This window comes from Phyllobates terribilis, unplaced genomic scaffold (assembly GCF_046119375.1).
Source record: "Phyllobates terribilis strain yellow unplaced genomic scaffold, ASM4611937v1 Scaffold_12__6_contigs__length_324123572, whole genome shotgun sequence".
Classification (NCBI taxonomy): domain Eukaryota; kingdom Metazoa; phylum Chordata; class Amphibia; order Anura; family Dendrobatidae; genus Phyllobates; species Phyllobates terribilis.
In genome coordinates, this window is record NW_027362772.1 from 40,168,554 (window position 1) to 40,240,642 (window position 72,089).

Genomic DNA, 72,089 nt, shown 5'->3' on the forward strand with positions numbered 1-72,089 from the left:
AAAAATTATGAATTGGCAATAAAGGACAATGTATGAGGCAGTGACACACACTGAGTGCACTACAACCAGACGGGGTTGAAGCACACACTACAGGGTGAGCTGCACTCACACACCAGACCTTGCAGACAGCGGTGAACAGTACAGATGCAGAGCACTGTGCACTAGTGCTGCAAGACGGAAAAAAATTTCTCTATCTACTCCTATATAGTGTGTTTGGAACCAATTTAGCTGAATACAGATGGAACCACCACACTAATAGGAGATATCAGGAAAAATTATGAATTGGCAAAAAAGGACAATGTATGAGGCAGTGACACACACTGAGTGCACTACAACCAGACTTGGCTGAAGCACACACTACAGGGTGAGCTGCACTCACACACACAGACCTTGCAGATAGCGGTGAACAGCACAGGGAACTGTGCACTAGCACTGCAAGGCACAGTGATTTAGAAAGTAGCTTGGGTAAAGCAGTATAGAGCAAATAGGTAGCTAAAACTGTCCCTCAGAACAACAGCGTCCTATCCCTAACTGAATTCACAGCAGAGTGAGCTCAAAATGGCGGCGGTGGCTTTTATAGTGCATCATGACATCATTTCAGCAGCCAATCACAGCCATGCCATTAGTTAAGATGCCTACATGCCTAACAGGATGTGCCCACACTTCTTAGGATCCTCATTGGCTGAATAAAATGAAAATGTCTCATTGCATTATGGGAACTTCCGATTCCGGTATACGATATTGCAATAGTATCGGAATTAAGTATCGGAATTCCGATACCGCGAATATCGGCCGATACCCGATATTTCAGTATCGGAATGCTCAACACTAGTCAGGAAACAGGATAAATCAAAATGAAGAACAGATACGCAGTAAACAGGTAAGCCAGGGTGGAGAAACAAACATTGACTGACAGTGAGAACTTATTCTTATGGATTTCAATAAAGCGCACTCATATCCAGTGATGACAGCAGGAAATAACCAAACCCACAGAATTAACCTCATATCTACTGGATTAGAAAAAACTGCAAGTCCCAGAAATGAAACAGGGCTACTGAATAGTCACACTTAATTGGCTGGGAGCAAAGCAGGAGTTGGCGTGGATGTCACAGCACCTCTCCTCATACAAGGATCCTCTGGACCCTTAGGTCAGGGCTTGTCAGGAAAAAAATGATAAAACTTTCTAAGGAGATTGTCATCATTGATGTTAGTTGACACCATAGAGCTTTTCTCTGGACCACAGAGTTCCTTACTATCCAGGAATCAAGAATCTTCCAACTTCTCAAGCTCAAGGTTAACTTTAACCAACATGGGGGTAGGGTGCTTAACAGGGTACACAGGAAAACAGTATGCCTTTCACAATGATTTGTGGGACACATCAGAAATCCTGAAGGAAGGGGGGAGTTTTAGCCAGATGGCTACTGGATTGACAAGCTCCTATATCTCATAAGGACCATTGAATATGGGGTACTGCTTAGAGGAGGGGACAATGAGCTTGATTTTTCTCATAGATAACCACACCTTGTCCACAATGGCATAGCTTGCCCCCCCCATGTGCCTCTGATTAGCAGAAGAGGCCTTTCTACCATGTGTCCTTCCTAGGTTTTCTATCACTTCAGACCAAACAAGCTTCATCTTGTCTATGGATTTACCAGTCTCTGGAGTATCAACCTCAGAGATTGCAAAGGAACCAAAACATGGGTTATGGCCAAGATTACAGAAGAATTGAGATGTCTTAATGGATTCTTGATTTTGGTTACTAAGGGTAAGCTCAGCTAATGGTAAATGTTCAACCCTTTCAGACTGAATGTCAGTGAAATAAAGACCGAAGATACTGCTTGAGTGTTTGATTGGAACTTGCAGTCTGACCATTGGTCTCTGGGCGATAACCAGATGAGAAAGACAATTCAGTATTAACCTTACTATAGCAGAACACCCTCAACACTCTCCAGAATTTGGAAACACACTGAGTTTCGCTGTTGGAAACAATATTTTCCAGAATCCTAAGTAGACACACAATGTGTTTGATAAACAACTTACTTAAGATTTGGGAACCAGAAAGAGGAACAAAATGACACTCTTTGCTGAATCTTTCCACCACTAGCCAAATAACAGACTTCCCTTCTGAGAGTGGGAGATTAGTAATGAAGGCCATGGAGAGGTGGGTCCAAGGATTTTTTGGAGTGGGTAAGGGCTGAAAAAGTCCAGTGGGGTGAGTTTGGGGTATTTTCATTCCAGCACAAATTTTGTAGGCACTAACATGTATATGGATTTACCAGTTACCAGACACGACCAGCCCTACCCTCATCTACTGTATACTCACCCATCCCTTGTAGATTGTGAGCCCTCACGGGCAGGGTCCTCGCTTCTCCTGTACCAGTCGCCATCACGTTTTGTTCAAGATTATTGTAATTGCTTTTGCTAAGTATACCCCTTTTTGTCATGTACAGAGCCAGGGAATAAATGGCACTATAATAATAAATAATAATAATAATAACAACGTGTTCACTACAATCACGAAAGATGGTTGGCCACCAAAAATTCCTGGTTATTTGTCGGACAGTATTGCTAATACCAAGATGAACTGTAAGGACAGAGTCATGAGACGTATCTCAGGTAAAAATGTATAGTTTTATTCGTAATCCATTTTAAAACATCATAGCAAGACAACGATACATATTCACACGTTTTGACTTAGTGGTCTTAATCGTAAGATTCTGATGTGCTGCCCGATCATTAAAAACCCTTAGACACTCCCTTCTATGACATCAGATTAAATATATGCAACATGTGGATCACATAGAAAAATAATGAACACAAAAGAAAAGGTCAATATAACATGAAACATGAAATATCAATATACTTCTTCAATCAGGAAAGAAAAAAACAACTAAAAAATCTTTTACTCTTTTTGAATTTGTAAGAGTGAAAAAGCTTTAACATGGAGGTGAATGCAAAGAGGGCTCTCCTGAGAAACAAAGTGTTACGAAATATGAAGTACACTACCAGACACAACCTATGGGCAAATGTCCTGTATATGGAAGGAAACAGCCATGTTTATGGACAATCCCTTTAGAGGTCCAAATTAAAAGAAACCTGATATCTTACCGGCTACTTCTGAAGAGATGGTGTTGTAGAATGTTCTCCGTCTCCTCCATGGCTGAAGTTGTCACAGTGTTATTGAGAATACTTGCATTATAATATGGTTTGCTCCATTATCAGTCTCTGATGGGAGTGTATCATATGGCCGTACATAATTATCTGAGTCAGAGTGACTTATTGTGTGATTAGATGATCAGATACTGAAACGGTTGAAGCCTTAAATGTGCTTGAATAACTGCAACATTTTAAGGGAGTGGACACAGAGAAACAAGAAGAAACAAGAATGAGGAATGTCACCGCTCTATCGACAGTCATTCTGTCCATGACCTCAATCAGCCACCAACCAAATCTATATGATTGTGTGATTTCAAATTTTGACTGATCCGCTCATTTCTATTAATTATCATACAATATAATAACAATGTGGAATGGATACTGTATTAAAAAAATCATTTTCATACTGTATGGTTACAATGTCGACTTTAACATCATTTGATGATTCATTTTTTAATTTTCAATTTTTTTATTATAACATTTTTTTAATTGCAACTTATTGATTACCTTAATTTAATACTTTTTTTTTTACATTTTTTTAAATACATTTGAGGTTATAAACATGTAAGATTATATATGTCAGAACAATTTACCATGAGAGCAAAAAAGAACACACCATATATGCATAACGTCATATTCTCATGGTGCAGGATACGTCCCACCTCGGGACCAACATCTATATTGGAATTTGGGGTCCACCATCCTGTGAAAAACTTATAAATGTCTGAGATGAAATTACCTCTATAAGAGACACAACTGTGAAGAATAAGTTCAATATCCAGAGAGACATTACAATGCCGACATTAATACAATTTTTCTTGTTTTTGTGTTTACAACATTTTTATTATTGGAACAAAGTGAAATATGTTGTACATTTATTCATGCAACTTTTATACCAAATACTTCTCAGGTTACAGAGATATAAGATTGTTAGTGATTAATAAGATGTTGTAACATCAGTGTTACAGGGATACAACATAGCACTATTGCTGGCTCTTATTGCTTGCTCCTGTCTGCAGGTACAGTCCAAAATGTGGTTATTTGTTGGGGGTTTCAGCTGTTTAGGCACCTTAGGGCACCTACAAATGGGACATGGTGCCCACAGCCAAACTTGTGCTTCAAAATTCAAATATTGCACCTTCCATTTGTCCGAACAGAACTTTTTGACTACATATGGGAAATTGCCAAGCTTGTAACAAAGTGGGTATCAAACTATGGGGTCCATTTTTTGGTGTTACCCCTTGCAAAAGTGAGAAACTTGGGGCTAAAGCAAGCTTTTTGTGAAAAAAATTAACTTTTTTCAAATTCTGTGCTGTACCTGTGGGTTCAAAATGCTCACTATACCCCAGGACAAAATCCTTGAGGGGTGTAGTTTCAAAATAGGGTCACTTGTGAGTTTTTTTTTACTGTTTAGGCACATTAGGACCTCTCCAAACGCGACATTGGCTCTTGATTCCAGCCAATTTGGCGTTCAAACAGTCAACCGATGCTCCGTCTCTTACGAACCCTGCCATGCGCCCAAACAGTAGTTTTCCTCACCAAATGGGATATGTGCATGCTCAGGAGAAATTTCTCAACAAATTTTGGGGTCTATTTTCTCCCGTTACTCTTGTGAAAATAAAGAAAATTGGGTCTAAATTAAACTTTTTGTGAAAAAAAAAAAGTTCATTATTTTCTTCCACGTTGCTTCAGTTGCAGTGAAGCACCTGTGCTAATGTAAAGTAGACATGGGGAAAATGTTACTTATTAACTATTTTGTGTGACATAACTCTCTAATTAAAGGGCATAGAAATGAAAAGTTTGAAAACTGCAAAATTTTCTACATTTTCGCCAAATTTCCTTTTTTTCACAAATAAACGCAAGTGATATCGAAGAAATTTTACGACTATCGTGAAGTACAATATGTTACGAAGAAACAGTCTGTGAATCAGAGAGATCTGTTAAAGTGTGCCTGAGTTATTACCTCATAAAGTGACAGTGGTCAGAATTTAAAAATTTGGTTTGATCATTAAAGTCAAAATTTGATTTGTCACTAAGGGGTTAAACATGATAATCAGTGATAAAACGTAATTTACAAAACACACATCGATTCATCATTAGAAATAAAACTGTCTTGGAGCAACATTGGAGAACTCCTGCTGTCCCACTACTTCTCCAGGTGTAAGGGGGAAACTTTTCTCCTTATGGTGGGTACTAAGCAGGCGTCAAGAGATATATAGGCCATTCAATGCTCAACAGGAAATGTTAATGTAAAAATAGCCTCTTCAAGGTGGAAAAAAATTGAACTCTAGCGCCACCTAATGGGGGTAGCAATCCTAAAAGTCAGTATCAACCCTTCAACCACCTCACAACCTATGACGTATAGGTATGTGATAGGTCGTGTTCTTTAATTGATGCAGGCTCTGTCACTGAGCCCTCGTCTTTTCTGGCTGGCACATGACAGCTGATTTGATCAGCTGTCATATGCTTCTAAGAGCCAAGGGTTGAATCGCAATCCACCCGCGGCTGTTAACATGTTAAATGCCGCTGTCAATCTCCGACAGCTGCTTTTAACTCAGGTCCGACGGAAGTGCAACACAAGACACGCCGATGGGTGCCTCTCTCGGCTGATCACGAGGTGCTGGTGGGTTGCCATGATAGCCGGGGGTTAATGTTTATAGGACATGATGATTTCTGCTATATATAAGAAGGATGAAGCATCCAGGTCCCAAAAAATGGAGATGCTATGGGTCTCGAAAAATGGCACCATTTTTTTTCTTGCAAACTTTGGATGTTTTTTCATCACTTAAATAAAAGATAACCTATATATATTTGGCATCTGTGTACTCGTACTGACCTGGGAAATGACATTGCTGGGCCAGCTTTAGCATTAAGTGAACATGGTAAATAAAACACCCAAAAAACAATTGTGGAATTTAACTTTTTTGCAATTTCAACACACTTGGAATTTATTTCCAATTTTCTAGTACACTATGCGGTAAAATAAAAAGTGTCGTTCAAAAAAAAACCTTTTTCCGCAAAAAAATGAGCTCTCTGTTACGCTTGCGCCCTGACTGACTGGCGTGAGCGTGATTAGTGATCCCACTGGACCATCAACCGAGGAGTGCCTGGAGGGGCGTAACTAAGTATCAACCCGGTTTGACCAAGGTCGCACGGTGGCTCAGTCGACTCCATGAACCAGGAAGGAACCGAGCAGAGGGACCTGGTGCTACTCCAGGTCAGACCCAGGTCACAGCTGTTGACCTACACTGGGGAATGCAAGAACAGGCAGGTTAGCTGGTATGCAGACGGGTGGGTACTTAGCAGGCACGGCTGGTATGAAGGCAGGTGGGTACTGGCAAGCACGGCTGGTATGCAGACAGGCGGGTGCTGACATGCACGCCTGGAATGCAGACAGGCAGATACTGGCAGGTATGAATGCAAGCTTGGATAGGGACCAGTACAGACTGGGATACAGGAACAGAGGCGCAGGTGCGGTGGACTAGCAGAGAAAAACCGCAGGTGCAGTGAGCAAGCAGAGCGGAGCAAAACCGCAGGTGCGGTGAACAAGCAGAGCGGAGCAAAACCGCAGGTGCGGTGAACAAGCAGAGAGGAGCAAAACCTCAGGTGCGGTTAACAAGCAGAGAGGAGCAAAACTGCAGGTGCGGTAATCAAGCGGAGCAGAGCAGAACCGCCAGAGCGGTGAACAAGCAGAGCAGAACAGAACCGCAGGTGCGCTAAACAAGCGGGAAGAGCGGAACCGCCGGAGCGGTGAACAAGCAGAGCAGAAAAAAGCAGAAAGTGAAGGCAGATAGGACAGAGCTCTGGTCACATGGAGCAGACTGGAAAATACAGGAAGATGGTTAGAAAACAGGAGGTAGATAAGGAGGCAGGGAAAGGGGACAAGCAGAACCAGATACACACAAGGTACTTACAATGAAGTAGCGAGTGGACACAAAACTCACAAACAGAAGTACAGAGACAATGAGTTGGAGTTAGGTGCACGTTCAGACACTGCAGAAAAAGGGAAGGTACGGACATAGAGAGCAACAAGTAACAGGCTAGGACACTGTTTAGACAGGAACAAGATACAGGAACGAGACTGGGAACTCAGCCCCCAGTGTGGCGGAAACAGACTAGAAGTCAGAGATACAGGTAGCGGCCCAGGGTACTCAGCCCCCAGGGTGGTGGGAACAGACTAAAAGTCAGAGGTACAGGTAGCGGCCCTGGGTACTCAGCCCCCAGGGTGGCAGAACAGACTAGATACAGGACAGGACCTGGCAACTCAGTTGCAAAGACAAACTGAGTGAAAGTGTTGCTCAGGCACCTCCTACAGGGTGGAGGGGGTTTATGTATCCAGTGACTGACAGCAATAGGCTGGGTACGCATTAGGACTGTGCACACAGTAGCTATAAGAAACAAGCAGAAAGCTGTGCCGACGCCCTAAGCAATCAGACAAGAGACTTGGACACAGCAGATACTGGAGCAAAGAGTGCAGCATGGACTGACAGGTAAGATTGCGGTCTTGCATGGTGGGAGGTGGTGCACCATGCAAGCACGCCACCAGGGATGTTACAGTCCCCCCCCTTTACACCCCCTCTTCCTCCAGCCAGCAAGGATTATCTGCAGGGAATTTGGAGGTGGATCCTTCTCCTCAAGAAGATTTCCTCTTCTGTCCACTAGAGGGAACAAAGCTGGTCTCATCGTCTTGGTAACTAGGATGCTTTCTTCCATCTTGCCATCCTCAGCAACAGATGAAGTGGGCAAGGTACCAGGAACAGGACACAGGAAAGTCTCTCTCCACTTATTAATATCAGGTAGCACCCCAAAGGATTCACGGGACAACTGGAGATCCTCCACCGGGTTGGAGGGGTGCAGAGACTCGGGGGAAACTACAGCCTTGACGTGCAATTTGCCAAGCTTACTGGATGAAGTGGGCGAAGTACCAGGTACAGGGTGCAGAAAAGTCTCTTTCCATTTGTTATCATCGGGGAGTACCCCAAAGGATCCACGGGACAACTCGAGGTCCTCCGCCTGGTTGGAGGGGTGCAGAGACTTGGAGGTAGCCACTGCCTTAATGGACTTCTTGCCAGATTTGTTAGAGATGGAGGATCCTTGCTTAGGGACCAAATTCAGTCTGGTTTCTGAGATGACACGTCTGCGAGGCGGGGCGGTGCCTAAAGCCAGATCATTGGTACAATTGTCGAGACTGTGTGGGGACAATGCCTCTGCTTCCCTTCCTTCGGCGACTTCAGCGTACAGCGAATCAGCGACTAGCAGATCTGGTGAAAAAGAAGAAACTGCTGACTGTCCTGCAGATATGGGGACTGGACACCCCTTGCACCTCAGCAGTCCCGCAGGAAACACCATGCAGGATCTCCAGACCTGAGCGGGCACTAGATCTCTCGACTCTGGACGACCTGTGGGTAAACCAGACAGCACCTGGAATGTGTAATGCTCCATTCTGGAGCTTAATTTGTACAGACATATTTTGATTGTTTCTGAGTAGGGCTCGTCCTTCCGCTGATAATGCCCAAACCGGCTTCTAGAGTTGTTGGACGGGAATCAAACACCGACTCTTCAAGACTTTAAGCCCGAAACTTCCGGTTAAACCAAGGCCTTCACTTGCCACGGAGACAGTCATGGTCATCTGTGAAGAGGAAACACTAACGCCAAGGGCAGCCTCTCCTACAGGCCTAATGTCTTTGGATTCTACAACCTTCACTGGAAAAAGACCGTCAGGGGGTCCCAAACAACCGCAGCGTGACAGCAATCCAATTTTGTGACTGAGTTCTGGCCTCTGCTTTGCCTGATGAACATAGTCATCCTTCATAGATTCTGTGCGGAGAGCTGCCTCTACAGGCTGGGGAACAGGAGGTCATTGGGAGGACAGAACCTGGCGTGACGGTTTACCTCTATGCCTTGCACAACTGAACTGCCTCTTGCGGTTGGGAAGGAAAGTATTCTTTTGAGCATTGTCATCCTGTGTGGATTCTGTGTGGGCAGCAGTCTCTTCAGGCTGGAGAACTGGTAGGCTACCTACACACATTACCCATCGGGGCTGCTTCAGGATACTGGGAAGGGAAGCTTTAGCAGAAGCCTCAGGATTAGGGTCATTGAAGACCATTAGAAAGGCCGCCAGGAAGGCCTGCAGGTCAAAGACAATAGGATCCCATGCTTCCCATAGGGGGGTGATCCAATTCAAGGCATCACCCGCTAAATAGGACATCATGAATGCTACTTTCACCCGATCAGTGGGAAAATAGTGAGCATAGAATTTGAAATGCAGCATATATTGCTCCACAAATGCATGGCTTTGTTTTGGATCCCCATAGTACCGTGGTTGATCCGCAGGAACAAGTGCTGATAGCTCAATTTGGGCTGGTGTGTATATCATCTGGACCTCAGCTTGAGAAGAATTTTTTTCTTGGTGCATGTATTCGTCAGACAAGGATTCAAATGTCTGGGAGAGCGAAGGGCCGTGGGGCTCAATGGGAACCATGGATTAAGCAAAGTGTAACGCTCGCGCCCGGACTGACTGTCATGAGCGTGATTAGTGATTCCACTGGACCATTAACCGAGGAGTGCCTGGAGGGGCATAACTAAGTATCAACCGGGTCCGACCAAGGTCTCACGGCGGCTCAGTCGACTCCGTGAACCAGGGAGGAACCGAGCAAAGGGACCAGGTGCTACTCCAGGTCAGACCCCGATCACAGCTGTTGACCCACACCGGGGAATGCAGGAACAGGCAGGTTAGCTAGTATGCAGACAGTTGGGTACTGGCAGGTAAGGCTGGTATGACGGCAGGTGGGTACTTAGCATGCACAGCTGGTATGAAGGCAGGTGGGTACTGGCAGGCACGGCTGGTATGCAGACAGGCGGGTGCTGACAGGCACGTCTGGAATGCAAATATGCAGATACTGGCAGGTATCAACGCAGGCTGGATAAGGACCAATACAGACTGGGATACAGGAACTGAGCCACAGGTGCGGTGAACAAGCAGAGCGGAGCAAAACCGCAGGTGCAGTGAACAAGCAGAGCGGAGCAAAACCGCAAGTGCAGTGAACAAGCAAAGCAGAGCAAAACCGCAGGTGCGGTGGACAAGCAGAGCGGAGCAAAACCGCAGGTGCAGTGAACAAACAGAGCGGAACAAAACCGCAGGTGCGGTGAACAAGCAGCGCGGAGCAAAACCGCAGGTGCGGTGAACAAGCAGAGAGGAGGAAAACCGCAGGTGCGGTGAACAAGCAGAGCAGAGCAAAACCGCAGGTGTGGTGAACAAGCAGAGCGGAGCAAAATCGCAGGTGCAGTAAACAAGCGGAAGAGAGCAGAACTGCTGGAGCGGTGAACAAGCAGAGCAGTACAGAACCGCAGGTGCGGTAAACAAGCGGAGCAGAGTGAAACTGCCAGAGTGGTGAACAAGCAGAGCTGAACAGAACCGCAGGAGCGGTGAACAAGCGGGAAGAGCGGAACCGCCGGAGCGGTGAACAAGCAGAGCAGAACAGAGCAGAAGGTGAAGGCAGACAGGACAGCGCTCTAGTCACATGGAACAGACTGGAAAATACAGGAAGATGGAGGTAGATACAGAGGCAGGGAAAGGGGACAAGCAGAACCAGATACACACAAGGTACTTACAATGAAGTAGCGAGTGGACACAAAACTCACAAACAGAAGTACAGAGACAACTAGTTGGAGTTAGGTGCAGGTTCAGACACTGCAGAAAAGGGGAAGGTATGGACATAGAGAGAAAAAAGTAATGCGCTAGGACACTGTTCAGACAGGAACTGAACCGGGAACAAGATACAGGAACGAGCCTGGGAACTCAGGCCCCAGGGTGGCGGAAACAGACTAGAAGTCAGAGATACAGGTAGCGGCCCTGGTTACTCAGCCCCCAGGGTGGCGGAAACAGACTAAAAGTCAGAGGTATAGGTAGCGGCCCTGGGTACTCAGCCCCAAGGGTGGCAGAACAGACTAGATACAGGACAGGACCTGGCAACTCAGTTGCAAAGACAAACTGAGTGAAAGTGTTGCTCAGGCAACTCCTACTGGGTGAAGGGGGTTTAAGTATCCAGTGACTGACAGCAATAGGCTGGGTACGCATTAGGACTGTGCACACAGTAGCTATAAGAAACAAGCAGAAAGCTGCGCCGACGCTCTAAGCAATCATATGAGACATGGACACAGCAGGGACTGGAGCAAAGACTGCAGCATGGACGGACAGGTAAGATTTCGGTCTTGCATGGTGGGAGGTGGTGCAGCATGCAAGCACGATGCCAGGAATGTTACACTCTCGCCTGTCCATTTTGATGGAAAAATAAAAAAGTTATGGCTTTGGGAAGAAGAAGAGCAAGAAACGAAAACAGAAAAACGGAAAATCGCAAGGTCATGAAGGGGTTAAAGAACCTTACCATTACTAATCCAAACATTAGCATGATGAGGCGCCTGAGGTTAAAATTGGAATGAACAAAAGTATGAAATGTAAAGGGAACCCAACACCAGGTTTTCGTCATATAAATTAAAGCCATCATCTTTAACTGGTCTATTATCGCAGTCCATTGACCTGTTTATTAGTGTTGAGCCACCCCCGTAGTGTTCGAGTTCGGTTCGGTTCGTCGAACACCCGTGTGTTCGCCGAACTGTTAGTCGAACTGTTCGTCGAACACCTTCGAACACCGTTAAAACCAATGGCAGGCAAACAAAAACACATAGAAACACATAGAAAACACCTTCAAAGGTGTCCAAAAGCTGACAAACTGCTCAGAAGACACAACTAACACATGGAAAAGTGACAAGTACATATAGTCATGCGAAATGAAAAGAGGTGGAGGAGTAAAAGGAGGGGGAGACACAGATATAGGCATGTCATGCCCTTCTAAAATCCAAAAAGTGAGAAGCCAACACGTTCAGTCCGCTCCTGCCCGTGCCACCTCCGCGTCGCCGGGTTTGTGCCAGAGCCGCGGTGAATCCTGACGGCCAACCCCCCTCTCCCAATACTGGTGCCTGTCCGCTGGTGGGTCGAGCGAGCCCCCCTGTGGTGGAGGCAGCTCTAAGCTTTTTAATTTAACATGTCCCTCTAATTTGAATGAATACACTTTAAATCCATTTACAAGGATCTATTGGAGGGCAAGTCTCATGCCAGCAGCCGCGTAATTCCAGCTCCAGTAGCGTCCACTAAAGCTGCTGCAGTTAAAAAGCTTTTATAAGGATCGAGCTCGGCTGTCCACCGCAAGGCATCCTACTGCCAGTCCCAGCCCCTATGCCTTGGGGTGCCTCCTGATGCTCTTCACTGAGTATCCCGTGGTCCCGAAGCATTTCCTTTGAAAAAATTAAGTGTCCAAACTACAGGTGGTGTAGCTTGCTTAACAGCCGGGATAATCCGCTGACTAGCAGACACTGCTACTAGGCACAAAGTATTTCCTGGGCTAGATGCAGTTAAAAATTTGTAATTAGATACTCTCGTTGGATGCTGAGAAAGCATTCCATAGAGTCTCCTGGCACGCCATATATGATTCTCTTAAAAAGCTTGGGGTAGGGGTCTAGGGGACCCTTTTATAGCCAAAATCACGGCCCTGTATCACAATACGTCACCTAGGCTGAAGATAAATGGAACTGTAGCACCCTGAGGGCTCGGTTGCTACAGAGGTATTGCACCTCACCCAGAGGTGTGATATCTCACTCTCAGGTAAGGATGGAGTGTGGATCAGGACCCGACACCTGCATGCATTACACCACATTGCCGTGGGGCAGGGTGACCAATATGCCTCTGAGATGGGCACGACAGTCCCTGTCCCTGGCTGGAGTGGGGGGAGGGAACACTGAGGAAGGGGAACCCTGTAGTGCAGGAGCAGGGAGGAAGCAGTTCCTGGGTGCATTGAGAAGGGAGTATAAAAGGTGGGCACCATCTTAGTTCAGTGCAGAGAAGTCTGAGCAGAAGTGGCAGGGAGCAGGAGCTCTGCATGAGATCTGTTCCAGAGGCGGGCCTAGTAACAGAGGCCCAGGCCTGGAAGAGGGAGAAGGAAGAAAGAGGAGCGGAGAAGGCTACAGGAATGAGGAATGAAGGGATCCCAGGGGTGCGGACGGGTGAGTCACCACCGCACGCCCGAATCCACCTGCGTGGAGGGGTCAGGCCAAAGGGGGAGACCGGTCCCCGAAACTAGTGGAGGCAGGAAACGACCCTCAGCTAGAAACCGGAGGCTGTGACATTTTATGTGGCGCAGCCCCTCGCTACACCCGCTAGGAAGGCACCACATAGGGTCAGGGAAACTGGCGCCAAGTTTACCAAGAGGAGGCCCGAGGCAGCCGGACAGAAGGGTTGGTAAGAAAGGCCAGACAAAGGACACACAAAGGGGGTCCTGTGAAGCGCTCCAAAGTTATCTGGGAGTTGTCTGAGCCTCTCACCTGCTGAGCACATTACGACGTGGGCAGCCGTTACCTGCAGACGTGGTCTGGATAATAAGAACTGTGAGTAAAGGCCCTGGACTGCATCACTGACTCCGTTTCGTTACTGCTGCTGCCCTGCACCATCACCCCCATCCTCCGCATACACTGCCCTGAGGCTATACTCCTCCCGTGGGGAGTTATGCTACGCTCTGCTGCACCCACAACACCAGCCTCGGCGGTCTGCCCTGCAGCGGCGGTTCACTCTGACCGCAATCCACGGGTGGCGTAGTCGGACATTTAAACATCAAAACCACATAAATAGTTCCGCCACTGGTTTGACCACCCTGATCCACGGAACCGGGTCGCCGCCACGAAGACTACAACCACCAGCATCGACCAAAAAGGGTCCGGCTCTGGGTGTCCGAAGGCCCAGGGGGTGCATCAGAATATTTTCATCACCTTTCACAATTACCAATGGGACAAGGCAGGGATGTCCTCTGTCCCCTCTCTTATACATCCTAGTGACGGAGCACCTGCTCTCATCAATTCGCCATAACTCCAATATTAGGTGGATTAAGGTGGGAGGCACCGAGTACAAGTGCTCTCTATTTGCTGATGATGTCCTAGTATATATCACTCAATCACATATATCCATCCATGCTGTTATGGCTGAAATAGATCACTTTGTTACATGGTCAAATTTTCAAATCAATGCAGCACCCCTCACAGGGTATCAAATACTTAGGAATTCCTATTCATAGAGACCTCTCCCATCTATGTTATCTTAATTTTGGGCCCTTTATTGAACAACTCCATACAGACCACGGTTGGCAATTTAGAACTCTAAGATTCACTACGTGAACCACTGGTGTTTTGTGGAAAAGCTCATGTACACTGTGTTCCAAATTATTATGCAAAAAGTGTTTAGGAGTGATAAGGGAAGAATTTGTTTGTTGTCAGTTAAACTCATTGATGGTGATATGTGTCAGGGCTCTTTATATCACTGTAAGCAATTGCAGACACCTGTGCTAATTAGTTTGGCAGGTGTGTCCAATGAAAGGCAAGACTACTTAAGAAGGCTGTCTCACATTATTAAGCAGCCTACATTTTCTGCCAAAATGGGAAAGAAAAAGGATGTGTCGGCTGCTGAGAAGCAACAAATTGTGGAGTGTTTAGGTCAAGGCATGACTACAATCAACATTGTGCGATGATCAGGATGAAGTGTCTTGGCAATCAAGAAGTATGTAGCTGATTCACAGTACACACGTGTGCGTGCTGATAAGGGCAAATTGAGGACTCTTTCCTACAGGCAATTACGTCAGGTTAAAAGAGCAGCGGCAAAAAAGCCTTGTCCTAGCAGCAGACAAGTTTTTGAAGCTGCTGGTGCCTCCAACGTCCCCCGAACAACAAGATGCAGGGTCCTTCAGAGGTTTGCAGCTGTGCATACGCCATCCTGTCGACCTCCTCTATCCACTTCACACAAGCAGAAACGGCTCCAGTGGGCCAAACATTACATGAAGACTGATTTCAAAACTGTTTTGTTCACGGATGAGTGCCGTGCAGCGCTCGATGGTCCAGATGGATGGAGTGGAGGATGGCTGGTTGATGGACACCACACACAAACACGGCTACAGCGCCAACAAGGAGGAGGTGGAGTAATGTTTTGGGCTGGAATCATGGGGAGAGAGATTGTCGGCCCCTTTAGGATCCCTGAAGGCGCTAAAGATGAACTCCATAATGTATGTGGATTTTCTTAAACAGCACTTTCTGCCATGGTTCATGAAGAAGAACCGTGTATTTCACAGCAAGATAATTTTTTTGCATGATAATGCACCATCTCATGCTGCACATAAAACATCTGTATCTCTGGCTGATATGGGCATAAAAGGGGACAAACTTATGGTGTGACCCCCATGCTCCCCTGACCTCTACCCCATTCAGAACCTCTGGAGCATCATCAAAAGGATTGTCTATGATAGCGGGAGGCAGTTCACATCTAAGCAACAGCTCTGGGAGGGTATTCTGTCCTCATGCAAAACAATTGAAGCAGAGACCATCCAAAACCTGACAAATTCAATGGACGAGAGAGTTCAGAAGCTCCTTTCGAACAAGGGGTCCTATGTGAAAATGTAACATCACCTAGAATAAAGTTTTGAGTTGAAAACTGTTTGATTTCAGTTTCTAATAACCTGCTAATGCTTATAATTTCAAAAATGACCATTTTTTTGGTCTTTATTAAAATGAAAAGGTTGATGGAAAAGTTTGGGGGATCTAAGAGTGTGGCATCCCAGTAGTCATGATTACTTCAAATTCTGACAATATGAGGGTCATGTTGCAGGTAGTGCAGCAAGAAGGCACTTATGTGTCTTGCGCATCTCGGAGCCCCAAAATTATTTTCCGGGCTAGATGCAGCTAAAAATTATTATTAATTTTAAATCTGATGGAGCTTAGTATAGATGGCCTAATAGGATCAGTGCTGCACACTGCTACAAAGCCCAAATTATTTTCCAGTCAAGATACAGATAAACATGATTAGTAATTTTAAATCTGGTGGAGCTTATTATAGATGGCCTAATAGAATCAGTGCTGCACACTGCTGCAAAGCCCAAATTATTTTCCAGCCAAGATACAGATAAACATGATTAGTAATTTGAATGCTTAAAACGGTTGGTAGGGTGATTTTAACCAATCATCAAGCTTTTACTCTCCCCAGGATGACACAGGGGTAGAAAAGTCGTTTCGGATCCATGATTTGTTCATCTTTATGAACGTGAGTCTGTCTACATTATCAGTGGAGAGCCGCGTGCGCTTATCTGTCAGCACACCACCAGCAGCGCTGAACACACGTTCAGACAGAACGCTGGCTGCGGGGCATGACAAGATCTCCAAGGCGTAAGTGGCTAGCTCCGGCCATTTATCCAGATTGGAAGCCCAAAAAGAGCAAGGGTCCAGTGACACAGTGATGGCTTCAATGTTTACTTGGAGATACTCCTGTACCATCGTCTCTAGGCGTTGACTATGTGTCAGACTTCTTGTCTCCTGTGGCCTTGCAAAGGATGGGCTAAAAAAGTGGTGAAATGATTCCGCAAAATTGATGTTACCAGCAGATACTGTGGTTCTGTTACGGTTTGAGTGCTGAACAGTTGACGGTCCCACGGTTGGCAAGTTGGAACTGTGAGATTCACTACGTGCACCACTGGTGTTTTGTGGAGAAGCACATGTAAGATTCTGCAACAGTCTCTGCTGATACTCCTGCATGCGTGCATCCCTTTCTATGGCAGGAATAATTTCTGCAAATTTACTTTTGTACCGGGGATCTAACAGTGTGGCAACCCAGTAGTCAGGATTATTTCTAATTCTTACAATTCGAGGGTCATGTTGCAGGTAGTGCAGCAAGAATGCACTCATGTGTGTTACGCATCCAGGAGCACCAAGTCCCTGTTGTGTTGGTGGCGAGGTAACAATCATGCTTCCTTCCTCTGTCCTCTCCCCCCAACCTCGCACAACAGAAATGTGATCAAGGTCTCCCTCATCTGATGAGTCTTCCATCAGTTCGTCCTCCACTTCTTCCTGGGCTCCTGCACCTTCCTCACTAGTTTGGCTGCTACCATGCGCCCTGGTAAAACCATCTCCCCCACCCTCACATGCCTGCCACCTTGGTGCTGCCGACCGTCTGGACCTTGCAGATGTTAGCCCTTCCGCATACAACTCCTCCTCCTTTACTTCCTCCACCTCCTCTTGTGTCACCACCTGACTCCGAATTCTGTTTAACATGTGCTCCAGCATGTAAATCACCGGAATAGTCATGCTGATAATGGCATCGTCAGCACTAAACATCTTCGTCGCCATTTCAAAACTGTGCAGAAGGGTGCATAGGTCCCTGATCTGAGACCACTCCTCCAGCGTGATTTGCCCCACCTCTGGATCTCGTTGGCCCAGGCTATACGTCAGAACGTATTGCACCAGGGCTTGTCGGTGCTGCCACAGTCGCTGGAACATGTGCAGAGTTGAATTCCACCGGGTAGGCACATCGCATTTTAGCCGGTGAAGTGGCAGGCCCAACGCCTTCTGTAGAGATGTAAGTCGCTGAGTTGCGGGATGCGAACAGCGGAAGTGAGCACACATCGACCATGCCCTCTGCAGAAGGCCATCTAGTCTGGGATAGTGGGCTAAAAATTGCTGGACAACCAGGTTCAACACGTGAGCCATACAAGGCACGTGTGTGACATTGCCTCGGCGAAGGGCCGCACCCAGGTTTGCAGCATTGTCGCACACGGCCTTCCCTGGTTTCAGGTCCAGTGGAGACAACCATTCATGAAATTGGTTCTCCAGAGCTGACCACAACTCCTCAGCTGTGTGACTCACATTTCCCAGACATTATAATGTAAAAACCGCCTGATGACGTTGAGCCCTACTGCCAGCATAGTAAGGAGGTGTGCAGGATCCCTTCTGCGCAGTTAGAAAGCTTGTGACATGACCAGACAGGCTTTGGGTGCAGGTGGAAGACCGAGAGGAGGTTGAGGAGGCAGAAGCAGTGGAGGAACTTTGACATAAAGAGGATTGACGCACAACTCGTGGGGACGGCAAGACTTGGACAGCAGCCCCTTGTCCTGCTGTCACCATAGTTACCCAGTGCCCAGACAGCGACATGTAACGCCCCTGTCCATGCCTACTCGTCCAAGTGTCTGTCGTGAAATGCACCCTGTCACACACAGAGTTTCTCAAAGAAGCGGTGATGTTGTGTGCGACATGCTGGTGGAGCGCAGGCACACCTTTCTTTGAGAAGTAGTGCCGACTGGGCATCTGGTACTGGGGCACTGCGACGGACATAAGGTCTCGAAAATCCTCTGTGTCCACCAGGCGGAAAGGCAGCATTTCTGTAGCCAAGAGCTTGCAGATGGTGAAATTCAACCTCTTAGCTTTCTCATGGCTAGGAGGAAATGGTCTTTTACTTGTCCACATCTGAGGGACCAAGGGCTGGCTATTGTGCTTAGACGGGGTTGATAAGGGTGTCCCCGGCAAACTGCCGGTCTGTGAGGAAGATGCAGGCGGACATGTTAGGTTGCCTTGATCCAAAGGTGGTGCTATCGATGTCGGACAGCACTCAACATCAGCTGGTGTTACCACCTCCAAAGAAAATGATGACCTGCCAATCACGCTGGCTGTTGCGGGTAAAGAGGTGGCAGGTCTGCGCCCCAAAACAGGTGTGACTGCTGTCCCCCCAGTCACAGAGGATGAAGAGGCCGCGGATGCACAAGATATGGCAGACGGTGGTTGGCCCGGCCGGCTAGGATGCATTGTAGCACACTGAGCTTCCCACTGCAACTTATGCTTCATGTCCATGTGCCGGTTCATGCATGAAGTACTCAAACTATGTATTTTTTGGCCTCTACTTAGCTTTTGCTGACAAATGTTACAGATAACACGAGTTGGGTCATATTTATCGATCTGAAAAAATGCCCAGGCTATGCAAGGCTTAGCATCCATGCGACCTGAAGAGCCACCACGACTTGTGGTGAGAGGCAGAGTTGTGTTTGAGGATGCAGTTGTTGACGTGCTTCCAGTACTACGTCTCTGTCCAGGAACGCGCAACCTGACCTCGTCGTCACTAGCATCTTCCTCCACCTCCTCTGCTGACCTCATCTCTTGGCTGACTGTGGGTTGACAGTAAGTGGGATCTCCAACCTCATCATCATCACCCTGTGCGTTATCACACCCGTCTTCCTCAGAGCCAACCTGTTCCTGCCCTGACAAAAAACTAAAGTTGTCGCTCCAATCAGGTATTTGAGTCTCATCATCGTCTTCCTCATTGTCTCCACCAACAGGAGTTACAGTTTGGGAATGAGGGTCTACATTATGGTCAGAACCTTCTGCGTCTGGTCCTGGATCCGACTCATAAAGATTCTGGGCATCAGTGCAGATCATTTCCTCGTCTGGATTCACAGAAGCGCTGGAGTCGACCTCTGATTCCCAGGCTATAGTATGAGTAAACAGCTCTGCAGACTCAACCATCTGTTCTACCTCATACTCAGACGGGCAGCTGGAGATTTGGGAGCTGTGAGGAAGCAAGTGCGATTGGGGTGACACCTTTGAGGACTGGAGTATTTGTGATGTTGAAGTTGATGTGGAGGAGAGCCCACTTAAAGGAGCACTTGATATCCGTTGAAGCACCTGCTGTTTTTGTGCCTCATCTGGAATTTGTAGCGATTGGAGTGGCCGTAAGAAAGGGATCTTATCACATTGTCCGCTAAAAGAAGTAGACATTTTAGTTTGGCTGGAAGATGGTCTTTCTTCTGCAGATGTTACTGTTGCTTTAACACCTACCCCATGGACACAACCTTTTATCCCCTTCCCAACACGCCTATTCCCCTTTCCACCAGCAGGCCTTTTTCCACTCATTTTGGTGGTTAACTAATTCACAACTCTGGAGTTGTTTGCACAAAAAAACAATGGATGGGAACCGAGCAGAGCTGAGTGGCTAAACTGTGGTATTAGGCCAAAACCATTGGCTGGGTTAGATGCAGAAAAAAATTATATTCATTTTGCAACTTGATGGAGGTCCGTATAGATGGACTAATAGAACAAGTCCCACACACAGCTAGAAGCCCAAATATTTTTTCAGAGTTAGATGCAGAAAAAAATTGTATTCAGTTTGCAACCTGATGGAGGTCAGTATAGATGGACTAATAGAACAAGTCCTACACACAGCTAGAAGCCCAAATATTTTTTCAGAGGTAGATGCAGAAAAAAAATATATTCAATTTGCAACCTGATGGAGGTCAATATAGATGGACTAATAGAGAAAGTCCCACACACTGCTAGAAGGCCAAATATTTTTTCAGAGCTAGATGCAGACAAAAAATTATTTTTAATTTGCAAACTGATGGAGGTCAGTATAGATGGACTAATAGAGAATGTCCCACACACTGCTAGAAGGCCAAATATTTTTTCAGAGCTAGATGCAGAAAAAAATTATATTCAGTTTGCAACCTGATGGAGGTCAGTATAGATGGACTAATAGAGAAAGTCCCACACACTGCTAGAAGGCCAAATATTTTTTTCAGAGCTAGATGCAGACAAAAAATTATTTTGAATTTGCAACCTGATGGAGGTCAGTATAGATGGACGAATAGAGAAAGTCCCACACACTGCTAGAAGGCCAAATATTTTTTCAGAGCTAGATGCAGACAAAAAATTATTTTTAATTTGCAACCTGATGGAGGTCAGTATAGATGGACTAATAGAGAAAGTCCCACACACTGCTAGAAGGCCAAATATTTTTTCAGAGCTAGATGCAGATAAAAATTATTTTTAATTTGCAACCTGATGGAGGTCAGTATAGATGGACAAATAGAGAAAGTCCCACACACTGCTAGAAGGCCAAATATTTTTTCAGAGCTAGATGCAGAAAAAAATTATATTCAGTTTGCAACCTGATGGAGGTCAGTATAGATGGAATAATAGAACAAGTCCCACACACAGCTAGAAGCCCAAATATTTTTTCAGAGGTAGGTGTAGAAAAAAATTATATTCAGTTTGCAACCTGATGGAGGTCTGTATAGATGGATTAATAGAACAAGTCCCACACACAGCTAGAAGCCCAAATATTTTTTCAGAGGTAGATGCAGAAACAAATTACATTCAGTTTGCAACCTGATGGAGGTCTGTATAGATGGATTAATAGAACAAGTCCCACACACAGCTAGAAGCCCAATATTTTTTCAGAGGTAGATGCAGAAAAAAAATATATTCAGTTTGCAACCTGATGGAGGTCAGTATAGATGGACTAATAGAGAAAGTCCCACACACTGCTAGAAGGCCAAATATTTTTTCAGAGCTAGATGCAGACAAAAAATTATTTTTAATTTGCAACCTGATGGAGGTCAGTATAGATGGACTAATAGAGAATGTCCCACACACTGCTAGAAGGCCAAATATTTTTTCAGAGCTAGATGCAGATATAAATTATTTTTAATTTGCAACCTGATGGAGGTCAGTATAGATGGACTAATAAAGAAAGTCCCACACACTGCTAGAAGGTCAAATATTTTTTCAGAGCTAGTTGCAGAAAAAAATTATATTCAGTTTGCAACCTGATGGAGGTCAGTATAGATGGACTAATAGAACAAGTCCCACACACTGCTAGAAGCCCAAATATTTTTTCAGAGCTAGATGCAGAAAAAAATTATATTCAGTTTGCAACCTGATGGAGGTCAGTATAGATGGACTAATAGAGAAAGTCTCACACACTGCTAGAAGGCCAAATATTTTTTCAGAGCTAGATGCAGAAAAAAATTATATTCAGTTTGCAACCTGATGGAGGTCAGTATAGATGGACTAATAGAACAAGTCCCACACACTGCTAGAAGCCCAAATATTTTTTCAGAGCTAGATGCAGAAAAAAATTATATTCAATTTGCAACCTGATGGAGGTCAGTATAGATGGACTAATAGAATGATGCTATGCCCAAAAGATTTTACTTCACTAGGTGCAGTAAAAAAATTGGTAATCTATACACAGGTGGTATATCTTGCAACACAGATAGGCTACTCCACTGACTAACACACTCTGCAATAGGCCAAAAAGGATTAGCTTTGCTAGATTCAGCCAAATCCTGTGAAAAAAACTTGCACAGCACTGGCACAGACCTGCCTGGCAAAAACTGATAGGAACTGATGTAACCTAGTCCTGAAAAGGACTGCAATTACAATTAGTTTTTACTCCCACAATCTATCTATTTAGGAGCACATACCTGCCTGATAAAAGTCGTAGGAAATGCTGTAACCTAGTCCTTAAAAGGACTGCAATCACAACTATTCCCTACTCCCAAGCTATCTGTAGATTTGTGCGAAAATTGGCTTGAAATTAACAAGGTATAGCGCACACAGCAACAGCGGTGCCGTCTAACACGCAGCTGCAGCAGTGAGAAAATGGTGGCGACGGGGAAAATGGCTTGGTCTTATAGGGCAAGGACATGTGACATACACTGCCAATGACACATGCCCTTGCTTGTGTGAAAAAAAGCACTTCGCTCCGTGTGTGCGCTGCTGATAGGCTGACAGATTGCACCTCCCCACTGTAAATGCGGGAAAGAGAAAAAAAAATGGAGATCTTCATTATTCCTGCAGAGATCCATCCCCTGCCCCTCCCCCCACCCCGCTGTACACTCAAACTGCGTATTAACATTAATTTTCATCATTACTGAGAAAAAATCCAGTTATGATTTTGGTGCACGAACAGTTATCGAACATAACCTCGAACAGCCAAATTTTTCTCAAATCGTTCGTGTTCGCCGAACGGCTCGAACACCGCCCAAAACAGCTCGAATTTGAGATTGGCGAACAGCTCGAGTCGAACAACGCTCATCTCTACTGTTTATAAGACCCAACTCCACCCAAATGCCACAGAATATATATTTTACAAGTCTTCATCACCGATTGCTAATCTGCACTCTCTTGTTCGATGGGTGTCGGTGGTTGGAGGTCTGTGCCTTCTTTCTGGGCATAATCGCCAACCTCCCACCTTGACTGATATGGATGATGTATGCTATGTCATTAGCCCTTGCGAAACCTCCTTATGTGTAGATGAACTGTAGGCCTACTACGGGCAAAGAAAAGCTCTGTAATGCGCATACGTTGGCGCCAACTTCACTTCCTGTTAATAGTCGTCAGCCTATGAAAGGACATAGTGGGAAAGAGTAACGTGCAGATGTGAAGGCCTGAGCTTCAACTATACAGGTGCAAGATTCACAAGGATCTGTAGATGACGTAGGGTGCGTCATCCATCTATCACTGTACAAGGTATGATAATCCGCTAGATTACATAGCTGCAGGGCATTGTGGGTAGGTTGCGAAGCAAAAGAAACTGATATTACCCTGCTCTCTAATGCTTCTGCAGTGTGGGAAATGGGGCCAGGCAAGTTTTTTTTTAATTAAATTTCATGAAATTTGACTTGAACTTGATCCTTCGCAGATCGATCCTCTTATCCCTAATCACCATAATTCTGATCACCTGGAGAATCATTTTGCCCGGGCACTTCTTTTCCTCAATGAATGAAAAATATGTCAGGGTTCCAATTTTTTATTTTTTTTTCACCATTTCACATGACTTTGGGATTTTTTTTCTGCACATTATATGTTGAAATGAAGGGCGTCTTTCAAAACGAAATCTCATCGTGCAAAAAATCAATCCCTCGTTAAGTTGTGTTGATTGGAAATTAAAATCTTAGGGCTTTTAGAATGAGAGGAGGAAGGAAACAAGGTGAAAAAAATATTAAACATAGTCAAGTCTCCGATAGATTGAGAGGTCTCATATAGAGTAGATAACAGGATTATATATTACTTAGTAGAAGTGCGAATATTTCCTATATCTTCTTGTTCTCCACTCAGGTCATTAGGATGTTCACTCAAGGCTATTTCCAGTCTGTTGGGAATGGATCTGAAGAAACCTTGTTGGAAATCCAGTCCCATGAATATATAAATGATTGGATTCAAGCAACTATAAAGAAAAGCCAGGCTTGTGAAAATAGTGTGTAATATATAGAAAAGACTATCCTTTCTATAATGCCAGGGTGTTAGTGGCCAGATGTAATATGGAAACGAGAAAATAAAAAAACACAATATAACAGCGGTGATGATCCCAAAGGATCTCTGGGATTTCTTACTATTTCTAAGTTTGTAGAAGATTGTGACATAACTGGTGACGATGATAAGAAAAGGTATCACAAACATTATAATTAATTTGATCACCTGAATGGTCTGATATAACTTGTTTATAAAGATATGTGTAATCACCAAATATACACCATTCCTTTAGATTATGTAAATGGCATCTATATATGTAATACACTAAACTAGTTGCAATTAAGCTCAGCCCCCAAATGATCGCTGCAGTGATTGACACCAGTTTATAAGTTCTAAGAACTTTGGCCCAAAATGGGCACACGAGCGATACACAGTGGTCAATAATCATGAGAAGAACACTGGAACTCATGTTTAGCGTAAACAGAAACAAGTTCACTATGCAAAATGCAAAATCTGGGGGGCTTGACAAAAGTGAGAAAATTGTAGCCCAATCAGCAATTCTCAGAGGGAGAGAAGCACAGCAGAGGAAGTCCGCTATGGCCAGGTTCAGGAACCACACAGCATTGATTGTGTTCTTCACCCTGAATCCGGCAATCCAGATGACTAATCCATTACCGATAATCCCGAGAGCAAAAACAATACTGAATATGGTAAGTGACATCTTCTGTATAATGTTTGCATATACCTCATAATAATAAAAGTTGTTGTGTTTGTCTGGTGACCTGAGAAGACAGGATAGGGTAGATGTTAGGAAAATGAAGAAATTATATTTTCATAAATATCTTCCTTGCAGGGGCGGGCTGGGGTGGAGGGCAGGGGGGAAGTGCTGCCAGAACAGTGGCCTAGTAACTGTTAAGGTCTACATGACTCCCAAGTGCCTCAGCCACACTGAACCTTGAAGAAAACCACTTTCGATTGCATCACACGCTGTGATGTGGGACTGTGATATGACCATGGTTGATGTGTTGCAAGGTACAGTGATGCTGAAGCGTCTGACGGCCCTTAGAATGTCCCACGATGCTGTAACTTTACATTTCCAGCCCCATTAGGAATAGCAGGACATCCTCACGCACAGGAACTTTGAGGATACGCATCTTCCCACCTGAGAGATGTGACAAGCAGAATTAGTGCTGTTGCAGATTGTGGCATGCAGAAGTAGTGCTGTTGCTTTAAACGCATTCAGCAACTATTAGAAGTAACACAAGCACAGGAGACAGGAAGTGTTGTGCTCCAGAAGCATCCAGCAACTAGAGGGGTTAACACAGTCACAAGAGAAGGGGAGTGTTTTAGCAGAGCACCAGGGGGATTGTAGCGAAATTGTCTACTGTCTGGCTGGAGCAGAAGAGAAAGATGGTGTGTGTATTCTGTATCTCACAGAAGAGCCCCTGCAAATGAAAAGTATTCAAGTCAGGAGTGAAGCTAAGCACAGGTCAGGTAGAGTTCCTGTACTAGCAGTGCAGAGTATTGTCAGGCATAAAGATATGGACTGTAAGAAATGGTGTCACAGGGATAATCTCCCTCCGCAAACCCTCCCCCCCTCCTCCATCTCACTGTGCTGTAAAGAATGATGTGTTTATTTATGTGCCTTTGCATTAGAACTGTGCTGTCCTGTACTACTGGGAAGACTGTGAACTGCTGTGCTGCTAAGGAAACTGTATTGTTTGTCACTGGAGCCTGTTGCTCATAAAACTTAACTTGCACTGGCTGTGCAGCATCTTATTAAATGCTATTGTTCTACCATTTATGAGGACTCTTGTCAAGTGTGTCTGGTCAGCAAGTGAAACAACCTACGTGTCTGTGTCTGAGGGTCAACACCACTGTGTACCTGAAAGAAGATGCAGCACATGGTTTATGGTTGCCATGAGTAATGGTTAACCCAGCATTCCAAAGAATTCATGCAACCTGTCTCGCCCCTATCTGAACCTAGCGGCGTGCGTGTAACAGAGAGACGAGGACAGGATCAAGAGATGCAACGAGCTGCATCTGAAGGCTGAGGAGCATGTACTGTAGATGGAGGTTGTTTGCACGGGCTCGAGAGACTATACTACATAAGGAAACTGTATACAAGAGTTGGAGAGAGATGTATTACATTAGGGATCTGTATATAGGGGCTGAGAACAGGTTTAGTGCATATGGAGGGCTGTATATAGAAACTGAGGAGCAATGTACTGCATGTGGAGGCAGTATCCAGTGGATGAGGCGTGATTAAATACAAATGGAGGATGTACAGTGATGAGTAAAAAGGTAACAATGTTTTGAACTTTTGACTTTCAGGGTCTATATTTCACCATCCACTTCTGATTCGAACGTGAGACTACCATCACTTTATAGACAATCATCTTGGCTATCTCATACATAAACTTGACTTGCAACTATTTAGCTTATGATTAGTTATGCAGATTCTTGTCTTATCACTGCATTGCTACTGTTTTGCTCCTAAAAATCTAAATTAAAATTTTTATTATCTTGTTAGTATTTTGTAAATCCACCTTTGGCTTTCAACACTGCTGAATCATTCTGGGCATGCGCTCAGTCAGATTCAAACATGCCTCGATTGAAATCTGATCCCAGGTCTCTTCTACATGTTCCCAAAGTTGGTGAATACTGGATAACTCACTTGGGTATGTATACAACTTTTTCTTAAACTCTACCCACAAGTGTTAGATTGTGTTGAGGTCTGGGGACTGTGGGGGCCAATCCAGCAATTCTATTTCATTGTTATTGAACCATTTCTTCACCAATCTCAATATAAACTTCAGGTCATTGTCAAGTTGGAACAGTATGTCATTCTTTTCATACCCATAATACACGATTGTACAAAGTAACACGTCTTATAGGATACTCACATATACAGTAGTTCAGCATGGAGGCCACCATTGATCCTAGGAAAATATCCAACACCTTTGGCTGTAAAACAACCCCATATCATCAGGCTTCCTCCTCCAAACTTGACAGTTCCTTCAATTTCTCGATCTGCTAGCCCCCTTTTCCCTTGTTTCTTCCACACCCATTTGCACTCGTCAGAGCCTAGTCTATTGATTTTCCTCTCATCGCTCCAAATCACCCATTTCCAATCTTCTACTGTCCACTTCTCGTACTGTTTTGAGAACTTTAACGGAAGCTTCTTATGATGATATTGAAGTTGAAGCTCTTCACCCTTTTTCGGGCCACCATTCCAGACTTGTGTTACGTGCGTCACACAGTGCTTGAATGGATGTTTGTGATCTCACTATTACGAAACATGCGAGTAGCCTCCAGTGTAGTTTGTCCTGCGAGAACTGATAGACCTTGTGATGAGCCAACTTGTTAACTCCAATATTTTGCCTGGAGATCTACCTCTTGGCTTCTGAATGGATGGATGGACTTCTTTTCATATTCTTCCAAATGTCATGGCACAAACATGATTTAGCTTGACAAATTTCTTGGCAGAGAGACCACTTTCGATAAGTTGGATGATGCTGTTTCTCTTTTCATGGGAAATCTTCTTCATGGCTGCTCCTTGATTCATATCAGTGACCTTTCACTTGGGAATCAACCTAATAACACACTGAGCTATTATGGAATGTGAGAACAAGTAGTAATTTTTAGTATACAAGAAGAAAAAGATGTATCCACCACCAGGAGTAAAAAAGTGACAATGCAGTGACATAATTGGATTCTGCATAATTAATAATATGCTAAATAGTCACAAGTCAAATTTATGTATGAGATAGCCAAGATGATTGTCTATAAAATGATGGTAGTCTCACATTCAAAGCAGTAGAGGATGGTGAAATATGGAGCCTGAAAGCCAAAAGTTCAAAACATTGTTACCCTTAAAGGCTGAGGAGCCTAAACTGCATATAGAAGCTTTAAATAGTAGCTAAGGAGCAATGTTCTACATATTGAGGCTGGATACAGAGGCTGAGGAGTGGGTACTGCATATGAGGGTCTGTATATACAGTAGGGACTGAGAAGAGATAAGCTGCATATGGGAGGCTGTATATAGAGGCTAAGGAGAGATCTACTGAATGTGGAGCATGTCCACAGAACCTGTAGAGCAATGTACTGCATATGGAGGTGGTATACAGGGGATGAGGCATGTACTGCATATAAAGGACATACATAAGCTGAGGAGCCTCTACTGCATATTCAGGCTGCATACACAGTCTCAGATATGATGTACTGCATATAGTGGCTGTATACAGAGGTTAAGAAGCGATGTACTAAATAAGGAGGCTGGATACAGGGGCTGGGGCATATGAAGGCTGCTGTATATAGGAGCTGTGGAGCAACGTATTGCATAAGGAGGCTGTATACAGGGGCATGTACTGCATAAGGAGTCTGTACCATACCTCCCAACTTTTGAAGAGCAAAAAGAGGGACAATTTTTGCAGCAAGCTACGTGCCACAGTAAATTTTTGCCATGCCCCTGGCCGTCCCCCCAATCCACGCCCATTTACTATTTATTTCTACCCTGGTAGGAGGAGGAGATGTCAGAGGAGCGGTGTTAGTGAGAGAAATTCAGACGCCTGAGAGTAAAGGGCGCAAACCCAAATCCGTGACTATCTGGTAACGGCATCACTAGTGAGACCACCGAGAAATGTGCCCCAGTACTGTAAAATATATTTCCAAGTATGAAGACTTATCCAAGATGATTTTTGTGATGTCTGTTACATAATAGGTATAAAATTATTACCCATAATCAGAATCATCCCTGTCATCATGATTATCATAATGGTAGTAATCAATAGTGTTGAGTAGTGTTGAGCCACCCCCGTAGTGTTCGAGTTCGGTTCGGTTCGTCGAACACCCGTGTGTTCGCCGAACTGTTCGTCGAACTGTTCGCCGAACACCTTCGAACACCGTTAAAACCAATGGCAGGCAAACAAAAACACATAGAAACACATAGAAAACACCTTCAAAGGTGTCCAAAAGCTGACAAACTGCTCAGAAGACACAACTAACACATGGAAAAGTGACAAGTACATATAGTCATGCGAAAAGAAAAGAGGTGGAGGAGTAAAAGGAGGGGGAGACACAGATATAGGCATGTCATGCCCTTCAAAAATCCAAAAAGTGAGAAGCCGAGACGGCCAGTCCGCTCCTGCCCGTGCCACCTCCGTGTCGCCGGGTTTGTGCCAGAGCCGCGGTGAAACCTGACGGCCAGCCCCCCTCTCCCAATACTGGTGCCTGTCCGCTGGTGGGTCGAGAGAGCCCCCCTGTGGTGGAGGCAGCTCTAAGCTTTTTAATTTAAATTGTCCCTCTAATTTGAATGAATACACTTTAAATCCATTTAAAAGGATCTATTGGAGGGCAAGTCTCATGCCAGCAGCCGCGTAATTCCAGCTCCAGTAGCGTCCACTAAAGCTGCTGCAGTTAAAAAGCTTTTATAAGGATCGAGCTCGGCTGTCCACCGCAAGGCATCCTAGTGCCAGTCCCAGCCCCTATGCCTTGGGGTGCCTCCTGATGCTCTTCACTAAGTATCCCGTGGTCCCGAAGCATTTCCTTTGAAAAAATTAAGTGTCCAAACTACAGGTGGTGTAGCTTGCTTAACAGCCGGGATAATCCGCTGACTAGCAGACACTGCTACTAGGCACAAAGTATTTCCTGGGCTAGATGCAGTTAAAAATTTGTAAGTAGATACTCTCGTTGGATGCTGAGAAAGCATTCCATAGAGTCTCCTGGCACGCCATATATGATTCTCTTAAAAAGCTTGGGGTAGGGGTCTAGGGGACCCTTTTATAGCCAAAATCACGGCCCTGTATCACAATACGTCACCTAGGCTGAAGATAAATGGAACTGTAGCACCGAGGGCTCGGTTGCTACAGACGTATTGCACCTCACCCAGAGGTGTGATATCTCACTCTCAGATAAGGATGGAGTGTGGATCAGGACCCGACACCTGCATGCATTACACCACATTGCCGTGGGGCAGGGCGACCAATATGCCCCTGAGATGGGCACGACAGTCCCTGTCCCTGGCTGGAGTGGGGGGAGGGAACACTGAGGAAGGGGAACCCTGCAGTGCAGGAGCAGGGAGGAAGCAGTTCCTGGGTGCATTGAGAAGGGAGTATAAAAGGTGGGCACCATCTTAGTTCAGTGCAGAGAAGTCTGAGCAGAAGTGGCAGGGAGCAGGGGCTCTGCATGAGCTCTGCTCCGGAGGCGGGCCTAGTAACAGAGGCACAGGCCTACAAGAGGGAAAAGGAAGGAAGAGGAGCGGAGAAGGCTCCAGGAATGAGGAATGAAGGGATCCCAGGGGTGCGGACGGGCGAGTCGCCACCGCACGCCCGAATCCACCTGCGTGGAGGGGTCAGGCCAAAGGGGGAGACCGGTCCCCGAACTAGTGGAGGCAGGAAACGACCCTCAGCTAGAAACCGGAGGCTCTGACATTTTATGTGGCGCAGCCCCTTGCTCCACCCGCTAGGAAGGCACCACATAGGGTCAGGGAAACTGGCGCCAAGTTTACCAAGAGGAGGCCCGAGGCAGCCGGACAGAAGTGTTGGTAAGAAAGGCCAGACAAAGGACACACAAAGGGGGTCCTGTGAAGCGCTCCAAAGTTATCTGGGAGTTGTCTGAGCCCCTCACCTGGTGAGCACAGTACGACGTGGGCAGCCGTTACCTGCAGACGTGGTCTGGATAATAAGAACTGTGAGTAAAGGCCCTGAACTGCATCACTGACTCCGTGTCGTTACTGCTGCTGCCCTGCACCATCACCCCCATCCTCCGCATACACTGCCCTGAGGTTATACTCCTCCCGTGGGGAGTTATGCTACACTCTGCTGCACCCACAACACCAGCCTTAGCGGTCTGCCCTGTAGCGGCGGTTCACTCTGACCGCAATCCACGGGTGGCGTAGTCGGACATTTAAACATCAAAACCACATAAATAGTTCCGCCACTGGTTTGACCGCCCTGAGCCACGGAACCGGATCGCCGCCACGAAGACTACAACCACCAGCATCCACCAAAAAGTGTCCGGCTCCGGGTGTCCCAAGGCCCAGGGGGTGCGTCAGAACATTTTCATCACCTTTCACAATCACCAATGGGACAAGGCAGGGATGTCCTCTGTCCCTCTCTTATACATCCTAGTGACGGAGCACCTGCTCTCATCAATTCGCCATAACCCCAATATTAGGTGGATTGAGGTGGGAGGCACCGAGTACAAGTGCTCTCTATTTGCTGATGATGTCCTAGTATATATCACTCAATCACATATATCCATCCCTGCTGTTATGGCTGAAATAGATCACTTTGTTACATGGTAAAATTTTAAAATCAATGCAGCGAAGTCTGAGGCCCTCGATGTCTCCCTCCCTAAATCTATATAGGATTCCATCCAGTCCAACTTTCCCTTTGCCTGGCCCTCACAGGGTATCAAATACTTAGGAATTCCTATTCATAGAGACCTCTCCCATCTATGTTATCTTAATTTTGGGCCCTTTATTGAACAATTCCATACAGACCACGGTTGGCAAGTTAGAACTGTAAGATTCACAACGTGAACCACTGGTGTTTTGTGGAAAAGCACATGTACACCGCGTTCCAAATTATTATGCAAAAAGTGTTTAGGAGTGATAAGGGAAGAATTTGTTTGTTTGTCAGTTAAACTCATTGATGCTGATGTGTGTCATGGCTCTTTATATCACTGTAAGCAATTGCAGACACCTGTGCTAATTAGTTTGGCAGGTGTGTCCAATGAAAGGCAAGACTACTTAAGAAGGCTCTCTCACATTATTAAGCAGCCTACATTTTCTGCCAAAATGGGAAAGAAAAAGGATGTGTCGGCTGCTGAGAAGCAACAAATTGTGGAGTGTTTAGGTCAAGGCATGACTACAATCAACATTGTGCGATGATCAGGATGAAGTGTCTTGGCAATCAAGAAGTATGTAGCTGATTCACAGTACACACGTGTGCGTGCTGATAAGGGCAAATTGAGAACTCTTTCCTACAGGCAATTACGTCAGGTTGAAACAGCAGCGGCAAAAAAGCCTTGTCATAGCAGCAGACAAGTTTTTGAAGCTGCTTGTGCCTCCAACGTCCCCCGAACAACAAGATGCAGGGTCCTTCAGAGGTTTGCAGCTGTGCATATGCCATCCTGTCGACCTCCTCTATCCACTTCACACAAGCAGAAACGGCTCCAGTGGGCCAAACATTACATGAAGACTGATTTCAAAACTGTTTTGTTCACGGATGAGTGCCGTGCAGCGCTCGATGGTCCAGATGAATGGAGTGGAGGATGGCTGGTTGATGGACACCCCACGCAAACACGGCTACAGCGCCAACAAGGAGGAGGTGGAGTAATGTTTTGGGCTGGAATCATGGGGAGAGAGATTGTCGGCCCCTTTAGGATCCCTGAAGGCGCTAAAGATGAACTCCATAATGTATGTGGATTTTCTCAAACAGCACTTCCTGCCATTGTTCAAGAAGAAGAACCGTGTATTTCACAGCAAGATCATTTTTCTGCATGATAATGCTCCATATCATGCTGCACATAAAACATCTGCATCTCTGGCTGATATGGGCATAAAAGGGGACAAACTTATGGTGTGACCCCCATGGTCCCCTGACCTCTACCCCATTCAGAACCTTTGGAGCATCATTAAAAGGAGTGTCTATGATGGCGGGAGGCAGTTCACATCTAAGCAACAGCTCTGGGAGGGTATTCTGTCCTCATGCAAAACAATTGAAGCAGAAACCATCCAAAACCTGACAAATTCAATGGACGAGAGAGTTCAGAAGCTCCTTTCGAACAAGGGGTCCTATGTGAAAATGTAACATCACCTAGAATAAAGTTTTGAGTTGAAAACTGTTTGATTTCAGTTTCTAACAACCTGCTAATGCTTATAATTTCAAAAATGACCATTTTTTTGGTCTTTATTAAAATGAAAAGGTTGATCGAAAAGTTTGGGGGATCTAAGAGTGTGGCAACCCAGTAGTCATGATTACTTCGAATTCTGACAATATGAGGGTCATGCTGCAGGTAGTGCAGCAAGAAGGCACTTATGTGTCTTGCACATCTCGGAGCCCCAAAATTATTTTCCGGGCTAGATGCAGCTAAAAATTATTTTTAATTTTAAATCTGGTGAAGCTTATTATAGATGGCCTAATAGGATCAGTGCTGCACACTGCTACAAAGCCCAAATTATTTTCCAGTCAAGATACAGATAAACATGATTAGTAATTTGAAAGCTTAAAACGGTTGGTAGGGTGATTTTAACCAATCATCAAGCTTTTACTCTCCCCAGGATGACACAGGGGTAGAAAAGTCGTTTCGGATCCATGATTTGTTCATCTTTATGAACGTGAGTCTGTCTACATTATCAGTGGAGAGCCGCGTGCGCTTATCTGTCAGCACACCACCAGCAGCGCTGAACACACGTTCAGACAGAACGCTGGCTGCGGGGCATGACAAGATCTCCAAGGCGTAAGTGGCTAGCTCCGGCCATTTATCCAGATTGGAAGCCCAAAAAGAGCAAGGGTCCAGTGATACAGTCGTGGCTTCAATGTTTACTTGGAGATACTCCTGTACCATCGTCTCTAGGTGTTGACTATGTGTCAGACTTCTTGTCTCCTGTGGCCTTGCAAAGGATGGGCTAAAAAAGTGGTGAAATGATTCCGCAAAATTGATGTTACCAGCAGATACTGTGGTTCTGTTACGGTTTGAGTGCTGAACACTTGACGGTCCCACGGTTGGCAAGTTGGAACTGTGAGATTCACTACGTGCACCACTGGTATTTTGTGGAAAAGCACATGTAAGATTCTGCAACAGTCTCTTCTGATACTCCTGCATGCGTGCATCCCTTTCTATGGCAGGAATAATTTCTGCAAATTTACTTTTGTACCGGGGATCTAACAGTAGTCAGGATTATTTCTAATTCTCACAATTCGAGGGTCATGTTGCAGGTAGTGCAGCAAGAAGGCACTCATGTGTGTTGCGCATCCAGGAGCACCAAGTCCCTGTTGTGTTGGTGGCGAGGTAACAATCATGCTTCCTTCCTCTGTCCTCTCCCCCCAACCTCGCACAACAGAAATGTGATCAAGGTCTCCCTCATCTGATGAGTCTTCCATCAGTTCGTCCTCCACTTCTTCCTGGGCTCCTGCACCTTCCTCACTAGTTTGGCTGCTACCATGCGCCCTGGTAAAACCATCTCCCCCACCCTCACATGCCTGCCGCCTTGGTGCTGCCGACCGTCTGGACCTTGCAGATGTTAGCCCTTCCGCATACAAATCCTCCTCCTCTACTTCCTCCACCTCCTCTTGTGCCACCACCTGACTCCGAATTCTGTTTAACATGTGCTCCAGCATGTAAATCACCGGAATAGTCATGCTGATAATGGCATCGTCAGCACTAAACATCTTCGTCGCCATTTCAAAACTGTGCAGAAGGGTGCATAGGTTCCTGATCTGAGACCACTCCTCCAGCGTGATTTGCCCCACCTCTGAATCTCGTTGGCCCAGGCTATACGTCAGAACGTATTGCACCAGGGCTTGTCGGTGCTGCCACAGTCGCTGCAACATGTGCAGAGTTGAATTCCACCGGGTAGGCACATCGCATTTTAGCCGGTGAAGTGGCAGGCCCAACGACTTCTGTAGAGATGTAAGTCGCTGAGCTGCGGGATGCGAACGGCGGAAGTGAGCACACAGCGACCGTGCCCTCTGCAGAAGGCCATCTAGTCTGGGATAGTGGGCTAAAAATTGCTGGACAACCAGGTTCAACACGTGAGCCATACAAGGCACGTGTGTGACATTGCCCCGGCGAAGGGCCGCACCCAGGTTTGCAGCATTGTCGCACACGGCCTTCCCTGGTTTCAGGTCCAGTGGAGACAACCATTCATGAAATTGGTTCTCCAGAGCTGACCACAACTCCTCAGCTGTGTGACTCTCATTTCCCAGACATTTCAATGTAAAAACCGCCTGATGACGTTGAGCCCTACTGCCAGCATAGTAAGGAGGTGTGCAGGATCCCTTCTGCGCAGTTAGAAAGCTTGTGGTATGACCAGACAGGCTTTGGGTGCAGGTGGAAGACCGAGAGGAGGTTGAGGAGGCAGAAGCAGTGGAGGAACTTTGACATAAAGAGGATTGACGCACAACTCGTGGGGACGGCAAGACTTGGACAGCAGCCCCTTGTCCTGCTGTCACCATAGTTACCCAGTGCCCAGTCAGCGACATGTAACGCCCCTGTCCATGCCTACTCGTCCAAGTGTCTGTGGTGAAATGCACCCTGTCACACACAGAGTTTCTCAAAGAAGCGGTGATGTTGTGTGCGACATGCTGGTGGAGCGCAGGCACACCTTTCTTTGAGAAGTAGTGCCGACTGGGCATCTGGTACTGGGGCACTGCGACGGACATAAGGTCTCGAAAATCCTCTGTGTCCACCAGGCGGAAAGGCAGCATTTCTGTAGCCAAGAGCTTGCAGACGGTGAAATTCAACCTCTTAGCTTTCTCATGGCTAGGAGGAAATGGTCTTTTACTTGTCCACATCTGAGGGACCGAGGGCTGGCTATTGTGCTTAGACGGGGTTGATAAGGGTGTCCCCGGCAAACTGCCGGTCTGTGAGGAAGATGCAGGCGGACATGTTAGGTTGCCTTGATCCAAAGGTGGTGCTATCGATGTCGGACAGCGCTCAACACCAGCTGGTGTTACCACCTCCAAAGAAAATGATGACCTGCCAATCACGCTGGCTGTTGCGGGTAAAGAGGTGGCAGGTCTGCGCCCCAAAACAGGTGTGACTGCTGTCCCCCCAGTCACAGAGGATGAAGAGGCCGCGGATGCACAAGGTATGGCAGACGGTGATTGGCCCGGCCGGCTAGGCCGCATTGTAGCACACTGAGCTTCCCACTGCAACTTATGCTTCATGTCCATGTGCCGGTTCATGCATGAAGTACTCAAACTATGTATTTTTTGGCCTCTACTTAGCTTTTGCTGACAAATGTTACAGATAACACGAGTTGGGTCATCTTTATCGATCTGAAAAAATGCCCAGGCTATGCAAGGCTTAGCACCCATGCGACCTGAAGAGCCACCACGACTTGTGGTGAGAGGCAGAGTTGTGTTTGAGGATGCAGTTGTTGACGTGCTTCCAGTACTACGTCTCTGTCCAGGAAGGCGCAACCTGACCTCGTCGTCACTAGCATCTTCCTCCACCTCCTCTGCTGACCTCATCTCTTGGCTGACTGTGGGTTGACAGTAAGTGGGATCTCCGACCTCATCATCATCACCCTGTGCGTTATCACACCCGTCGTCCTCAGAGCCAACCTGTTCCTGCCCTGACAAAAAACTAAAGTTGTCGCTCCAATCAGGTATTTGAGTCTTATCATCGTCTTCCTCATTGTCTCCACCAACAGGAGTTACAGTTTGGGAATGAGGGTCTACATTATGGTCAGAACCTTCTGCGTCTGGTCCTGGATCCGACTCATAAAGATTCTGGGCATCAGTGCAGATCATTTCCTCGTCTGGATTCACAGAAGCGCTGGAGTCGACCTCTGATTCCCAGGCTATAGTATGAGTAAACAGCTCTGCAGACTCAACCATCTGTTCTACCTCATACTCAGACGGGCAGCTGGAGATTTGGGAGCTGTGAGGAAGCAAGTGCGATTTGGGTGACACCTTTGAGGACTGGAGTATTTGTGATGTTGAAGTTGATGTGGAGGAGAGCCCACTTAAAGGAGCACTTGATATCCGTTGAAGCACCTGCTGTTTTTGTGCCTCATCTGGAATTTGGAGCGATTGGCGTGGCCGTAAGAAAGGGATCTTATCACATTGTCCGCTAAAAGAAGTAGACATTTTAGCTTGGCTGGAAGATGGTCTTTCTTCTGCACCTACCCCACGGACACAACCTTTTTTCCCCTTCCCAACACGCCTATTCCCCTTTCCACCAGCAGCAGGCCTTTTTCCACTCATTTTGGTGGTTAACTAATTCACAACTCTGGAGTTGTTTGCACAAAAAAACAATGGATGGTAACCGAGCAGAGCTGAGTGGCCAAACTGTGGTATTAGGCCAAAACTATTGGCTGGGCTAGATGCAGAAAAAAATTATTTTTAATTTGCAACCTGATGGAGGTCAGTATAGATGGACTAATAGAACAAGTCCCACACGCTGCTAGAAGCCCAAATATTTTTTCAGAGATAAATGAAGAAAAAAATTATTTTTAATTTGCAACCTGATGGAGGTCAGTATAGATGGACTAATAGACCAAGTCCCACACACTGCTAGAAGCCCAAATATTTTTTCAGAGCTAGATGCAGAAAAAAATTATTTTTAATTTGCAACCTGATGGAGGTCAGTATAGATGGACTAATAGACCAAGTCCCACACACTGCTAGAAGCCCAAATATTTTTTCAGAGCTAGATGCAGAAAAAAATTATTTTTAATTTGCAACCTGATGGAGGTCAGTATAGATGGACTAATAGACCAAGTCCCACACACCGCTAGAAGCCCAAATATTTTTTCAGAGCTAGATGCAGAAAAAAATTATTTTTAATTTGCAACCTGATGGAGGTCAGTATAGATGGACTAATAGACCAAGTCCCACACACTGCTAGAAGCCCAAATATTTTTTCAGAGCTAGATGCAGAAAAAAATTATTTTTAATTTGCAACCTGATGGAGGTCAGTATAGATGGACTAATAGAACAAGTCCCACACGCTGCTAGAAGCCCAAATATTTTTTCAGAGATAAATGAAGAAAAAAATTATTTTTAATTTGCAACCTGATGGAGGTCAGTATAGATGGACTAATAGACCAAGTCCCACACACTGCTAGAAGCCCAAATATTTTTTCAGAGCTAGATGCAGAAAAAAAATATTTTTAATTTGCAACCTGATGGAGGTCAGTATAGATGGACTAATAGACCAAGTCCCACACACTGCTAGAAGCCCAAATATTTTTTCAGAGCTAGATGCAGAAAAAAATTATTTTTAATTTGTAACCTGATGGAGGTCAGTATAGATGGACTAATAGACCAAGTCCCACACACCGCTAGAAGCCCAAATATTTTTTCAGAGCTAGATGCAGAAAAATTTTTTATTCAATTTGCAACCTGATGGAGGTCAGTATAGATGGACTAATAGACCAAGTCCCACACACTGCTAGAAGCCCAAATATTTTTTCAGAGCTAGATGCAGAAATTTTTTTTATTCAATTTGCAACCTGATGGAGGTCAGTATAGATGGACTAATAGACCAAGTCCCACACACTGCTAGAAGCCCAAATATTTTTTCAGAGCTAGATGCAGAAAAAAATTATTTTTAATTTGCAACCTGATGGAGGTCAGTATAGATGGACTAATAGACCAAGTCCCACACACTGCTAGAAGCCCAAATATTTTTTCAGAGCTAGATGCAGAAAAAATTATTTTTAATTTGCAACCTGATGGAGGTCAGTATAGATGGACTAATAGACCAAGTCCCACACACCGCTAGAAGCCCAAATATTTTTTCAGAGCTAGATGCAGAAAAAAATTATTTTTAATTTGCAACCTGATGGAGGTCAGTATAGATGGACTAATAGACCAAGTCCCACACACTGCTAGAAGCCCAAATATTTTTTCAGAGCTAGATGCAGAAAAAAATTATTTTTAATTTGCAACCTGATGGAGGTCAGTATAGATGGACTAATAGACCAAGTCCCACACACCGCTAGAAGCCCAAATATTTTTTCAGAGCTAGATGCAGAAAAAAATTATATTCAGTTTGCAACCTGATGGAGGTCAGTATAGATGGACTAATAGAATGATGCTATGCCCAAAAGATTTTACTTCACTAGGTGCAGTAAAAAAATTGGTATTCTATACACAGGTGGTATATCTTGCAACACAGATAGGCTACTCCACTGACTAACACACTCTGCAATAGGCCAAAAAGGATTAGCTTTGCTAGATTCAGCCAAATGCTGTGAAAAAAACTTGCACAGCACTGGCACAGACCTGCCTGGCAAAAACTGATAGGAACTGATGTAACCTAGTCCTGAAAAGGACTCCAATTACAATTAGTCTTTACTCCCACAATCTATCTATTTAAGAGCACAGACCTGCCTGATAAAAGTCGTAGGAAATGCTGTAACCTAGTCCTTAAAAGGACTGCAATCACAACTATTCCCTACTCCCAAGCTATCTGTATATTTGTGCGAAAATTGGCTTGAAATTAACAAGGTATAGCGCACACAGCAACAGCGGTGCCGTCTAACACGCAGCTGCAGCAGTGAGAAAATGGTGGCGACGGGGAAAATGGCTTGGTCTTATAGGGCAAGGACATGTGACATACACTGCCAATCACACATGCCCTTGCTTGTGTGAAAAAAAGCACTTCGCTCCGTGTGTGCGCTGCTGATAGGCTGACAGATTGCACCTCCCCACTGCAAATGCAGGAAAGAGAAAAAAAAATGGAGATCTTCATTGTTCCTGCAGAGATCCATCCCCTGCCCCTCCCCCCGCCCCGCTGTACACTCAAACTGCGTATTAACATTAATTTTCATCATTACTGAGAAAAAATCCAGTTATGATTTTGGTGCACGAACAGTTATCGAACATAACCTCGAACAGCCGAATTTTTCTCAAATTGTTCGTGTTCGCCGACCGGCTCGAACACCGCCCAAAACAGCTCGAATTTGAGATTGGCGAACAGTTCGAGTAGAACAACGCTCATCTCTACTCATTATCCTCTGTTGTAAAGTGTTTTTTATAGTAAGATTCCGTATGAATCTATTCAGATCCAATAGAGTGGAGAAAAGGTTGAAATTACGGTCTGGTACAAAATTCAAGCCAAGTGAAAGAACTTCATCTTGTTTCTGAGTTAAAACTTGTTTTGACAAATTCAGAACATTGGATTTATGTGATGTTAGAAATATTTCTTTCGGCGAGTTGTCATGCCTGGGGGGTTTGCTGTGTTTGCGTCCTCCCCTCCTTTTCCGTTTTTTGTCTGTTTGTGGCTCTTGTAATATTTGGGCTTGCGATAATAAGTGAGATTCTCCCGAGTTTCTGTGTCTGTGACATTACTGTCTATTGACTCTTGGTCAGAGGAAATAAAACTGACGTGGAAATCAGATGGCGTATTAGACTGATTATTTTTCTTTTTTAGAATGGACTTAGGTGATTGGGAGGTGCGAGCCCACCTACCCCAATCATACACCTGTTGTTGTGAATAATCCATTTGATCCCTTTGGAATTTAGACTTTTTCCGTGTCATAATAGTGGTTTCTAATCTGGAAACTGCTTGTTGTATGCGATCATTATAAGTCTGATAATCAGGGTTAATTTTGTATTGCTCCAATTTATTGTGTGTGGCTTCAATCTCTTTTTGCAATTCAGAGAGTTTTGACTCCTCATGTTTGATAATGAGCCTCATCAGATTCAAGGAGCAGTCTGAAAGGAGCTGATTCCAGTTCACAACAAATTCCTCAGAGTAAATAGTTGTGGGTATTTTTTTGATTCTTAAACCTCTAGGGATCATATTTTTGTGCATGTAATTCGACAGAGTAGTCTGATCCCACCAGACTTTGGTTTCATTTAGCATGAGTTTTTCCAATTGCTTAAATAAAGCGCTCATGTCATTCACATCTGAGGGGTTAATAGAGTCCACAGAAAAAACACTCTCCGCCTTACGTAGGCATTCAGATTGAGAGTGTGCCATCTGATTTTTATGCACCAAAAAATCTAAGTATATAGCCTTAAGCAAATGATTCCACAATATTTATTATCTTCATTAGTCCTGTCCAGACGGACTCAATGCACGCCGTGAAATCATGTTTCATTATTGATTCTACTTCATGTTTCTGTCAGTTTATTTTATTTATTTCATGTAACATTCTATGTTAAAATGAATTTTATCTCTTTTTTTGTTCTTTCTCTCCATAATGGTTTTAATGTTTTTTCCATTTTATGTGATTGGCTCACACTAATTATGCACCCTATTCACACTCTCATGTGACCAAGCATATCGATCTGATTGGTTGTTATTGGATATAATACTATAGAGTGTCATATGCATGTTAGCTTTGACAAAGAACACAGCTCTGTGTTCAAAACGCGTTGCGTTTTTTCCATGTGAGATTCCCCGATGGAATTTGGAAATTTTTAAACTGCGTGGATTTGCTTCAATAAATATTTGCACTTTTGGAAGCTGGTTTCTTCACCTTTTTTTTTCATGCAAACACGTGAGGCCACACGTACCCGTGCTTCCTTCCAAAGCCTACAGCAATCAGGTGAGCTGAATCTACTTTCCTCTTTTTTCAATATTCTCAATAGACATTGGGGTATCCTGAAATCGGATCGAGATCTCAATTGTTGCCTTACACCACAGGCATCTGCAGGTTATCGCAAAACCACCTCTATCTCGAGTCTGTTGGTGAGCAGTCATTTCAAACGGAATAATAAACCCGTGACTGTTCGATATCCGGGCTTTTTTCCTTCTAAGACATGCAAGGCTTGCCAAATTCTAGTTCCCAAGAGGTCTCTTAAAGATGCCTTTGGAAAAACCTTTACCTTTCGTCAACATCTTAACTCTTCCTCTGCTGGAGTGGTTTATTGTTTAGAATGTACATGTGGACTACAATATGTGGGGAAAACCACGAGAGACTTGAAAACCTGGGTGAGAGAACATATTAGAAGCATCGTCAATTATGATAAGGATGAACACACAAATCAAGAACAACGGAAAGTTTTTGCACCCACCCCGATTGTCAGACATTTCAAGGATGTACATGCCCTAAGGTGGAAAGAACTGAAAGGGTGGGCTATTTTCCAACAGAAAATGGATATCAGAGTGGGCAATTTGGATTCAATCCTTCTAAAGAAGGAAAGTGAATGGATTTTCAGATTGAATACGGTCCGACCCCACGGACTTAATGAGAACTTTAATTTTGGTTGCTTTCTCTGATCTCGTTCATGAGATCAGGGTATTTTGTGGATATGACTGGTTTTGATTTTATCTGTCCACTATATAAATATATATTAATATACATCACATATCTCTTTATGATATATTCTTTTATGACATATCTTTAGATTATTCGCCATCTCTTTGATATGTGATTATTTTGGCAGTTTTACTTTGAGAGTATAATCAAACCATATATGTATGATATGTATTGCATGTACTTTGGAGAATATTCCCCTTGAATTAGGAATCTATTTGCTGATAATTCCATTTGAATCCTTGTAGAATTTATAGCCTACCTCATGATTTTGCTGCAACTTGTCCTTTCCTTCGATATATATTTAACAGCTATTACATATCCCTTTTTACATCTCTTCCTCATATATAATCTACCCTGAGATTATTTATTCTTTCCCTATACAAACAATCAAATGAACTATTTTTATATATCTACTAAATTGATTAAGAAATTTTCTAGGTCCTTGATGCTTAGAATCTATAATGAAATGTTCATTTGGTTCACAATTTTGTTTGTTGCACCTTGTATCAATTGATCTTAACAAATCCGTATTTGTGATTCAATTGGCTACTATACCTGTCAGTCATGGCAGGATGTATAAATAACTTGAGAAGGCGGCCGATCCCGCCCTTAGAAAAAGCCGGTACCCCCGGCGAAACACGCGTCAGGGACGTTTATGTCCTGCGTAGTGACTAGAGAAGAGCATTGTTCGACTAAAACTGTTTGCCAATCTCAAATTCGAGCTGTTTTGGGCTGTGTTCGAGCCGTTCGGCGAGCACGAACGATTTGAGAAAAATTCGGCTGTTCGAGGTTATGTTCGATAACTGTTCGTGCACCAAAATCATAACTGGATTTTTTCTCAGTAATGATGAAAATTAATGTAATACGCAGTTTGAGTGTACAGCGGGGCGGGGGGAGGGTCAGGGGATGGATCTCTGCAGGAATAAAGATCTCCATTTTTTTTTCTCTTTCCCGCATTTACAGTGGGGAGGTGCAATCTGTCAGCCTATCAGCAGAGCACACACGGAGTGAACTGCTTTTTTTCACACAAGCAAGGGCATGTGTCATTGGCAGTGTATGTCACATGTCCTTGCCCTATAAGACCAAGCCATTTTCCCCGTCGCCACCATTTTCTCACTGCTGCAGCTGCGTGTTAGACGGCACCGCTGTTGCTGTGTGCGCTATACCTTGTTAATTTCAAGCCAATTTTCGCACAAATCTACAGATAGCTTGGGAGTAGGGAATAGTTGTGATTGCAGTCCTTTTAAGGACTAGGTCACAGCATTTCCTACGACTTTTATCAGGCAGGTCTGTGCTCTTAAATAGATAGGTTGTGGGAGTAAAGACTAATTGTAATTGCAGTCCTTTTCAGGACTAGGTTACATCAGTTCCTATCAGTTTTTGCCAGGCAGGTCTGTGCCAGTGCTGTACAAGTTTTTTTCACAGCATTTGGCTGAATCTATCAAAGCTAATCCTTTTTGGCCTATTGCAGAGTGTGTTAGTCAGTGGAGTAGCCTATCTGTGTTGCAAGATATACCACCTGTGTATAGAATACCAATTTTTTTACTGCACCTAGTGAAGTAAAATCTTTTGGGCATAGCATCATTCTAGTAAGTCCATCTATACTGACCTCCATCAGGTTGCAAATTGAATATATTTTTTTTCTGTATCTAGCTCTGAAAAAATATTTGGGCTTCTAGCAGTGTGTGGGACTTGTTCTATTAGTCCAACTATACTGACCTTCATCAGGTTGCAAACTGAATATAATTTTTTTCTGCATCTAGCTCTGAAAAATTATTTGGCCTTCTAGCAGTGTGTCTGACTTGTTCTATTAGTCCATCTATACTGACCTCCATCACGTTGCAAATTCAAAATAATTTTTTGTCTGCATCTAGCTCTGAAAAAATATTTGGCCTTCTAGCAGTGTGTGGGACTTTCTCTATTAGTCCATCTATACTGACCTCCATCAGGTTGCAAATTAAAAATAATTTTTATCTGCATCTAGCTCTGAAAAAATATTTGGCCTTCTAGCAGTGTGTGGGACTTGTTCTATTAGTCCATCTATGCTGACCTCCATCAGGTTGCAAATTAAAAATAATTTTTTTCTGCATCTAGCTCTGAAAAAATATTTGGCCTTCTAGCAGTGTGTGGGACTTGTTCTATTAGTCCATCTATACTAACCTCCATCAGGTTGCAAACAGAATATAATTTTTTTCTGTATCTACCTCTGAAAAAATATTTGGCCTTCTAGCTGTGTGTGGGACTTGTTCTATTAGTCCATCTATACTGACCTCCATCTGGTTGCAAAATGAATATAATTTTTTTCTGCATCTACCTCTGAAAAAATATTTGGGATTCTAGCTGTGTGTGGGACTTGTTCTATTAATCCATCTATACTGACCTCCATCAGGTTGCAAACTGAATATATTTTTTTTCTGCATCTAACCCAGCCAATAGTTTTGGCCTAATACCACAGTTTGGCCACTCAGCTCTGCTCGGTTCATATCCATTGTTTTGTTGTGCAAACAACTCGAGAGTTGTGAATTATTTAACCACCAAAATGAGAGGAAAAAGGCCTGCTGCTGGTGGAAAGGGGAATAGGCGTGTTGGGAAGGGGAAAAAAGGTTGTGTCCGTGGGGTAGGTGTTAAAGCAACAGTAACATCTGCAGAAGAAAGACTATCTTCCAGCCAAACTAAAATGTCTACTTCTTTTAGCGGACAATGTGATAAGATCCCTTTCTTACGGCCACGCCAATCGCTACAAATTCCAGATGAGGCACATAAACAGCAGGTGCTTCAATGGATATCAAGTGCTCCTTTAAGTGGGCTCTCCTCCACATCAACTTCAACATCACAAATACTCCAGTCCTCAAAGGTGTCACCCCAATCGCACTTGCTTCCTCACAGCTCCCAAATCTCCAGCTGCCCATCTGAGTATGAGGTAGAACAGATGGTTGAGTCTGCAGAGCTGTTTACTCATACTATAGCCTGTGAATCAGAGGTCGACTCCAGCGCTTCTGTGAATCCAGACGAGGAAATGATCTGCACTGATGCCCAGAATCTTTGAGTCAGATCCAGGACCAGACGCAGAAGGTTCTGACCATAATGTAGACCCTCATTCCCAAACTGTAACTCCTGTTGCTGGAGACAATGAGAAAGACGATGATGAGACTCAAATACCTGATTGGAGCGACAACTTTAGTTTTTTGTCAGGGCAGGAACAGATTGGCTCTGAGGACGACGGGTGTGAAAACGCACAGCGTGATGATGATGAGGTTGGAGATCCCACTTACTGTCAACCCACAGTCAGCCAAGAGATGAGGTCAGCAGAGGAGGTGGAGGAGGATGCAAGTGACGACGAGGTCAGGTTGCGCCTTCCTGGACAGACGTAGTACTGGAAGCACGTCAACAACTGCATCCTCAAACACAACTCTGCCTCTCACCACAAGTCGTGGTGGCTCTTCAGGTCGCATGGGTGCTAAGCCTTGCATAGCCTGGGCATTTTTTCAGATCGATAAAGATGACCCAACTCGTGTTATCTGTAACATTTGTCAGCAAAAGCTAAGTAGAGGCCAAAAAATACATAGTTTGAGTACTTCATGCATAAACCGGCACATGGACATGAAGCATAAGTTGCTGTGGGAAGCTCACTGTGCTACAATGCAGCCTAGCCGGCCGGGCCAATCACCGTCTGCCATATTTTGTGCACCCGCGGCCTCTTCATCCTCTGTGACTGGGGGGACAGCAGTCATACCTGTTTTGGGGCGCAGACCTGCCACCTCTTTACCTGCAACAGCCAGCGTGATTGGCAGGTCATCATTTTCTTTGGAGGTGGTTACACCAGCTGGTGTTGAGCACTGTCCGACATCGATAGCACCACCTTTGGATCAAGGCAACCTAACATGTCCGCCTGCATCTTCCTCACAGACCGGCAGTTTGCTGGGGACACCCTTATCAACCCCGTCTAAGCACAATAGCCAGCCCTCGGTCCTTCAGATGTGGACAAGTAAAAGACCATTTCCTCCTAGCCATGAGAAAGCAAAGAGGTTGAATTTCACCATCTGCAAGCTCTTGGCTACAGAAATGCTGCCTTTCCGCCTGGTGGACACAGAGGATTTTCGAGACCTTATGTCCGTCGCAGTGCCCCAGCCCCAGTCGGCACTGCTTCTCAAAGATAGGTGTGCCTGCGCTCCACCAGCATGTCGCACACAACATCACCGCATCTTTGAGAAACTCTGTGTGTGACAGGGTGCATTTCACCACAGACACTTGGACGAGTAGGCATGGACAGGGGAGTTACATGTAGCTGACTGGGCACTGGGTAACTATGGTGACAGCAGGACAAGGGGCTGCTGTCCAAGTCTTGCCATCCCCACAAGTTGTGCGTCAATCCTCTTTATCTCAAAGTTCCTCCACTACTTCTGCCTCCTCAACCTCCTCTCGGTCCTCCACCTGCACCCAAAGCCTGTCTGGTCATGCCACAAGCTTTCTAACTGCGCAGAAGGGATCCTGTACACCTCATTACTATGCTGGCAGTAGGGCTCAACGTCATCAGGCGGTTTTTACTTTGAAATGTCTGGGAAATGTGAGTCACACAGCTGAGGAGTTGTGGTCAACTTTGGAGAATCAATTGCATGAATGGTTGTCTCCACTGGACCTGAAACCAGGGAAGGCCGTGTGCGACAATGCTGCAAACCTGGGTGCGGCCCTTCACCGGGGCAATGTCACACACTTGCCTTGTATGGCTCACGTGTTGAACCTGGTTGTCCAGCAAATTTTTAGCCCACTATCCCGGACTAGATGGCCTTCTGCAGAGGGCACGGTCGCTGTGTGCTCACTTCCGCCGTTCGCATCCCGCAGCTCAGCGACTTACATCTCTACAGAAGTCGTTGGGCCTGCCACTTCACTGGCTAAAATGCGATGTGCCTACCCGGTGGAATTCAACTCTGCACATGTTGCAGCGACTGTGGCAGCACCGACAAGCCCTGGTGCAATACGTTCTGACGTATAGCCTCGGCCAACGAGTTCCAGAGGTGGGGCAAATCACATTGGAGGAGTGGTCTCAGATCAGGGACCTATGCACTTTTCTGCACAGTTTTGAAATGGCGATGAAGATGTTTAGTGCTGACGATGCCATTATCAGCATGACTATTCCGGTGATTTACATGCTGTAGCACATGTTAAACAGAATTCGGAGTCAGGTGGTGGCACAAGAGGAGGTGGAGGAAGTAGAGGAGGAGGAGTTGTATGCGGAAGGGCTAACATCTGCAAGGTCCAGACGGTCGGCAGCACCAAGGCGGCAGGCATGTGAGGGTGGGGGAGATCGTTTTACCAGGGCGCATGGTAGCAGCCAAACTAGTGAGGAAGGTGCAGGAGCCCAGGAAGAAGTGGAGGACGAATTGATGGAAGACTCATCAGATGAGGGAGACCTTGATCAAATTTCTGTTGTGAGAGGTTGGGGGGAGAGGACAGAGGAAGGAAGCATGATTGTTACCTCGCCACCAACACAACAGGGACTTGGTGCTCCTGGATGTGCAACACACATGAGTGCCTTCTTGCTGCACTACCTGCAACATGACCCTCGAATTGTGAGAATTAGAAATAATCCTGACTACTGGGTTGCCACACTGTTAGATCCCCGATACAAAAAGTAAATTTGCAGAAATTATTCCTGCCATAGAAAGGGATGCATGCAGGCAGGAGTATCAGCAGAGACTGTTGCAGAATCTTACATGTTCTTTTCCACAAAACACCAGTGGTGCACGTAGTGAATCTCACAGTTCCAACTTGCCAACCGTGGGACCGTCAAGTGTTCAGCACTCAAACCGTAACAGAACCACAGTATCTGCTGGTAACATCAATTTTGTGGAATCATTTCACCACTTTTTTAGCCCATCCTTTGCAAGGCCACAGGAGACAAGAAGTCTGACACATAGTCAACGCCTAGAGACGATGGTACAGGAGTATCTCCAAGTAAACATTGAAGCCATCACTGTGTCATTGGACCCTTGCTCTTTTTGGGCTTCCAATCTGGATAAATGGCCGGAGCTAGCCACTTACGCCTTGGAGATCTTGTCATGCCCTGCAGCCAGCGTTCTGTCTGAACGTGTGTTCAGCGCTGCTGGTGGTGTGCTGACAGATAAGCGCACGCGGCTCTCCACTGATAATGTAGACAGACTCATGTTCATAAAGATGAACAAATCGTGGATAAGAAACGACTTTTCTACCCCTGTGTCATCCTGGGGAGAGTAAAAGCTTGATGATTGGTTAAAATCACCTCACCAACAGTTTTAAGCTTTCAAATTACTAATCATGTTTATCTGTATCTTGGCTAGAAAATAATTTGGTCTTTGTAGCAGTGTGCAGCACTGATTCTATTAGGCCATCTATAATAAGCTCTACCAGATTTAAAATTACTAATCATTAGAGATGAGCGGTGTTCGACTATAACTGTTCGCCAATCTCAAATTCAAGTTGTTTTGGGTGGTGTTCGAGTTGTTCGACAAACCCGAACGATTTGCAAAAAATTCGGCTGTTCGAGGTTATGTTCGATAACTGTTCGTGCACCAAAAGCGTGTCCTGCATGTCTGGCGCTATTTTGAGCACCAATCATGCAGGGATTGTCTGCCACTCACTGTAATGCCACAGCCATGGTGGTTGTGGCATTAGTGATTTCCCAATTCGATGGGAACAGTGCCAACAGTGAAACATGAAAAGCCGGCAATTCAGCAGCGGCATACACCGGTACCCGACAATTTAGAACCGAAGGAATAGAGCTTCACACATAGATTAGATAGATAGAAACATGTCAGTCACATATATATGAAGTACAGTGACAGTGTTGATTACTGTACTTGTCATTTAGTGTTAAAATAAAGGATTTATTTAAAAAAAAATTGGCGTGGGGGTCCCCATAATTTTAGGCTCTAGCGGAGGTTAAGCAGACGGCTGGGGCAGATGTTTGAAGCCTGGGAAGGGGGTAATACCCACTGAGCTTCCCAGGCTACTAATATCAGCCCCCAGCGGAATACCTAGCCTTTACTAGCTATTAAAATGGGGTCCCCCGCAAAAAAAATGACGTGGGGTCCCCCCTATTTTAATAGCTAGCAAAGGCTAGGCAGACAGCTGGGGGCTGATATTAATAGCCCAGGAAGGGTGCCATGAATATTGGCCCCCTCCCAGGCTAGAAACACCAGACGTCTGCCGCCCCAGAAATGGCGCATCCATAGGATGCGCTTATTCTGGAACTTAGCCTCGCTCTTCCCACTGCCCTGTAGCGGTGGCAGTGGGGTAATAGGGTTGGGGTTGATGTCAGCTTATAATGCCAGCTGACATCAAGCCCAGGTTAGTAATGGAGAGGCGTCTATAAGACACCCCCATTACTAACCCCATAGTCAAAGTTAAAAGAAAACACAAACACCCAGAATAAAGTCCTTTAATTGAAATAAAGACACATTCCTTTATTGTTCTAAATTAAACCATACTTACCACCACGCCCATTCCAGTTGAAGCCAACGATCTACTGCAATAAAAGTAAAATAATAAAGCAACATCATCCTTACCTTTCCATGGTTCCTACGACAGCTTCAGCTCTGCTACATCGAGATGACAGGCTGGACCGCAGCAGAACGCTGCCATCCAGCTTGCCATTCTGCGGACACTGAGAAGCGCAGGCTTGCTTGCGCTCCTCAGTGTCTCGCTGTGACGGCATCCAGATGAGCCGACAATGAACTCAGCTCACCTCATGTACGTCACTGACTGCGTGGGAGAATTCTCACGCTGAAGCGCTGAATGCAGGAGAATTTTCCCACGCTGTCAGTGACGTGCATGAGGTGCGCCGAGTTCATTGGACATGAACTCGTCCCATCTTTATGCCGTCACAGCGAGACACTGAGGAGCGCAAGCATGCCTGCGCTTCTCAGTGTCTGCGGGATGACAGGCTGGATGGCAGCTTTCTGCTGCAGTCCAGCCTGTCCTGTGAATGTAGCAGAGCTGAAGCTGTCGTGGGAACCATGGAAAGGTAAGGATGATGTTGCTTTATTATTTTTCTTTTATTACAGGAGATCGTTGGCTTCAGCTGGAATGGGCGTGATGGTAAGTATGGTTTAATTTAGAACAATAAAGAATTGTGTCTTTATTTCAATTAAAGGACTTTATTCTGGGTGTTTGTGTTTTCTTTTAACTTTGACTATGTGGTTAGTAATGGGGGTGTCTTATAGACGCCTCTCCATTACTAACCTGGGCTTGATGTCAGCTGGCATTATAAGCTGACATCAACTCCAGCCCTATTACCCCACTGCCACCGCTACAGGGCAGTGGGAAGATCGAGGCTAAGTGCCAGAATTGGCGCATCCTACGGATGCGCCATTTCTTGGACGGCTGACGGCTGGTGTTTCTAGCCTGGGAGGGGGCCAATATTCATGGTACCCTTCCTGGGCTATTAATATCAGCCCCCAGCTGTCTGCCTAGCCTTTGCTAGCTATTAAAATAGGGGGGACCCCACGTTATTTTTTTTGGGTGTTCCCCCCATTTTAATAGCTAGTAAAGGCTAGGTATTCAGCTGGGGGCTGATATTAGTAGCCTGGGACGCTCCATGGGTATTACCCCCTTCCCAGTCTACAAACATCTGCCCCAGCCGTCTGCTTAACCTCCGCTAGAGACAAAAATTACGGGGAACCCCACGCCAATTTTTTTTTTAATAAATCCTTTGTTTTAATACTAAATGACAAGTACAGTAACCAACACTGTCACTGTACTTCATATATATGTGACTGACATGTTTCTACCTATCTATCTAACCTATGTGTGATGCTCTATCTTTCTGTTCTAAATCGTCGGGTACCGAGGCTGAATTGACGGCCGGCTTTTTTAAAGAGACGGTGCATGAAAACACTATTATTTTTTTAAATAAATCCTTCACATTAAATGACAAGTACAGTAACCAACACTGTCACTGTACTTATTATATATGTGATTGGCATGTTTATATCTATCTATCTATGTGTGAAGCTCTATTCTTTCTGTTATAAATTGTCGGGTACCGCTGCTGAATTGCCTTCCGGCTTTTTTAAAGAGACGGTGCACGAAAACACTATTATTTTTTTTAATAAATCCTTTACATTAAATGACAAGTACAGTAAGAAACACTGTCACTGTGCTTATTATATGTGTGACTGACATGTTTCTATCTATCTAATCTATGTGTAATGCTCTATTCCTTCTTGTCTAAATTGTCGGGTACCGGTGTATGCCGCTGCTGAATTGTCGGCCGGCTTTTTTAAAGAGCGCGTCTTCTGAGCAGTTTGTCAGCTTTTGGACACCTTTTAAGGTGTTTTCTATGTGTTTCTATGTGTTTTTGTTTGCCTGCCATTGGTTTTAACGGTGTTCGACGGTGTTCTAAGGTGTTCGACGAACAGTTCCTCGAACATCCCGGTGTTCGACGAACCGAACCGAACCCGAACACTACGGGGGTGGCTCAACACTAGTCCCTGACTGGTGAGACACCAATATATCTGTTTTAAAGAGTCTAGTGTAGGCCAGAGAAATAGAACTGTGGTTTTGCAGTTCCACGGGTCAAATCTCTCTATTATCCTGCTTTTGGCATTTTTTGCCGTAAAAAAACTGTAATAGTGTCTCCCTGACTGGTCAAACACCAATATATCTTTTTAAAAGAGTCTGGTGTAAGCCAGAGAATTAGAACTGTGGTTTTGTAGTCCCACGGTTCAAATCTCTGCATTATCCTGCTTTTAGCATTTTTTGCCGTAAAAAAACCTATAATAGTGTCTCCCTGACTGGTCAGACACAAATATATCTGTTTAAAAGTGTCTGGTGTAGGTGAGAGAAATAGAACTGTGGTTTTTCAGTTCCACGTGTCAAATCTCTCAATTATCCTGCTTTTGACATTTTTTGCCATAAAAAAAATATGTAATAGTGTCTCCCTGACAGGTGAAACACCAATATATCTGTTTTAAAGAGTCTGGTGTAGGCCAGAGAAGTAGAACTGTGGTTTTGCAGTTCCTCGGGTCAAATCTCTGTAGTATCCTGCTTTTGGCATTTTTTGCCGTTAAAAAAAACTGTAATAGTACCTCCCTAATTGGTCAGACACCAATATATCTGTTTAAAAGAGTCTGGTGTAGGCCAGAGTAATAGAACTGTGGTTTTGCAATTCCATGGGTCAAATCTCTGTATTATCTGGCTTTTGGCATTTTTAGCTGTAAAAAAATCTGTAATAGTGTCTCCATGACAGGTCAGACACTGTTATATCTAATTAAAAGTGTCTGGTGTAGGCCAGAGAAATAGAACTGTGGTTTTGCAGTATCTCGGGTCAAATCTCTGTATTATCCTGCTTTTGGCGTTTTTTGCCGTAAAAAAACTGTAATAGTGTCTCCCTGACTGGTCAAACACCAATATATCTGTTTAAAAGAGTCTGGTGTAGGCCACAGAAATAGAATTGTGGTTTTGCAGTTCCATCCGTCAAATCTCTGTATTATCCTGCTTTTGGCATTTTTTCCATAAAAAAATCTGTAATAGTGTCTCCCTGACTGGTGAGTCACCAATGTATCTGTTTTAAAGAGTCTAGTGTAGGCCAGAGAAATAGAACTGTGGTTTTGCAGTTCCTCGTGTCAAATCTCTGTAATATCCTGATTTTGGCGTTTTTTGCCGTAAAAAAACTGTAATAGTGTCTCCCTGACTTGTCAGACAACAATATATCTGTTTAAAAGAGTCTGGTGTATGTGAGATAAATAGAACTGTGGTTTTGCAGTTCCACGTGTCAAATCTCTGTATTATCCTGCTTTTGGCATTTTTTGCCCGAAAAAAATTGTAATAGTCTCTCCCTGACTGGTCAGATACCAATATATCTAATTAAATGAGTGTGTTGTAGGCCAGTGTAATAGAACTGTGGTTTTGCGGTTCCATGGGTCAAATCTCTGTATTATCCTGCTTTTGGCATTTTTTGCCATAAAAAAATCTGGTATAGTGTGTCCCTGATAGAGATGAGCGGTGTTCGACTATAACTGTTCGCCAATCTCAAATTCGAGCTGTTTTGGGCGGTGTTCGAGTTGTTCGACGCACCCGAACGATTTGCAAAAAATTCGGCTGTTCGAGGTTATGTTCGATAACTGTTCGTGCACCAAAAGCGTGTCCTGCATGTCTGGCGCTATTTTAAGCACCAATCATGCAGGGATTGTCTGCCACTCACTGTAATGCCACAGCCATGGTGGTTGTGGCATTACAGTGATTGCCCAAATCGATGAGAACAGTGCCAACAGTGAAACATGAAAAGCCGGCAATTCAGCAGCGGCATACACCGGTACTCGACAATTTAGAACCGAAAGAATAGAGCTTCACACATAGATTAGATAGATAGAAACATGTCAACCACTGTACTTGTTATTTAGTGTAAAGGATTTATCAAAAAAAAATAATAGTGTTTTAAAGCACTGTCTCTTTAAAAAAGCCGTCCGGCAATTCAGCAGCGGTACCCGACAATTTAGAACAGAAAGAATAGAGAATCACACACAGATTAGATAGATAGAAACATGTCAGTCACATATATGAAGTACAGTGACAGTGTTGCTTTCTGTACTTGTCATTTAGTGTAAAGGATTTATTAAAAAAAATAATAGTGTTTTCATGCACTGTCTCTTTAAAAAAGCCAGCCGGCAATTCAGCATCTGTACCCGACAATTTAGAATAGAAGGAATAGAGAATCACACATAGATTAGATAGATAGAAACATGTCAGTCACATATATATGAAGTACAGTGACAGTGTTGATTACTGTACTTTTAATTTAGTGTTAAAATAAAGGATTTTAGGCTCTAGCGGAGGTTAAGCAGACAGCTGGGGCAGATGTTTGAAGCCTGGGAAGGGGGTAAAACCCATGGAGCTTCCCAGGCTACTAATATCAGCCCCTAGCGGAATACGTATCCTTTACTAGCTATTAAAATGGTGGACCCCCCCAAAAAAATGACGTGGGGTCCCCCTCTTTTAATAGCTAGCAAAGGCTAGGCAGACAGCTGGGGGCTGATATTAATAGCCCAGGAAGGGTGCCATGAATATTGGCCCCCTCCCAGGCTAGAAACACCAGCCGTCAGCCGCCCCAGAAATGGCGCATCCATAGGATGCGCTAATTCCGGCACTTAGCCTCGCACTTCCCACTGCCCTGTAGCGGTGGCAGTGGGGTAATAGGGCTAGGGTTGATGTCAGCTTATAATGCCAGCTGACATCAAGCCCAGGTTAGTAATGGAGAGGCGTCTATAAGACACCCCCATTACTAACCCCATAGTCAAAGTTAAAAGAAAACACAAACACCCAGAATAAAGTCCTTTAATTGAAATAAAGACACATTCCTTTATTGTTCTAAATTAAACCATACTTACCACCACGCCCATTCCAGCTGAAGCCAACGATCTCCTGCAATAAAAGTAAAATAATAAAGCAACATCATCCTTACCTTTCCATGGTTCCCACGACAGCTTCAGCTCTGCTACATCGAGATGACAGGTTGGACCGCAGCAGAACGCTGCCATCCAGCTTGCCATTCCGCGGACACTGAGAAGCGCAGGCTTGCTTGCGCTCCTCAGTGTCTCGCTGTGACGGCATCCAGATGAGCCGACAATGAACTAAGCTCACCTCATGCACGTCACTGACAGCGTGGGAGAATTCTCCTGCACTCAGCACTTCAGCGTGAGAATTTTCCCACGCTGTCAGTGACGTACATGAGGTCAGCTGAGTTCATTGGACATGAATGAGCTCACCTCATGCACGTCACTGACAGCGTGGGAGAATTCTCACGCTGGAGAGCTGAGTGCAGGAGAATTTTCCCACACTGTCAGTGACGTGTATGAAGTGCGCCGAGTACATTGGACTTGAACTCGTCTCATCTTTATGCCATCACAGCGAGACACTGAGGAGCGCAAGCATGCCTGCGCTTCTCAGTGACTGCGGGATGACAGGCTGGATGGCAGCTTTCTGCTGCCGTCCAGCCTGTCATGTGAATGTAGCAGAGCTGAAGCTGTCGTGGGAACCATGGAAAGGTGAGGATGAGGTTGCTTTATTATTTTACTTTTATTGCAGAAGACATTGGCTTCAGCTGGAATGGGCGTGACGGCAAGTATGGTTTAATTTAGAACAATAAAGAATTGTGTGTTTATTTCAATTAAAGGACATTTTTCTGGGTGTTGTGTTTTTTTTAAATACTTTACTAGAAATTCATGGCAGTCATGTCTAATATTGGCGTGACCCCATGAATTTCGGGCTTAGGGCCAGCTGATAATGCCAATCTGGCCCTAACCCCTTTATTACCCAGTGAGCCACCGCAACAGGGCCCTGGATAAGTTGGGTACAGCGTCAGAAGATGGCGCTTCTATGACCGCGCCATTTTCCGGGGTGGCTGCGGACTGCAATTTGCAGCGGGGGGGACCCAGAAAGCTTGGGCCTCCCTGCGCTGCACATTCCAGCCCCCAGCTGCCTAGTTGTACCTGGCTGGACACAAAAATAGGGCGAAGCCCAACGTATTTTTTTTTTTTAAATATTTCATGAAATTCATGAAATAATTAAGAAAAAAAGGGCTTTCCTATATTGTTGTGTCCGGCCAGGTACAAATAGGCAGCTGGTGGTTGGGGGCAGCCGTTCCTGCCTGCTGTACCTGGCTGGACACAAATATAGTGTGAAGCCCTACGTCATTATTTTTTTTTAAATTATTTCATGAAACTAGATGGTGGCCCGATTCTAGCGCATCGGGTATTCTAGAATATGTATGCGGCAGACCCGGCGCTATCAGCAGAGCGGTGTTTAAATTTGGCGCCAAAATTGCTGAATGGTCGCGGCCAGCAACCGCGACCAATCAGCAAAGCGGTGTTGAAATTTGGCGACTATACCGCTGATTGGTCACGGCCGGCGGTTGCGACTAATCAGCAGAGCGGGGTTTCAATTTTGCGCCAATAATGCTGATTGGTCGCGACCGCGACCAATCAGCAAAGCGGTGTTTAAATTTGGTGCCAATAATGGTGATTGGTCGCGGTCATGACCATTCAGCAGAGCATTGTTTAAATTTGGCGCCAAGATCGCTGATTGGTCGCGTGCGGAGAGCGCGACCAATCAGCGAATCGTATTGGTGAGGACCGGGGAGCGCCGCTGCCTGGTCGGATACTTCCGCTGCGAGAAGCCGGGAGATGAGCGACTGCTCGCAGCAGAAGTATCCCGACCCGCAGCGCCGCTCCCCGGTCCTCCCTTGACACCCTAGCCTCTGATGTCCCCACAGTATCCGCATGGTGTTACAAAGATCCGGACATTTGTGTTAAAATTCGCTGATTGGTCGCTGATGCTGCCCGCGACTGATCACCGATTTGGGTGCCAAATTTAAATATCGGCTGCAACCAATCACCGATTTTGGCGCCACATTTAAATAGCGTCCGCGACCAATCAGTACAGTGGTGTTTAAATGTGGAGCCAAGATGGGTGATTTATCGCGGCCGATTTTTAAATTTGTCACCCAAATCGGTGATTGGTCGCGGGCAGCGCCAGCGACCAATCAGCGATTTTTTACACAAAAGTCCAGACCTTTGTAACACCATGCGGATAATGTGGGGACATCAGCGGCTAGGGTGTGAAGGGAGGACCGGGGAGCGGCGCTGACATCCAATCGGTCGCGGCCGCTATTTAAATGTGCCGCACAAATCGGTGATTGGTCGCCGTATTGACCGCGACCAATCACTGATCTTGCCGCCAAAGTTAAACACTACTGTGCTGATTGGCCGCTGGCAGCGTCTGCGACCAATCACAGATTTATGCGCCAAATTTAAATATCGGCCGCGACCAATCACCGATCTTGGATCCACATTTAAAGAACGCTGTGCTGATTGGTCGAGGCCGATATTTAAATGTGGCGCCCAAATCGGTGATTGGTCGCGGTCTTGGCGCGCGACCAATCACTGATCTTGCCGCCAAAGTTAAACACTACTGTGCTGATTGGTCGCGGACGCTGCCCGCGACCAATCACCGATTTGTGCGGCAAATTTAAATATCAGCCTCATGCACGTCACTGAAGCGTGGGAAAATTCTCCTGCACTCAGCGCTTCAGCTTGAGAATTCTCCCACGCTGTCAGTGACGTACATGAGGTGAGCTGAGTTCATTGGACATGAGCTCACCTCATGCACGTCACTGACAGTGTGGGAAAATTCTCACGCTGAAGCGCTGAGTGCAGGAGAATTTTCCCACGCTGTCAGTGACATGCATGAGGTGCGCCGAGTTCATTGGACATGAACTCGGCTCATCTGGATGCCGTCACAGCCTGACGCTGAGGAGCGCAAGCAAGCCTGCGCTTCTCAGTGTCTGCGGGATGACAGGCTGGATGGCAGCGTTCTGCTGCGGTCCAGCCAGTCATCTCGATGTAGCAGAGCTGAAACTGTCGTGGGAACCATGGAAAGGTAAGGATGATGTTGCTTTATTATTTTTCTTTTATTACAGGAGATCGTTGGCTTCAGCTGGAATGGGCGTGATGGTAAGTATGGTTTAAATTAGAACCATAAAGAATTGTGTCTTTATTTCAATTAAAGGACTTTATTCTGGGTGTTTGTGTTTTCTTTTAACTTTGACTATGTGGTTAGTAATGGGGGTGTCTTATAGACGCCTCTCCATTACTAACCTGGGCTTGATGTCAGCTGGCATTATAAGCTGACATCAACCCCAGCCCTATTACCCCACTGCCACCGCTACAGGGCAGTGGGAAGAGCGAGTCTAAGTGCCAGAATTGGCGCATCCTATGGATGCGCCATTTCTGGGACAGCTGATGGCTGGTGTTTCTATCTTGGGAGGGGGCCAATATTCATGGTACGCTTCCTGGGCTATTAATATCAGCCCTCAGCTGTCTGTCTAGCCTTTGCTAGCTATTAAAATAGGGGGGACCCCACGTCATTTTCTTGGGGGGGTCCCCCCATTTTAATAGCTAGTAAAGGCTAGGTATTCAACTGGGGGCTGATATTAGTAGCCTGGGACGCTCCATGGGTATTACCCCCCTTCCCAGACTTCAAACATCTGCCCCAGCCGTCTGCTTAACCTCCGCTAGAGACTAAAATTACGGGGAACTCCACGCCAATTTTTTTTTTTAATAAATCCTTTATTTTAATACTATATGACAAGTACAGTAACCAACACTGTCACTGTACTTCATATATATGTGACTGACATGTTTCTATCTATCTAATCTATGTGTGATGCTCTATTCCTTCTTGTCTAAATTGTCGGGTTCCGGTGTATGCCGCTGCTGAATTGCGGGCCGGCTTTTTTAAAGAGAGCGTCTTCTGAGCAGTTTGTCAGCTTTTGGACACCTTTGAAGGTGTTTTCTCTTTGTTTCTATGTGTTTTTGTTTGCCTGCCATTGGTTTTAACGGTGTTCTACGGTGTTCTAAGGTGTTCGACGAACAGTTCAACGAACAGTTCCTCGAGCATCCCGGTGTTCGACGAACCGAACCGAACCCAAACACTACGGGGGTGGCTCAACACTAGTCCCTGACTGGTGAGACACCAATATATCTGTTTTAAAGAGTCTAGTGTAGGCCACAGAAATAGAATTGTGGTTTGCAGTTCCACGGGTCAAATCTCTGTATTATCCTGTTTTGGCATTTTTTGCCGTAAAAAAAACTGTAATAGTGTCTCCCTGACTGGTCAGACACCAATATATCTGTTTAAAAGAGTCTGGTGTAGGCCAGAGAAAAAGAACTGTGTTTTTGCAGTTCCACGGGTCAAATCTCTCTATTATCCTGCTTTTGGCAAACACCAATATATCTATTTAAAAGAGTCTGGTGTATGCTAGATAAATCGAATTGTGATTTTGCTGTTCCATGTGTCAAATCTCTGTATTATCCTGCTTTTGTCATTTTTTGCTGTAAAAAAAACTGTAATAGTGTGTACCTGACTGATCAGACACCAATATATCTGTTTAAAATAGTCTGGTGTAGGCCATAGAAATAGAATTGTGGTTTTGCAGTTCCATCGGTCAAATCTCTGTATTATCCTGCTTTTGGCATTTTTTGACGTAAAAAAATTGTAATAGTGTCTCCCTGAAGGGTCTGTCACCAATGTATCTGTTTAAAAAAATCTGGTGTATACCAGATAAATAAAACTGTGGTTTTGCAGATCCACGTTTCAAGTCTATGTATTATCCTGCTTTTGGCATTTTTTTACGTAAAAAAATTGTAATAGTGTCTTCCTGAATGGTCTGTCACCAATGTATCTTTTTAATAGGGTCTGGTGTATACCAGAAAAATAGAACTGTGGTTTTGCAGATCCACGTGTCAAGTCTATGTATTATCCTGCTTTTGGCATTTTTTGCCTTAAAAAAAAACTGTAATAGCATCTGCTGACTGGTCAAACACCAATATGTCTAATTAAAAGAGTCTGGTGTAGGACAGAGAAATAGAACTGTGGTTTTGCATTTCCATGGGTCAAATCTCTGTATTATCCTGGTTTTGGCATTTTTTGCCATAAAAAAAACTGTAATAGTGTGTAGCGTCTGCGTCCCTGCCTCCTGCTAGGCAGGGACGCTGTTCCCCTCACCTCTCCCCTCCGTGCCCGGCATCTTCCACCCGCTCTGCTGGCAGTGCGCACTCCTTCCCGGCGACGGTGCTTAGGGCGCGCACGTGCGCGCTCCACCTCTCTTAAAGGGGCCACGCGCGCCGTCCTAAGGAGTCCCCGGCCAATGGCCGGAGAACTTCACCATATATAAGGCACCTCCTCCAAAATGGAGGTACACGAGCAATGTTGTAGCACAGTTCATCACTCTGCTTCAGCCCTCAGGTCCCGTTTCCAGTTACTTGCCAGTTACCTGCCAGTTTCCTGTCTGATACCTGCCTGTCTCATGTCTACCTACTACTATTCCTGCGGTCCGACAGTCTGCCTACCAGCCCTGCCAGTCTGTCTATGGATCCGTCTGTCCGCTCACCAGGAAGCGCACATCTGCTACCTGCCTGCTAGCCTACCTGGAGGCTCCGCCGTCACGTGCTGTGACCACCTGCCTGTCCAGAGACTCTTGCCCGCTCACCTGGGAGCACTCATCTGCTACCTGTCTGCTAGCCTACCTAGAGGCTCTGCCGTCACGTGCTGTGACCACCTGCCTGTCCAGAGACTCTTGCCCGCTCACCTGGGAGCGCTCACCTGCTATCTGTCTGCTAGCCTACCTGGAGGCTCCGCCGTCACGTGCTGTGACCACCTGCCTGTCCAGAGACTCTTGCCCGCTCACCTGGGAGAGCTAATCTGCTACCTGCCTGTTAGCCTACCTGGAGGCTCTGTCGTCACGTGCTGTGACCACCTGCCTGTCTAGAGACTCTTGCTCGCTCACCTGGGAGCGTCCACCCGCTAACAGCCTGCTAGCCTACCTGGAAGCTCTGCTGTCGCTTGCCGTGATCACCCGCCTGTCAAGAGACTGTCCCGGTCACTTGCTGTGACTTCCTGCCCATTTACCCAGAGACTGTCCCGGTCACTTGTCGTGACCACCTGCCCGTCTTCCCTGGGCGCCACCTGCTTCCTTACAAGGACCGCCCCCTTGTATAGTTGCTCACAGGTTCCGCCTCCCAGACCCATTACAGTTTGCATGGCCATGGAACCCGGTGGCACCCAAGCTCCCTCGCTCTCGGACCTATGTCATGAATAGTGTTGAGCCACCCCCCGTAGTGTTCGGGTTCGGTTCGGTTCGTCGAACACCGGGATGTTCGAGGAACTGTTCGTCGAACTGTTCGTCGAACACCTTAGAACACCGTCGAACACCGTTAAAACCAATGGCAGGCAAACAAAAACACATAGGAACACATAGAAAACACCTTCAAAGGTGTCCAAAAGCTGACAAACTGCTCAGAAGACGCTTTCTTTAAAAAAGCCGGCCGGCAATTCAGCAGCGGCATACACCGGTACCCGACAATTTAGACATGAAGGAATAGAGCATCACACATAGATTAGATAGATAGAAACATGTCAGTCACATATATATGAAGTACAGTGACAGTGTTGCTTACTGTACTTGTCATTTAGTGTAAAGGATTTATTAAAAAATATAATAGTGTTTTCGTGCACCGTCTCTTTAAAAAAGCCGGCCGGCAATTCAGCAGCGGTACCCGACAATTTATAACAGAAAGAATAGAGCTTCACACATAGATTAGATAGATAGAAACATGTCAGTCACATATATATGAAGTACAGTGACAGTGTTGCTTACTGTACTTGTCATTTACTGCAAAGGATTTATTAAAAAAAATAATAGTGTTTTCATGCACCGTCTCTTTAAGAAAGCCGGCCGGCAATTCAGCAGCAGTACCCGACAATTTATAACAGACAGAATAGAGCTTCACACATAGATTAGATAGATAGAAACATGTCAGTCACATATTTATGAAGTACAGTGACAGTGTTGCTTACTATACTTGTCATTTACTGCAAAGGATTTATTAAAAAAAATAATAGTGTTTTCATGCACCGTCTCTTTAAGAAAGCCGGCCGGCAATTCAGCATCTGTACCCGACAATTTAGAATAGAAGGAATAGAGAATCACACATAGATTAGATAGATAGAAACATGTCAGTCACATATATATGAAGTACAGTGACCATGTTGCTTACTGTAATTGTCATTTAGTGTAAAGGATTTATCAAAAAAAATTATAGTGTTTTCATGCACCGTCTCTTTAAGAAAGCCGGCCGGCAATTCAGCATCTGTACCCGACAATTTAGAATAGAAGGAATAGAGAATCACACATAGATTAGATAGATAGAAACATGTCAGTCACATATATATGAAGTACAGTGACCATGTTGCTTACTGTAATTGTCATTTAGTGTAAAGGATTTATCAAAAAAAATTATAGTGTTTTCATGCACCGTCTCTTTAAGAAAGCCGGCCGGCAATTCAGCATCTGTACCCGACAATTTATAACAGACAGAATAGAGCTTCACACATAGATTAGATAGATAGAAACATGTCACTCACATATATAATAAGTACAGTGATAGTGTTGGTTACTGTACTTGTCATTTAGTATTAAAATAAAGGATTTATTATTAAAAAAAATTGGCGTGGGATTCCCCGTAATTTTAGTCTCTAGCGGAGGTTAAGCAGACGGCTGGGGCAGATGTTTGAAGCCTGGGAAGGGGGTAATACCCACGGAGCTTCCCAGGCTACTAATATCAGCCCCCAGCTGAATACCTAGCCTTTACTAGCTATTAAAATGGAGGACCCCCCCCAAAAAAAATGACGTGCGGTCCCCCCTAATTTAATAGCTAGCAAAGGCTAGGCAGACAGCTGGGGGCTGATATTAATAGCCCAGGAAGGGAGCCATGAATATTGGCCCCCTCCCAGGCTAGAAACACCAGCCATCAGCCGCCCCAGAAATGGCGCATCCATAGGATGCGCCAATTCTGGCACTTAGCCTCGCTCTTCCACGCTGCCCTGGTGCGGTGGCAGGGGGTAATAGGGTTGGGGTCGATGTCAGCTTATAATGCCAGCTGACATCAAGCCCAGGTTAGTAATGGAGAGGCGTCTATAAGACACCCCCATTACTAACCCCATAGTCAAAGTTAAAAAAAAAACACAAACACCCAGAATAAAGTCCTTTAATTGAAATAAAGACACAATTCTTTATTGTTCTAAATTAAACCATACTTACCATCACGCCCATTCCAGCTGAAGCCAACGATCTCCTGCAATAAAAGAAAAATAATAAAGCAACCTCATCCTTACCTTTCCATGGTTCCCAGGACAGCTCCAGCTCTGCTACATCGAGATGACAGGCTGGACCGCAGCAGAACGCTGCCATCCAGCCTGTCATCCCACGGACACTGAGAAGCGCAGGCATGCTTGCGCTCCTCAGTGTCTGACTGTGACGGCATCCAGATGAGCCGACAATGAACTCGGCTCACCTCATGTACGTCACTGACAGCGTGGGAAAATTCTCCTGCACTCAGCGCTTCAGCGTGAGAATTTTCCCACGCTGTCAGTGACGTGCATGAGGTACGCCGAGTTCATTGGACATGACCTCGGCTCATCTGGATGCCGTCACAGCCAGACACTGAGTAGCGCAAGCAAGCCTGCGCTTCTCAGTGTCTGCGGGATGACAGGCTGGATGGCAGCGTTCTGCTGCGGTCCAGCCTGTCATCTCGATGTAGCAGAGCTGAAGCTGTCGTGGGAGCCATGGAAAGGTAAGGATGAGGTTGCTTTATTATTTTTCTTTTATTGCAGGAGATCGTTGGCTTCAGCTGGAATGGGCGTGATGGTAAGTATGGTTTAATTTAGAACAATAAAGAATTGTGTGTTTATTTCAATTAAAGGACTTTTTCTGGGTGTTGTGTTTTTTTTAAATACTTTACTAGAAATTCATGGTGGTCATGTCTAATATTGGCGTGACCCCATGAATTTCGGGCTTAGGGCCAGCTGATAATGCCAAGCTGGCCTTAACCCCTTTATTACCCAGTGAGCCACCGCACCAGGGCCCTGGATGAGTTGGGTACAGCGCCAGAAGATGGCGCTTCTATTAACGCGCCATTTTCCGGGGCGGCTGCGGACTGCAATTTGCAGCGGGTGGGGCCCAGAAAGCTTGGGCCTCCCTGCGCTGCAGATTCCAGCCCCCAGCTGCCTAGTTGTGCCTGGCTGGACACAAAAATAGGGCGTAGCTCCACGCATTTTTTTTTTTAGATTCATGAAATTCATGGAATAATTAAGAAAAAAAGGGCTTCCCTATATTGTTGTGTCCGGCTAGGTACAAATAGGCAGCTGGTGGTTGGGAGCAGCCCGTTCCTGCCTGCTGTACCTGACTGGACACAAATATAGGGCGAAGCCCCACATCAATTTTTTTTTCATTATTTCATGAATTTCCTGAAATAATTTAAAAAAAATTGACGTGGGGCTTCACCCTATATTTGTGTCCAGTCAGGTACAGCAGGCAGGAACGGACTGCCCCCAACCACCAGCTGCCTATTTGTACCTGGCCAGACACAACAATATAGGGAAGCCCTTTTTTAAAAAAATTATTTCATGAAATAATTTTAAAAAAATTGACGTGGGGCTTCGCATTATATTTGTGTCCAGCCAGGTACAGCAGGCAGGGACGGGCTGCCCCCAACCACCAGCTGCCTATTTGTACCTGGTTGGACACAACAATATAGGGAAGCCCTTTTTTTCTTAATTATTCCATGAATTTCATGAAATAATTTAAAAAAAAAATGCGTGGGGCTTCGCCCTATTTTTGTGCCCAGCCAGGTACAACTAGGCAGCTGGGAGCTGGAATCCGCAGCGCAGGGAGGCCCAAGCTTTCTGGGCCCCACCCGCTGCAAATTGCAGTCCGCAGCCGCCCCAGAAAATGGCGCGTTCATAGAAGCGCCATCTTCTGGCGCTGTACCCAACTCATCCAGGGCCCTGGTGCGGTGGCTCACTGGGTAATAAAGGGGTTAAGGCCAGCTTGGCATTATCAGCTGGCCCTAAGCCCGAAATTGATGGGGTCACGCCAATATTAGACATGACCACCATGAATTTCTAGTAAAGTATTTAAAAAAACACAAACACCCAGAATAAAGTCCTTTAATTGAAATAAACACACAATTCTTTATTGTTCTAAATTAAACCATACTTACCATCACGCCCATTCCAGCTGAAGCCAATGTCTTCTGCAATAAAAGTAAAATAATAAACCAACATCATCCTTACCTTTCCATGGTTCCCAGGACAGCTTCAGCTCTGCTACATCGAGATGACAGGCTGGACCGCAGCAGAAAGCTGCCATCCAGCCTGTCATCCCGCGGACACTGAGAAGCGCAGGCTTGCTTGCGCTCTGCAGTGTCTGGCTGTGACGGCATAAAGATGAGACAAGTTCATGTCCAATGAACTCGGCTCACCTCATGCACGTCACTGACAGCGTGGGAGAATTCTCCTGCACTCAGCACTTCAGCGTGAGAATTCTCCCACGCTGTCAGTGACGTACATGAGGTCAGCTGAGTTCATTGGACATGAATGAGCTCACCTCATGCACGTCACTGACAGCGTGGGAAAATTCTCACGCTGAAGCGCTGAGTGCAGGAGAATGACATCTTCCGGGACCTTCTCTACTCCTGCGTAGTGGTGTACCTGGACGACATCTTGGTCTTCTCTCCGGATCTCCAGACTCACCGGAGGGATGTTCGTCAGGTCCTGCTCAGGCTCAGGCAGAACCACCTCTACTCTAAATATGAGAACTGCCTCTTTGAGCAGACCTCGCTTCCATTTTTGGGCTACATAATTTCTCAGACCGGCCTTCGAATGGATCCTGAGAAAACTGTCTGCCATCAAGAAGTGACCCCGACCAGAGGGGTTGAAGGCTATTCAGTAGAGATGAGCGTTGTTCTACTCAAACTGTTCGCCAATCTCAAATTCGAGCTGTTTTGGGCGGTGTTCGAGCCGGTCGGCGAACACGAACGATTTGAGAAAAATTCGGCTGTTCGAGGTTATGTTCGATAACTGTTCGTTCACCAAAATCATAACTGGATTTTTTCTCAGTAATGATGAAAATTAATGTTAATACGCAGTTTGAGTGTACAGTGGGGTGGGGGGAGGGGCAGGGGATGGATCTCTGCAGGAATAATGAAGATCTCCATTTTTTTTTCTCTTTCCCGCATTTACAGTGGGGAGGTGCAATCTGTCAGCCTATCAGCAGCGCACACACGGAGCGAAGTGCTTTTTTTCACCAAGCAAGGGCATGTGTCATTGGCAGTGTATGTCACATGTCCTTGCCCTATAAGACCCAGCCATTTTCCCTGTCGCCACCATTTTCTCACTGCTGCAGCTGCGTGTTAGACGGCACCGCTGTTGCTGTGTGTGCTATACCTTGTTAATTTCAAGCCAATTTTCGCACAAATCTACAGATAGCTTGGGAGTAGGTAATAGTTGTGATTGCAGTCCTTTTAAGGACTAGGTTACAGCATTTACTACGACTTTTATCAGGCAGGTCTGTGCTCTTAAATAGATAGATTGTGGGAGTAAAGACTAATTGTAATTGCAGTCCTTTTCAGGACTAGGTTACATCAGTTCCTATCAGATTTTGCCAGGCAGGTCTGTGCCAGTGCTGTGCAAGTTTTTTTCACAGCATTTGGCTGAATCTAGCAAAGCTAATCCTTTTTGGCCTATTTCAGAGTGTGTTAGTCAGTGGAGTAGCCTATCTCTGTTGCAAGATATACCACCTGTGTATAGAATACCAATTTTTTTACTGCACCTAGTGAAGTAAAATCTTTTGGGCATAGCATCATTCTATTAGTCCATCTATACTGACCTCCATCAGGTTGCAAATTGAATATAATTTTTTTCTGCATCTAGCTCTGAAAAAATATTTGGCCTTCTAGCAGTGTGTGGAACTTGTTCTATTAGTCCATATATACTGACCTCCATCACGTTGCAAATTCAAAATAATTTTTTGTCTGCATCTAGCTCTGCAAAAATATTTTGCCTTCTAGCAGTGTGTGGGACTTTCTCTATTAGTCCATCTAAACTGACCTCCATCAGGCTTCAAATTAAAAATAATTTTTATCTGCATCTACCTCTGAAAAAATATTTGGCCTTCTAGCTGTGTGTGGGACTTGTTCTATTAGTCCATCTATACTGACCTCCATCAGGTTGCAAATTAAAAATAATTTTTTGTCTGCATCTAGCTCTGAAAAAATATTTGGCCTTCTAGCAGTGTGTGGGACTTTCTCTATTAGTCCATCTATACTGACCTCCATCAGGCTGCAAATAGAAAATAATTTTTATCTGCATCTACCTCTGAAAAAATATTTGGGCTTCTAGCAGTGTGTGGGACTTGTTCTATTAGTCCATCTATACTGACCTCCATCAGGTTGCAAATTGAATGTAATTTTTTAATGCATCTACTTATGAAAAAATGTTTGGGCTTCTAGCAGTGTGTGGGACTTGGTCTATTAGTCCATCTATACTGATCTCCATCAGGCTGCAAATTAAAAATGATTTTTATCTGCATCTAGCTCTGAAAAAATATTTGGGCTTCTAGCTGTGTGTGGGACTTGTTCTATTAGTCCATCTATACTGACCTCCATCAGGTTGCAAATTGAATATAATTTTTTTCTGCATCTAGCTCTGAAAAAATATTTGGGCTTCTAGCAGTATGTGGGACTGGGTCTATTAGTTCATCTATACTGACCTCCATCAGGTTGCAAATTGAATATAATTTTTATCTGCATCTAGCTCTGAAAAAATATTTGGGCTTCTAGCAGTGTGTGGGACTCATTGTATTAGGCCATCTATACCAAGCTCCACCAGCTTTGAAATTAATAATAATTTTTAGCTGCATCTAGCCCTGAAAATAATTTTTCCCAATAGTGGTAGCAATAGAAATATGGGGCGCGCGCCTGGCTAACAAAAATATACGCTTCATAACACAAAACACCAGCCTAGCGCACTGCATTAATAAGATGGCATCATCGTCTCTCCCAGTGCTAGGCCTACTACGCAGGCTAGCATTCCTGTGCCTAAAACACAATGTATGGGTCCGCGCTAGCCACTATGCTGAGGGGTATAAAGCTGCTGCTAACGCTTTATAACAATTCAATTGGCAGATTTTCACAGAGCTTTTCCACAACGCCCACCCATCGGGCAACAGTTGCCCACCCTCCCTATGGGATCTAGTGGCGAATAGTTGATGCCATTAATCAGAGCGTCAGTTGCCCCGTCAACGTGGCAAGCATACGGTAAGGCATGGGAAGAGTGGACACGACTAGTAGCAGGCAGACGGGTTGACCAATGTGAACAAGCCAGATCACACGTCACCATACAATTTCTCCACCAGCTAATGATGAGGGGCATATCAGGAGCGTCAGCGCAGCGGTGTCTGACCGGAGTAGCATTTCACTTCCAACTACTGAATTGGGGAGATGTGACAAAGATTCATCATCAGACAATCCATAAAAGGGTGGAAAAGGGGTCAGCCAAGTCAGGAATGTAGACGTCCCGTCCCGTGTCACTAAAACTGATTTCTCACATCATATCCCTAACACCATTAACATGACACTCACAATTTGAAGCAACACTAATGTCTACTGCATTTGTGATCGCCTTCTTCGGGGCGCTATGTATAAGCAAATTAGTCCCTCAATCCAAAATTACCACCAGTGGAGGCTTATTACACCAGGACGTAGTCATAGCCAATAATGCAATACATCTACGCATACACCAATCGAAAACGGTTCCAGCGGGCAGGGGTACTTGGGTACTTCTACAACCCACAAACGGTACACTGAGTCGGGTAACAATAGTAAAAACATATCTAACCATCAGATCACAAAGTAATTTCTTCCTATCACACATTGATGGAACGCCATTATTAAGATACCTGTTCCAAGCTAAATTTAATAAATGCATAACATCAGCAGGGAACCACCCCAAAGATTACGGGACACACTCATTCCGCATAGGTGCGGCCACGGAAGCAGCAAGAGCAGGACTGTCAGAAACGGAAGTTCAGAGGATAGGGAGATGGCGATCCACGTGTTTGGCAAGATACATAAGACCGGACTTGTTATCCTAACGTGGTTTGTTTCTTTTACAGGTGACGCTAAGCCAACAGTGTGAGTGATAGGCCACTCGTATATATATTGGGCACAAAAAAGGGCGAAAGTCCGCCCAGGCGGGAGGAAATTAGAGTTTCATAACACATATTTCAACTGGAGAGGTATTAGAGGCCTTCTATGGCCACAGGTACTAATGGAGGTAATCAAGGTAGGGAGAGAGGCAAGAGGTCCGGTCATCTTAGTTATACAGGCTGGGGGAAACGACCTAGGTCATCACAAGAGCGCATAACTAATGGCAATAATGAAACTAGACACTGAGTGCTTCAGAGAACTTTTCACAAAATTAGCTATAGTATGGTCAGAGATTGTGCCGATAGCGGTATGGCAAGGTGCGCGAGACATCACGGCCATCGAATGGACAAGGCGCGTAATAAATATTCGGAATGCAAAATTTAGAAGAGACAGAGGCGGTGTAGTGATACGACACCGACAACTGGAAGGAGATAAAGCAGGCCTCATACGGCCCGACGGTGTTCACTTAATAGATATTGGACTGGACATATTCCTGTCAGGACTCCAGGACGGAGTGGAACAAGCGTTAAGAGTGATGGGTGGGGGTCAGAGTCTTGCATACGAGTACGCTGGATCCTCCGTGGCCTGGAAATAGAGAGGACATGTTGGAGAGTTACACTTGTTGGCCAACTTGCCGGAGTGGGGACCCATGGCATGCTGCAACAAGCTGAATTATTTTAGAAATAAAATGCCTTTCTAATGGAATGAGTATAAAGAGTTAATAAAGCTGTGACCGATCCTCACCCATCCAGTTGTAAGAGTTACATTATTGTATTGTCCATGAAAGGGGGGCGGTAGGGGGGCTGAGCGTCTGGGTTTGGTTGGGGGTCCCCACAGTCTGCCTAGGCTAGATTCATTTAAAAATTCTTATTAGATACACAGGCGGTGCAGCTTGCTACGCAGCTGGGCTACTACGCCCAAAGTATTGCCTAGGCTAGATGCAGTTAAAAATTCTACGCTGACTAGCAGACACTGAAGATTTGGAGCAGACCTCTGAGTAAACAGCTCTTCAGACTCAACCATCTGTGTTACCCCAAGCCATAGTGTATGTAGTTTCTTACAGTTAAAAGAGGGGGGTGCGACCCAACCCACCTGGAATTGATGATGCCAACGTCACGTACGACACAGCAAGGGGACTCCCAAAATTGTGGCACAGACACCACTTAACACTAGAACGCATACCTGTGGCCTTGCAGTCCCGCCCAGTTAATTGTTTTCTATTTTCTGCAAGATTACTTTAGTTAGAATTTTGAAACTCTAGGTATTCTTCATGTATATAGTTGTTTGTCATTTGAGTTTGAGTTATTCCATGTTATTTGCACACGGGCCTAAAGGGCCCCAGGTATGTGAAAGTGTAGATTTTTATGGTCATGCATTCTAGTGTTAAGTGGCATCAATTGCCCCACTGTTGCTTAAAATGGTTGGTGATGTGATTTTACCAAATCCCCAAGCTTTTAGTCTCCCAAGGATGACACAGGGGTAGAAATGTCCTTGCGAATCCATGATTTGATCATCTTTATGAACGTGAGTCTGTCTACATTCTCAGTGGACAGCCGCGTGCGCTTATCTGTCAGCACACCACCAGCAGCGCTGAACACATGTTCAGAGAGAACGCTGGCTGCTTGGCATGACAAGATCTCCAAGGTGTGAGTGGCGAACTCCGGCGATTATTCCAGATTGGAATACCAAAATGAGCAAGGGTCCAGTGACAGTCATGGCTTCGATGTTCACTTGGAGATTTTCCTGTACCATCCTCTCTAGGCATTGACTATGTGTCAGACTTCTTGTCTCCTGTGGCTTTGCAAAGGATGGTCTAAAGTGGTGAAACGATTCCACAAAATTGCTGTTACCAGCAGATACTGTGTTACTGTTACTGTTTGAGTGATGAAGACTCGACAGTCCCACCGTTGGCAAGTTAGAACTGTGAGATTCACTACGTGCACCACTGGTGTTTTGTGGAAAAGCACATGTAAGATTCTGCAACAGCGTGTGCAGATACTCCTGCATTCGTCAATACCTTTTTATGGCAGGAATTATTTCGGCAAATATACTTTTGTACCGGGGATCTAAGAGTGTGGCAACCCAGTAGTCGGGATTACTTCGAATTCTGACAATCCGGGGGTCATTTTGCAGGTAGTGCAGCAAGAAGGCACTCATGTGTCTTGCGCATCCAGAAGTACCAAGTCCTTGTTGTGTTGGTAGCGAAGTAAGAATCATGCTTCCTTCCTCTGCCCTCTGCCTCCAACCTCGCACAACAGAAATGTGATCAAGGTCTCCCTCATGTGATGAGTCTTCCAAGCCCATCGCCAGTTCGTCCTCCACTTCTTCCTCGGCTCCTGCACCTTCCTCAACAGTTTGGCTGCTACCATGCGCCCTGGTTAATCCCTCTCCCCCACCCTCCCATGCCTGCCGCCTTGGTGCTGCCAACCGTCTGGACCTTGGAGATGTTATCCCTTCCGCATACGACTCCTCCTCTACTTCCTCCACCTCCTCTTGTGCCACCACCTGACTCTGAATTCTGTTTAAAGTGTGCTCCAGCATGTAAATCACCGGAATAGTCATGCTGATAATGGCATCGTCGTCAGCACTAAACATCTTCGTCGCCATTTCAAAACTGTGCAGAAGGGTGTGTGGCTCCCCTGAGGGTTCAGTCGCCACAGAGTTACTGCATCTCACCCAGAGGTGTGGTATCTCACCCTCAGGTAAGGAAGGCGTATGGCTCGGGACCCTGACTCCTGCATCCAACACATACCCGCAGTGGGGGTAGGGCGAGATTGCTCCTAAGGGAGAGCACAGTCCCAGGTCCCTAGCTGGTTTGAGGGTCCTATGCAGTGGGTGCTTAGGGGAGCAGCTTAGGGGAGCACATGACAAGGAGAGTATAAATAGGAAGCCATCTTAGAAAGAGCAAGCCAGACAGAGGAGGAAAAGTGACAGGAGCAGAGACTAGGCATGAGCTCTGCTCCAGAGGCGGGCCTAGCCTGGGAGGCCCAGGACTGAAGGAGAGAAGAGAGGAGTGGGAGCTGGAAGGCTCCAGGAACCGAAGGGACCCTACGGCTACGGGCCGTGCAGAAGGCCACCCGTACTCCCGCTGCTACCAGGAGGTAGAGGGGTCAGGCCAGATAAGGGGAACCGGTCCCTCAACTAGCGGAGAAACAGCAAGGCTCAACTAGAAACCGGAGGCTGCTGCATTTCATGTACTGCAGGCCAAAGTCCACACCAGTCTCACTAAGAAGGTAGCCACATAGGACCCAGGGGACGGAACACACGTCACCCGCCAAGGCCCGAGAATACCGGTAGAAGTGTCACTGGGTGTGAGGTGCAGGGAGAAGGCCAGAGAAAGGACACACAGAAGGGGGTCCTGCTAAGTACTCCGGAGATATCTGGGGGTGGACTGAGCCCCTCACTGAGTATGCACAGCACGACGGGGGAGATTGCTCTGGTACCTGTAATCTGGACTACAACAACTGTGAGTAATATCTTGAGACGGCATCACACGGACTCTGTGTTCATTACTGACTCCC

General features: G+C 45.4%; 1 protein-coding gene across 1 annotated transcript; it reads right to left on the reverse strand.

Annotated features, from left to right (window-relative positions):
• Window positions 1–23,850: 23,850 nt before the first annotated feature.
• Window positions 23,851–40,704, reverse strand: LOC141171665 (formyl peptide receptor 2-like). The gene is made up of 4 exons (XM_073655327.1): window positions 40,191–40,704; window positions 25,129–25,198; window positions 24,360–24,818; window positions 23,851–24,322 (listed from the first exon to the last, which is right to left on the reverse strand). Exons 1-4 carry the CDS (start codon window positions 40,702–40,704, stop codon window positions 23,851–23,853), a joined length of 1,515 nt encoding a protein of 504 aa, XP_073511428.1.
• Between the last annotated feature and the right edge of the window lie 31,385 nt (window positions 40,705–72,089).

Bases quoted from the DNA above. Each gene is read 5' to 3' on its own strand.
- LOC141171665 (XM_073655327.1), bottom strand. From the start codon at position 40,704: ATGGCACACTCTCAATCTGAATGCCTACGTAAGGCGGAGAGTGTTTTT. The intron at 25,199-40,190 runs GTAGGTGGGCTC...CACATCTCTCAG, and splicing joins ACAACAGGTGTATGATTGGG to GTGGGAAGATGCGTATCCTC. The intron at 24,323-24,359 runs GTATTACATATA...CATAATCTAAAG, and splicing joins TTAATTGCAACTAGTTTAGT to GAATGGTGTATATTTGGTGA.